The 72,089-nt window shown below is 36.7% G+C and overlaps 3 protein-coding genes across 4 annotated transcripts in view; 2 read left to right on the plus strand and 1 right to left on the minus strand.

Moving 5' to 3' along the window:
• The first annotated feature begins 25,052 nt into the window (after positions 1-25,052).
• On the plus strand, positions 25,053-34,232 carry slc25a48 (solute carrier family 25 member 48). 2 transcript variants are annotated; one of them, XM_058396261.1, is made up of 7 exons: positions 25,053-25,241; positions 27,857-27,900; positions 28,053-28,124; positions 28,300-28,552; positions 28,795-29,082; positions 29,298-29,431; positions 31,672-34,231. In XM_058396261.1, exons 1-7 carry the CDS (start codon positions 25,196-25,198, stop codon positions 31,774-31,776), a joined length of 942 nt encoding a protein of 313 aa, XP_058252244.1. In that variant the 5' UTR covers positions 25,053-25,195; the 3' UTR covers positions 31,777-34,231. The 2 variants fall into 2 exon arrangements, with proteins under 2 accessions (XP_058252244.1, XP_058252243.1); XM_058396260.1 differs by having other exon boundaries at positions 25,091-25,241; positions 26,150-27,900; positions 31,672-34,232.
• Positions 34,233-40,236: 6,004 nt separating this feature from the next.
• Positions 40,237-64,920, plus strand: cplx2b (complexin 2b). Its single transcript, XM_058397829.1, has 4 exons — positions 40,237-40,378; positions 54,489-54,645; positions 58,701-58,876; positions 60,015-64,920. The coding sequence occupies exons 2-4, from the start codon at positions 54,615-54,617 to the stop codon at positions 60,210-60,212; spliced, it is 405 nt and encodes a 134-aa protein (XP_058253812.1). The 5' UTR covers positions 40,237-40,378; positions 54,489-54,614; the 3' UTR covers positions 60,213-64,920.
• A 4,617-nt stretch (positions 64,921-69,537) lies between these two features.
• Positions 69,538-72,089, minus strand: part of thoc3 (THO complex 3) — a 4,006-nt gene continuing 1,454 nt past the window's right edge. Inside the window, exons 3-6 of the mRNA XM_058398026.1 lie at positions 71,416-71,620; positions 70,541-70,702; positions 70,326-70,426; positions 69,538-70,176 (exon numbers count right to left, since the gene is read on the minus strand). Of these exons, the coding sequence (XP_058254009.1) occupies positions 70,013-70,176; positions 70,326-70,426; positions 70,541-70,702; positions 71,416-71,620 (632 nt within the window). The 3' untranslated portion in view covers positions 69,538-70,012. The remainder of the gene's footprint in view (positions 70,177-70,325; positions 70,427-70,540; positions 70,703-71,415; positions 71,621-72,089) is intronic.

The raw sequence follows: 72,089 nt of genomic DNA on the forward strand, positions 1-72,089 counted from the left end.
AGGAACATTTCAAGGCAGGAGCATCGCTCACAGGCAATTAAGCTGCTTTCAGCATGCCTCCTGCACAGCCTACCTTAATACGCCACATTTCCCCAGACACTAGTGTTAGCAGCCTGTCGTGTGAATCAAGGCTGTTGTCTAGGATAAGAAGAGATAAGCAATCTGAGACACTCTGCTTTTCATACAAACTTTGCACGCCGAGGCTATAAAATTAAATTAGGTGTCCATTTTCCAGTCAGCAGAGTATAATCAGACAGACTATGAAATATGCTGTACAAAGCAATTTCCATCCCTGTGTGTACTTACCAGTCTGGATGATTTACAAAGGTAGTCTGATTTCGATTTTATCAGATGCTCGGAGTTGCAGACTACAAACAAGACAGAGCACACTTTTGTTATCCTCTAAAGAACATTATCTGAATTACAAGCAATAATCAGCATAACGGAGGGTAGACCTAATCCTCGATGTTAGCCAGGCAAAAAATATTAGAATTCATTCATTCTTGAAGACAATAAATTGCTTTCAGGAATCAATCAAAACCTTAACAATGAAGGATTTCTCTATTTTCCTAATAAACCATCAAACTGAAATGATTGAGGTCATTGTTACACTGAATCAATGTACTAATTATTCTAAAAATCCCACAGCACTCTCAGGTCCAATAAATACCAAGTTCTCTTTCAACCGTTTCACAGTGTGCTCATGCTAATTGAATTGCTCAGGCTTTGTGTTAAATATTCCCTTAAAGAGACTTTTATAAGATTCACGCTTTTTGGTTTATTCTTGATCTATAAGTCATGCATAAGTTCGGCAGTGTGTAACATTTATGATTTATTAAAATGACTCTCTCTCTCTCTCTCTCTCTCTGTGGAGAAATTCTGATTTGTCCCTCAGTATAATCACCTTATGCCTTTTAATGTTTACAGTATCTGTATCACCATTTGGAAACAGGACCATTACGGTATGTTATTATTATCGTAAGTTATTAAGCCCATATTTAAAGATAACAAACTGATAAAGCAATGATCTTTTGGTCTCCTCACTACACAGCAGACTACATATTTCCTTCCACGTTTGTGCATTTCTTATATTTTGTATGGATTTGAAGCATTAATACTTTGTACAAAGAAAGCAGAAAAGAAAATATCAGTACTGCAATGGTAGGTTTAGGAAGACCTTTCTATGTTTTTACTAATGTTCTAGGTAGCTAGTTCGTTTTTATCTTAATATACTAATGCTTATTGTTGTACAAAGATTTACTTAGACTATTAAATACCCAGTGGCAGTTAATTAAATCAATGTTCTCAGTCTATTTATTTAAATGTAAATGAGTGATATATTGCATGGACCAAATCTGCAAATGAATGTGAGTTAATGTTACAAGAGTGGAATTAAATTGCAGTTGATTTAATGTTACAGTATGCTAGCTTTTCAAGCTGTTAGCTGAAATGATCACTTAGCTACACTGCACTTTCAAAATTATATCTGAACATAAGATATAGTCAGTTGTGCTCTTAAAATTGAATCATAGCCAACATTTGGTAATGTTTTCGTATTCCTTCTCAACACACATATTGAATATATTCAATTGAACACGAAGATTCATAAATCAACAGAAGTCTACAAGATCCCGGCCTTTTCAACACTCACCTGAACAGAGTTCTGCCATTTAACCAGTGTTGATCCAACTCTTCTTTTTATCTAATTTTACAGGATACCTGTTGTTTGCTAACCCCCAGGTCTGTGATGTTTGCTTACAGAAGAATCAAAGAACAGCCCCTGATAACAATGAATTGTATTATAGTAGAATGAATTGGTCAGCTTGTTTATTTGTAACAGAATAAGGCTGTTACTGAATAATAATGAATGAATGAATGAATGAATGAATGAATGAATGAATGAATGAATGAATGAATGGGTGGATGGATGGATGGATGGATGGATGGATGGATGCAGTCCCACACACAAAACTCAAGCAGTGGTGCTGCTGCCCCCACAGGTTTCAGTGGTGTTTTACATTTTACCAAAACACAGAGGTCTGTACAGTTTAGTTGTGCAGGGTGGTTAAGTAATCAATATATCATCTATAAAATTCTTGTCAATGAATTTCCATACCTCCATAGCACCATATTGGTAATACCCATGTATCCATTACTGGTTATATCCATATACTGTGGAAAACATATTCATACTAAACATGTCATTCACAAGCTAATCTTGTATAAATCCCACATGGGCATGTGGAGGAAACTAGAAAATAAAAATGTGTGATGCATAATCCTGACTGAATGCTGTTGAAATGATGTATTGTTTCCCCTTCCTCTTAATCTCCAGCTGAGACAGATATTTGTTTCCCAGTGATGTGGAATGATGTCTTCTCTGAGACTGAGACACTGCACAAAGATACAACATTCAGGATGAATGATCTCATTAGAAGACAACACCACTTATTTATGTTTCTGTAATACCCCAAATTGATGATAAATATCTTAACTCTCTATTTTTCACCCTAATAATGGCTACATGTTGACTTTATATTATCTCAGCAAGGGATAACCTTTCCTAAAGTTTTGGCACTGTGATTTGATAGTAATATTTTAAGAAGTTCCCTATCTGCTACCACGCCTTTTTGCTCTTTAAGGAATAACCTATGAACAATTTACACAAGCATGTCACCGTATCCATGTTTAATCACTCTAAGTAAGTCATTTAAATGTAATAAACAGTCTCTCCAAGATTTTGTGATTTTTTTTGACACAGAATCAAGCAAACTCTGGAATATTCAGAGGAGCTTGCACGTGTCCAAGACAGCTGCAGATTTGGCCAAGACACATCATGAGATGTCATCACAACACATATTCAGTCAATGTGACAGGTAAAGATAAAATTTCATGGATTGTTACAAGTTTCAAAGTACAATATTTCACGATATCATAAAGTTAAGAACATTAAAATGTCATGAGATAAGGTTAAAAATACTGATTTCATGGTATTGCCAGGTTAAAAAACTGCTAATTCATGGTGTAATAGATATTAATTAGTATGTTAAAATTGTATTTAAGTCAAAAGATTTCATATTATTTCATGTATAAGAAAGGTAACCATTACCAAAACGATGAATCTGCTAATCTGAGCTTTTCTTTTGCTAGTAAAATCACTGTCTGAGGAAAATTACCCAAACTGTTATTATGATAATTCCTCCCTGTGGGTTCAAATGACGGTTAAATGTTTGTGACAATTTCCTGACATTTTGTTGATTGTGCCGGAGAAATATTTTGATTAGGTTTTGTAGAGTTTTATTGAGTTTAATCGCATGTGTGCATATTAGCAGGGCACCCGCTCAGTAGCATTTTACAACCCTTAGTTACCAACCATGTGGCTTTGTGCTTTTGTCTTCAGGGAATTTACACGTGTATATTTGCTTGTCATTTTTCCCTACGTTGTAACTGAGTTTTATTTTGCCATAATTTACGTGTTTGGCTTTAAACTCATTCTAGTAAAAGCACTGGCTTGGAACACTTACACTTACAGTGTTGTCATGATAATTCCTTCCTGTTTCTCAGGGGTTGAACACCAAATCCCTATTCTGTTCACATGCATTGAGCATGAATACAGCTGCTATAGAAATCTGTGTCTTCATAGTTTAAAAGAAGAATTATGTGCTTGCAGTTTTACCAATTCAAGTAGTTTTCCACAAAAAAAGCAGAAGAAAAAATCTGAAGTTTCATCACAAATTTTGGAAAAAAAAAAAAGCTGCAGAAAAATTAAGCATTTTGGGCTGCAACAATGACAAAAAAAAACCCTCAGCGAACTCATGGAGGGACTTATTAAAGAGTCTCTGTTCACTGCAAAAGCCTCAGAATTCTAATATGCAATGCAGTCGAATGAAACTTATGAGTTTTATAGATGGCACCTTGTGATAAAACCTCTACAGTCTGTTGTGCTTCTCCTTTCAGGAAATGAAGTGAAGTTTCAGATAAGAAAAACCGTTGGCTAAACTCAGATTAAATTACTTTATCCATTCTGGCTTTTAATCTATACTATTACTACTAAACAAATAAATGAGGTTTTATAGACTTTATATTGCACTTTGAGTACCGTCGTCTTTTTCTGAATCAATTCATTGACGATTATCAGAAGAGAGTACGGTTATTAAATATGCATAACTCAAAAGAGAGCTATCAGACACATTTCAGAAAGAGACACAAACCTGTGCCAGGATCTGTAATACTATAATGTAAGCTGCCATGGCTACAAAAGGCAAGCAAACTCTCCTCTTTCAAGACATGAATAGCCCTGACAATCAATTCCCTACAACATCCAAGAAAAGAAAAAAATCAGCTTAAATCAGTGTCAAAATATTAGCATATATTTCAGAAGAATATTCCCAGAACAGTTGTCTTGTATAATGCAATGTGCACCAACGGTAGTGGAATAGAGATCACACTCTCAATGATTTCTGGAATAACAATAAGACATGAGGTATCTGTGGAATTCTTGAATGACTGGCAATTGAAAGAACCTCACGATTATCAATGTGCTACAGAAGTTCATACAAACAAACTTTTATTATAAAGGCAGCACAATGAGGCAGGGTTCCTGTCTGTGTGGAGTTTTGCATGTTCTCTACATGTTAATATGGGGTTAATCCAGACTCTCTGGTTTTCCCCAAATGTCCAAAAACATGCCATGTTGATGGACTGGCTACTCTAATTTACCCATATGTGCATCCTATATAGGGTGGATTCACACCTTGCAGCCAGACTTCCTGGTGACCATGACCAGGACAAAGCAGTTAGTGAAGATGAATGAGGGACTTATCACCTACTTTCACTGAAGAATAGATGAGGTTCTTGGTATAATTTTGGTAAACCCGCATATTGTTATAGTTTATCCGTAGAAAATCATTTCAATGTTACGTTCATAGCATTTTCCCCCTTTTCTTAGCATGAAGTCTAACCTCAAACATGTAATGCTTAAATAATAGACTCCAGAATTATTACTGACTTGAAAATGAGAAACACAGGCCCAACCTGATTAGATATAACGGTGAGCTTTTGTAATGTATAATCCACAACTGCTTCCATAAAGAGGCAGGGAACTTCTCTTTCTCTTCCCTTCTCTCCAGCTCGCCTCACTCGAGAAAGCAGCCTGTCTCAGCAGAGCTCGGGATTTGATTAATGACTAAGGAATGACTCAGAGTCAGAAACTGGTGGTTTCACAGATTTTAAAAAGTCTCATGAAGGCAGATGCTAAAATTATTTGCATTTACACAGATGAGTGTCAGAAATGTATGTGTGTCAGCTGTCTTTGATGAAGTATGAATTGTTCCCAGAATCCTTCTAAGCCTGCTCAATTTGACGCCCTGAGCTAAAATACAAATAAAACTGGACCTCTTTTAACTCCCTTTTTTTTCCCAGTCTGTGACTATCATGGTGAATGTCACGGTCTAGGAGGTTTTGCATGCCTTTGCTGTCACGAAAAGCTCCTATGGGCCTTCCACTGTTTTGGCCTGATTAACATGAAAGGTCAAGGTGTTTAGAATTGATTTCTTAGCTGTCAGGGCTGTCCTGTGCCTGGGAGCCATAAAGGTAGCCTTTAAATGTTAGACGTCTCAGGCATCCCAGGTGAGATATGTGTGTGTGTGTTTGTATACAGGCCTAAATCAGAGCAGCTCTTCGTTAAATATGTTCATTTCTTAAACGGAATCGTAATGAAATCACAGAGAAGGTGTCCTATAAAAATATCTTTTATATTCTGTTACGTCTTCTTAATACACAAAGGACTCCTTGGAAAATTCAACATACATGAAAAGAGAAAGACTCTCTCTCCCTCCAGCATACAAATGCACATTGCATGCAATCTTTTCAGCATTAAGATACCAAAAGAGTGTCCTAGTGGCAGATGCTGAAGATAGACAGATCCGTTGTGTGCGCGGAATAAATTAACTAAAAGTCAATGCTATAGATCCGTCCATCCGGTGAGATGCATTTTCATTATTTATAAGCAATAATTTCAAACGACTTTTTAAGTAATAATAAAAAAAAAAGTCATTTCAACTGTAGTATGTCTGAAAGTTATTGGATATGTTGCTGGATTTCATTTCAGGACATGCATCTCCAACTTGCAGTTGCCTGGATGTTTGGAATGTGCCCCGAATAGCGAGATGTAAGGTAACATGAAATCACGCAAAATCTCTTTCACCTCTTGTACTAAATCTGTCAGTACAGCCTGTGAGTACAACCTGCTGATGCTGAGTCTTGTATCACGGTAACATTGTTGTCTCAGTAGTTATAAATCAGTCTGTCAAACAACAGCCTCTGCAATGCAGGCAAGTGGCTCATGACACACATGGAGTTTCTGAAACATGAGCAGACACTTTATGGCCAGGAACACCAAAAATTGGGCTTTTCAAGGTCATTTTACATAGTGCCTTAGAGAACCCTCTATAAAAATGCTGTTGGCCATAGAGTCTATTAGACATAGAGTTGTACACAGTCTTGAAAGGGAATTTTATTGAAATAACAAAAATATTAGTTATGCAGTGAGAAAAGCAAAACAAGCCAAAACATCATATATTTATGAAAATAGGCTGGATGTTTGCAGCTTCATGAGCAGTCTGAGATGCTTTTGCATAGGCAATTTTTGGTAAACTTTTCTAAATGGCAATAAAATATATTTATAACTAGCTATCTATAGTCCATCACAGGGCACCATACACACACACACACACACATTCACACCTAGAGGTAATCGAGTGTAGCCAATACACCGACAGGCATGTTTTCAGGAGGTGAAAGGAAACTGTAGAGGAACCCCAAGTGGGCACAGGCAGAAAACGTGCAACATTGCACATATAGTAACCCTAGCTGATATGACCCGATCACCCAGTATCACTATCACCATCACCCCCAGAAAAAAAAAAGCAAACAACAGCCTACTACTTTTCAGAAAGAGCATGCTCTAAAAGAGAGGACAGGGTTATTCTGAATCAATTCCTTATTTTAATTTAATTTTAAAGACAACCATCATTGTAATTGTACTGCTTGTTTTGAGTGCATTAATCTTGATTTTCAGGCCTGTTGGGAGATCATCCTAAATCAATAAAAGGCACCATATGAAGAGTTATATTTTACCATTTATTTTTGCTAGATGCATCAAACTTCAGGAATATAACCCTTCTTTTCTCTCTTTCTCTTATTCTTTCTTTCTTAGCTGCTTTTACTTGTAAATGTTCTATGGTACTTTGGGATATTCAGATTTAATAAATAAAAAAAATGACTTTCAGTGAAAAAGTTTAATTCAATTTGAACCGATTGTACCATAAAACTTTATATCTCTTTATGTCTCTTTATACAGGCATCATATATATTTCCAAGTGTATCCAAATATTTCAGATTAATTACTTTAAGTCTTTAATTATAAATAAATAAATAAATAAATAAATAAATAAATAAATAAATAAATAAATAAATAATAGCATTACCATTTAGACCATGGCTGCAGTCCATTCTGGAGCAAAGATGGCACTCATTCAATATCATGTATTGGCATCAGGCTGAAAGCAGCAGAAAAAAGCTGGATCAGATTACTGTAGCATAAAAAAAAGGACAAATTCAATCCATTGTTAATTAAACTAAATTAACCAGCTAATTCAGTTAATATAATGTAATATTTATATTTCTGCTGACGTGAAACAGGGCCATTTTATTTATTTTCGTCTGTTAATTTTTTAATTTTTATTTCGTATCACAGATATTATTATGAGTACATGTTACACTAGAATTAGTTTTTATTTAATTATTTTTTATTTTTTTCATTTTCAGTATGCACTTTATTCCATTATCTGTAGTCTATCCTCGGAACACTGGATGTATGGCAGAAATACACGCCAGATGGGACAGACGTCCATCATTTTAACAGCTAGGAGTAGTTTAGAGTAGACTATCCACATACCAGCAAGTTTTGGGGAAATTGGAGAAAACTGGAGAACAGGAGAAAAAAAAACTAGGATTAGGGTTAGAGTTAAATCCACACAGGGAGTAACCTGAGCTCTGGATCGAACCATGAATGTTACACCTTTACAATTATTTTTACACACAGTCGATGTGTGATATTTATGCTATTTTGCTTTGTCTTAAAGCATTTATTTGAAAGCATTAGACAAAGCCACCTGTTCCTGTTGTCATGTGTTTTACTACAGTCTTGTATGATAGATGCCATCATAAGTGAAGTGTTTCTATTAAAAATGACATAAGTTTAGCAGTTAAAAAACTGGATGATTGGCATTGGAAAAGAACAGCTGATATTTTGCTATACCTCTTCTCAAGTGATCATGGCTATACCTCACTTTCACTGATGGCTATGTGCTCCACTGAGAACTTTTAAGTCTTCTTTTCTGTAGGGATTGAAAGTAACAACCATTGTAATCTTAAAAAGACATAGAAATATTAAATCTATTTAGAAATTTGTGGATTTTTCTCCCTCTAGGAATGAGAGTCATTCAGCTTTTAAGTCATCGAATTATTGCAAGGTTGCACTCATGCTATCAAGGGATCAAGCCAAGTGTAACTTCATATTACAATGAAAATATTTTAACAAGTGATGTCCTTCGTGAATGTTTGGGTAGGGAAGATACCCAGTCGAGATAGTAATACAAATTACAGGTGTGTGTGTGTGTGTGTGTGTGTGTTGATAATGAGAATCTAAATAGAGCTGAGCTCCAGTGTCTTCCTTACACTTTGAAATCAATATAAGACCAGCTTTGTAATTTATAGCCAGTGCCGGCCTGAATGTTGATAGGTCAGGAGCCCCTGGCAAAAAAAAAGAAAAAAAGTGCTTAGAGCAGCATTTCAACCGGCAATAAAATATTTTTTTCCTCATTTAATATGCTGTATTGCATCAAATGTAAGAACCTATTCTGATTAACCTTCTCCCACATTTTATTTTTATGGCTTAGTGGGGGATTTGCTGCTAAATCGGAGATGGTTGTGTATGTAAGTAATAAAACTGCGGTTTCACTTTCACCTTATGACTGTAGGTTATTTTGTTCTACACACAGGATGAGATGCCAAGCAATGAAAAAAAAGAACATAAGAAATTGTTGTTATTAAAATTTGCTATTTAAATCTGCTCAGTGATAAAGGACAGAAAGGTCAAAGCAAGTTAAAAGAAAGTGAAATCTTGTCAACACAATCTGATAGCTAGCAAATGTTGAAGAAGTGGATTATATCAATGCAGTTTCTCATAAAAAATAAGAGAATCTGACGCCAATATAAAACAGATTTCTATTTGTTATGTAATGCTAGAAGAAAAAAAACAACAACTAATAATGTATTGTTTCGATTCATCCCTTGAAGCCTACAGATAAATATCTCAGATATGCAGGTAGACTCGATCTACAAGAAGGTTTCTAGGGGCAGTGGATCTGAGCCCAACAAAATTCAATTCACTATAGTGCACTGTAACATTAAAGGGGAGGAATATTGCATGTCAGATGCATTTTGATAATGGATTTGTTTAAAGGCCTTTTCTTTTGCAGGGTGACGTCAGCACTGTCGCTCCTGTACAGTCCAGATGAGGTGTAGAGCCATCAGAGGTTATAAATTATTTTCCTCCATCTGGAGTTGCTCCTCTCCTCTCACACACCGACTTTATTTATGGCATGAGTTCGCCCTCCTCTGTGAGCTACGATGCAATTATTCTAGCAAGATTACGATAGATATTAGAAAAGAGCCCCAGGTAATCTAATGGTTAATGCTTTTCGGAGGAAAAAAAAGGGGGCTTTGAACAATGAACCTTCAATAAGAATTCAAGTATTTGAGCAGCAATGTGACAACAGAGACAGAGGGAAAAAACTATACAAAACAAGAACGCAACAAAAAGTTCTCACCTTACGTCAGCTATCATGGCATTCATACTTCCAAACCTTTTATTAAATTCAAGTTAGAATAATAATGACTAGCATTTAGCCAGCTTTCTCTTGTTTGTTATCTACTGTAGTCATTCCTCACACATATTTTATTAGTTGATCCCTATATCTAACACTATACTTGCGGTGTAACCCTACACGCTACATAGAATTCCAGCACAGGCTCAAATCTTTGAGCCCACACAAATGAAATCCTAGCTAAATTATATACAAACTCCTAATTTAGCTGATTTAATTCATCCTCATGCTGTTAAACAAACCATCAGGAGCATTTAATGTGGGGCTCAGGCACATATTGCTTTCAGTAATACTAAATTATGCATTAAAAATGCAAAACCAGAATCTGAATGTTAGTAAACACATTACACTGTGCTCTCTTTATTAGTGTTGCTCCCAAACTTTTGTCTGTAGAATATCTTGAATGTATCCTGAAAGTAATACATTTTGGTTATGTAAGTAAGAAGCAAGAATAATACAGCTACAGAATAATGTAAGTAGAATACAAGGCATCTCTTTCATGGTCATTTCATGTTTCTCTGTGTACTATACAATTATGGCCTAATAAATCCTCTAAATTGTTATATATATGATGTAAATAGGCCTCATTAGGAGGTACTGGATACCAGGAATATTTGTCTCAAGAGAAGGGAACATAAAGTGGGAACAGCCATAATGGAGGTGTCTTAAAGCTGCAGCCTCAGTAAATACGCATTAATGAATGCGCTGTGGCTACTGCAGTGCTGTCGATACGGAGCTGAAGCTAGAGCTCTGCATTCGTGACAATATGCTCCAAACAAATGCAAGTGGGCTGGTTGCAGAAGTGCAATCTCTATTTTATTTTTTCAAACACTCGTCCCTCACTTCCCGCCCATTCCCTCATTACATGCTGTTTTGGGCGGCTACACTCAGCAGTCCCGCAGTGCCATAATGAAGCTGCTTGCTCATTTCCCAACCCCATTCTGTCACACCCCCGCCACAGTGAAATATACATCAAACCCCACAATAAAGAGTGTGTGCAGCCAGCATGGCCATGCTATTGGCAGACCTATAATGGAGACAGAGATTTATTTCTGGGATCGGCTGTGTGTTTGAGGTATTGTACCTGATCTAATGGCTGAGAGAGAGAAGTTGTGAAGGTGAGTGGTGCAATGGCATTGACCCCACTCCACAGCTCACACACTACATCACATCAGTGCTATGGAGCATTAGATTTGTTTTTAATAAAAACAAACATTCTTCTCCACCTTTAACATTCTCTCTTGGTTTTTCATTCGAGAGCAGAAGGGCAAATTTTCCCCATTTCTAAAGTGTCAGTGGTGACGAGTGCTTTGTCATTGCCAAACTGACTTTCTCTTGAGGGAGCTCACCCATCATTTCTCTCTCAGCATGAGTTTGGAGGGAGGAGGGCATTATGAGTTGACATTGAAGTGATGATGCCATTGATCAGCCTTGACTCAGCTCCTACACCTTGAGTCATTTAATCATACCTGAAATTAAATTTGTGCCATTTTATTTTTGTAGCAAAAAAACTATACAGGGAATCTGTGATTTCAAGAAGGGGGCCAAAAGAGTTTTTGTGAGTTACAAGGACAATTGGTTCAATAACATTAATAAAATCTGTGGCAGTTGGGAAAGAGTCTATGATGGAGAGAGTGGTTTTGATAGAAAACTCTGACGGTTCTGTTTATACAAGTGCAACAACAATAAAAAATGCCATCAATTAAATCCATTTCCATTTTAACAGTCAACGTCACAAAGCGGCTTTACAGAAATTCAGATATAGATTTAACGGTCTAATGAGCCAAACAGAGGAAATAGTGGCAAGGAAAAAACTGTGGGATGACATGAGGAGGAGTCCTTGAGATGTCTAATAGGTGACAATGCCTTTCAGATGACAATATAGTCATACAGTCGAAACATTAATCTTTTATAAGATTTCTCCAGAGCATTAATTTCACTCAGTAAGTAAATTTGAGTAGAATTTCATAAGAACTAACGGAGTATGCCGTCATTGAAATTAGTCTAATCTGCTTTTTAATTGGCTACTGGAATGGAACCCAAATTGTTGTTGTTCTAGCATATTGTTCACTGCTAGAATACGCAAATGGGCAGGTGCACTGTATATTTCAGAGGCAGTCGCACTATTCCTTTATTTGTTTATACTGGAGCCTTCGAAAAATATTATTAAAATCAGTAGAACCTCTTGCACTCTCACTCAAAAATATGAGGATTTCTTTATTATTACTATTAAAAACTTTCAAACCAGTGTTGCTTCCCCTGTACAGCACACAACAATATAAAACAACACTAAAATCCATAAAGACAACACTCTGTACACTTATCATGTAATTGCCATCTGTTCTCTGTAAACCCTATGAATGTTTGTCTAGAGAATGTACATCATTCATGCCTTAAATCTGTTTATGGCAACTGCTTCACACAGAACAAACAGGACAATGCACTGTGCTCTGCTCGGATGTAGCCAGAATTTAAACATATATATATATATGTTTATATATATATATGTATATATATATATATATGATGTCATTTTCACACATTCACCATTGACCCACTCTTTCACGTCACTAATTTATTGTTTAACATGCAGTAAGTGCAGTAAATAACATAAGTTGCAGTCCTTGAAAAATAATTAAAAAGCTTATCAGGACAAGTATTTTTCAGATCAGTTTATACTGTATATCTATCTATCTATCTATCTATCTATCTATCTATCTATCTATCTATCTATCTATCTATCTCTCTCTCTCTCTCTCTCTATATATATATATATATATATATATATATATATATATATATATATATATATATACATAGAGAGAGAGAGAGAGAGAGATACAGTATAAACTGATCTGAAAAATACTTGTCCTAATAAGCTTTTTAATTATTTTTCAAGGACTGCAACTTATGTTATTTACTGCACTTACTGCATGTTAAACAATAAATTAGTGACGTGAAAGAGTGGGTCAATGGTGAATGTGTGAAAATGACATTAAAAACTCATTTCAGCTCAGCACTGTATTTCAAATGTTATAAAGCATTTTTAAAAATAAAATGATAAACTATGGACCATTTTTTTTACAAGACAATCCAATTAGCCAACCAATTCCATGGTAACATGATTAATTCCCAAATATTAATTAAAAACATCTTCGGAGATGAGATGAAATACATTCTCTTGGGTATGAAATGAACACTAATTGATTTTTCTCCGAAATCCCAAAATAATTTTTGAAGAAAAATCTATACAGTGAAATAGAATAGACAAGATACCTGTATAATCTGAAACTCTGTATAATCTGAAACAACCAGTTTAAATAAAGAGGAATAGTACGTTCATTTATAAATGTCTGTTAGATGTTGAAGATGAAGTGTGCTCTTAAAATATTTTCCATAGGGAACAGTATCATCCATTTGCATGCTATGAATCTACGCAATTCGCATAAATCCAATGATTCCTTACTTTGTCGTAATGAATTGTACAAAACTATCCAGAACTAAATGGTCCATATTTCAAATTATTGGTAATTGTTTTTTTTTTTCACTTAGTACCTTGAAGTTTTAAGAAATAGCAATTAAGAAATAGCTTGAAAGTTTGTAGACTCAGTTGCATACTCCACAAACAACACTTCACGGGTTCCTTAAGGGTTCACTGGATAAGTAAGCCCTCTTAAAATCTCAGCTTCATAAAAGGGTTACTCCAGAGGGACAAACAAAAAACCTTAAAATGTTCTGAATTTTTTTGTTTTCTTCGGGGGGCCACAACTTGCGCTGAGTATACTGTTAGGGGCAGGTCGATCCAACACTATAGATTAAAAAAATATCTCATCCATAAAGTGTGGGCTGCAGAGCTTGTTCAAATCATAGAATAACTGGGGGGAAATCATCAAAGATATGTACTTAAAGGATATGTAGGATTCTGTCTGTATCTCATATTCCATAATTAGCTTTTTAGGTTTTGCCTCAGGCCATTATATCCAATAAATATCAAGCCATAGGATTCTGGTCTTATTTATAGTCTACAGCATCTGGGACTGCTCAGGACTCCGAAAATGGGGAGAACATTGCTTCTGTAGGGAAAAAAAAAAACATTATGAGCATTCATCCCTACTTATGGCAATCACTCAGGCCTCGGGGCCAGAAAGGACCGCATTGACTTTGTCCCTAACAGAGAATAACAAGGCCTTTCATGGATGATTTACCAAACACACAGATCAGGCACTGGCTTTGAAACCTTTAAAAGGCTGGACTGATTGCAAATTACCTTTTGTCTACTTTCGTTCAATCACACGGTGCAAAACTAAACAAATGCATAAAGTAGTGTTAGATATCCCATTGGAGGGAATCAAGCAACTCAGATGCCCAACTACCTTCACAAAGGGCTACAATTATACTGTGCAGTATCATATACCATTTTTTCATTATCCCCTGAGAAGAAACCAATGACAATATGATACTATTCCAGATAAAGGGCAGCATTTTCTCTTTGGGGTTTTGTTTCAAACTAGGAGTCTAGAGAAATAAAAGTTGATTTTGCCCCAGTGGTTTTCCTTTATGAAAATCTCCAAAAGAGTATGATATTCCAGGTCTCACGCAATCATTTCCATTAGTAGATACATGCGACAGCACGAAAGGATAGATATTTCGGCCATCTATTGTAAACCACACTTTCTGCTTTTTAAATTGTTATCTACACCTGTCAAATTAGGAAGTGAAATTCTGACTTATTTGTTTTAATTCTAGTGATAGCTCTACTCTGTATTTTCTAATTGGATTGGAAGGATATCATATCAATGTATGCCGCCAGCAGAGAATTAGACCTGTTCACCAAAGCCAGAGAAAGTGACCGGGATCATATTTGGATCCTATTAGAATTTTAACTTTAAAAATATTTCAAAGTTGCATTCTAACATTACCATGGTAACTTTTTCATTTCCCAGGCAGTTAATCATCAGCACTCTGAAAGCTCTTCTAAACTTCATATGAGCCTATTCATATGATCCCCTCTAGGACTTCATTTAGTTTTGAGATGACACACTGAAAAACACTTGGCAGACAACCATTATGCTGTAGATTACCACACTGAGGATTATTAGAACAAAGCACTCTGTCAGTACATTTTGATCACTGAATGCTTGACAAGCTCAAAAACATGCAATTGAGAACAGTGCACCCCTTATCACCTCATCAGTGGCCCAGCCTATAAGCAGTGTGAAGAAATGCCAGGAGTGACTAAGCACAAATGATGCCAAGAAGGTGCTCTGCTCTAAAACGTAGCTTCTTTCTTTCTTTCTTTCTTTTTCTTTCTTTATATAATGACTAAACCTGTTACATAGTCCAGAGCATTATAACGTCATGTTTAAAATGATCGCACAAATTACACAAAATACTTTAATACCTGTTTCTCTATTATGATAATGAAACATCAGATCTGTGTTCCACCACTCAATGGTCTGGTAATGCTGTGTACCACCTTCGTGCACCTTTGTTGACTTGGGCACAAGACATTTTTAAGGGCAAACTTGGAGAAAAACTGCAAGTTATTACAGGACCAGAGTCAGCCCTTATCTCATTCTAGCCTATAAGGTCCTAGTGACAGGCTCAGCGAAATACCACAATATCTTTATCTGTCCATGACTAATTTAAAATATATATAAATCCTTTATCGACTCTCTGGGATTCGTATGGACTAGTAAGACGTGCAAGGCAGTGGTGGCTCAAAGGTCAAGAGCTGGTGGCTCTGGGTTACTTCTCAGAAGGTCAGTGATTCAATCCCCAAGTTGTCACTGTTGGGGATTTCTGATGGCCCTAAACCCTCTCTGCTCCAGGGATGCCACGAGAGGTCTGACCCTGAGTTCTGACACCAGCCTACTAACAAGCTGGGGTATGCAAAGAAGGTCTTTCATAGAGCTGCACTGCATATGTGACAAATGAAGACTTATTCTAGATTCGTAGAGCCAGACTTCAGATACCCGAAGGTGTCACTAGGCCAGACCAGTTGGTTTTACTGCTTTCAAGATTCTGAAATCTGCACTCTTTTATTCAGGGCTTCTTTGGCAGCAGTCTCAAAGAATAGCCCTAACTCATAGGGCAGATTTCTTAAAGTTGATTGTATGTGTCCAGAATTGACTGTACCAACAACACCTAACCTCCTGGCCCAGCTGTCACACTGCAAGTCATGAGGTCATTAAGATTTTCTGGTGACAGAGCAGGGACTGACTTCTGCAATTTTTTTCATACATGAGATATGTCTGTACGTCTGATGATTTGCCACCAGCAACATGACAATGTTATCAACATCAGATATGCAATCCAGGCCAATCAGCTCAAGAGTTGTCATGCTTGCTAAAGCTGGTGCCTAGGGCATGAGTGTAGTACAGCAGCCCTTCCAAAAGCTCTTCTAAAGATTAAGTCTTTGCATGGTGGCACAGTGATTTCCCCATGATGAAATGTTAAAATACAGTTTAAATTATGTATTTATGTGTGTAGCATAGTTGCTTTTTAGTAAACACAGTATTATAATTAAGCTGTGATCAGACAGAGGGGTCGGGGCTTGAATGTGAATGCACAGAGAAATGCTCTAAATCTGTGATTACATGATCTAGTTTGCTATTAACTAGATATAAGCTAAGCATTTAAAGTGACAATGTATAAAAAGTTTTAAGAATATCACTCAGCATTAGTCTGTGCCTCATCTCGATTTGTTGCTGTAGGGTAAAGAGCAGCTTTTACATAAGCACTTCATTCTTGTGCAAACCACTCCTGTAACTCAAGCATTTAAAATTTCCTCTCAGGGTCTCGATGAAAGCCTTAACCACCTCTCTAACAAGAAAGAAATGTTCCTCTTAAGGAAATGCAAAAACATTAACTGATTTAAATGACAAGTTAAACCACTTGGTTTATAATCCACATTTTGGATCAACCAATCAGTTGTCGTTAAGATGTTTGCTTTTGTTGTTACAATTGCACTGTGTTTGTTCTAGCAGCTCCAAGTTTGGTAGCTTGGCAAATTTGTATTCCTCCTTTCAAGCACTCTGTTGTCCTTGACTTTTAAGAGGAACAGTTCCTCGAATGCAAATTAGCTCTGTACATCTGCTCACAAGCCATTGCACTGAGCATTGCCATGTGGTTACAGTCAGTATGCATACAAGATCACTGTAAAGACCAGGTTTACAAATGAGACTGTGTCCTAGCTAATGAAACCGAAATCTTTACTTCAGCTGTAGCTCATTTGCAGCTAACATGATAGTGCTAGTTTGCTGAGATCATTCAATTTTTTGTTTGTATAGTGACATTGTCACAAAGCAGCTTTAAAGGAATATCCTCATCTGGGTGACACCAGATAAGCGTAATTATAGATATAGATCATACCGCATTGGTTAGACTCTTCAGTGTCATAAACACAATAGTGTGTGTTTCCTCCTACCATATTGTTATTTGGCCATTCAAATACTACAGTCTTCTACGTAACATTTTAAACCTGTTCTCCGTTATAGCCAAATGGAATAACTGTAATTATCCGCCTGTAGTATTCAAAATCTATTACATATTGATGGTAAGGATGCATATTTTTCTGGAAGGCTGTAGTAGTAAATTCCCAGGTATATTGAGGTAAGTGCGACTTTGTGAGTCGTGACAAAATGCCGTTATGGGCTAAAATGAGAGTGATTAAGCAAAACCAGTGATTGTAAATCTTCAGTTAATTTCCGAGAATCCCCCAGCAGACATGACTGCATTTTAAATAGTTTATTTCAGTGAACAAAATAGTGAAAGAGTTTTGTTTTTCCTGTAAAAGAGTACCCTATGAATGTCACGGTACACTGGCTCATTCTAAAGTGGTGGAAGATTCCACAAAATCAGGCTGGACCACATTACAGTTTTAAATGCATCAGGACAACTAAGATTAGTTAAGGAAGGTGCAATGAGGACAGAGGGGGGGGGTTTATGGAAAACCTCCACAGCTCCACGGATGTGAAGGAATTCTTCCAGACTCATACGCTTTTGTAGCAGGAGTCTATTGCAGTAGAAGAAAGGTCAGTGGTAATTTAATCTATGAAAAGGTTACTTTTAACCAGGGATCATCAAAAATACTCTAAAACAGACGTGGCCAAAAAAAAAAAAAGGAAAGAAAAATAAAATACATTGGGCTCTCCTGCCACCTGCAGGACATGTACAAAATAAAGCCAGTTATACACAATAATAAATACAATCTGTTGGAAAACATTTATTTATTAATTCAGCTATATTTTATAGCTTAAAAATAAAAAAAAACAGGTCATACTCCATAAGCATTCAGGAAATACATTTTTGTTTTTGTTTTTTCTTCTGTGATATTGAGTTCCGCTTATGCAGAAATCAGAATCCCTTTAGAACACATGACCTCAACTGAGTTTCCTTAAATGTACTTTTCAAAATATTAAGATATTTGGTATGGTCTGCCAGTCTATGTTAAATTTGACCACAGATTCAGTCTTACTTTTATTGCATCAGTTGAACTGACACTTCTGATGATCTGCTGCATTGAGGTTTAACGCAACTTTGATCTTTAGACACGTTGAGCAATGGAAGGTAGGTTGTGCATTAGGTCAGACACAGATATGAAGATTGTCAGTGGCATATTTTTTTATCAAGTGATTATTTGCGAATGTTGACCAGGTTCAAGGACTCTGTAGGACCAGGTCAAAGCACAGATGCAGTGAATATATAAAAAAAATAATAATAATTCACACCCTCATTAAAATTGCAGGTTTTTGTGATGTAGATTACCAAGAACAGGATGTCCCTCCAAATTTGTTAATAGGGCACAAGGAAAACTTATCACTCATGCTGCCAAGAGACCAATGGTACTATTAAAGGTGGTGCAGGAATATTTTGAATCGCTGATCAATCCCTGCATGTGATAATAATCTCTCATATTCTTCACCTGTCCCCTGTTAAATAACAGTAATAATAATAATCAAATTCCACTTAAATCACCCCAAACCAAATGACAAAATGCGTTATAGTCTGATGAGACCAAGATAGAAATTTCTATAAATAATTCTAAAAGATATATCTTATGCATTAACAAGACATCACCCAAAGAACACCCACAGTAAAGCATGGTGGTGGCAGCATCATGTTATGGGATTTTAAAAAAAATGAATTTAATGTTGTATTACAAGCAAGAGATTATTTACCAAAGTGTCTTTGCCAAAGTATGGTCACTGATGCAAAGGTTTCCCAGTATCTCTAGCAAGGGTACTGCCACTTTTATTAATCAGTGTTAATGTGGCTGACCACACTAGGGCAAGTCAGGGACCATATGGCTTATTGTCAGTAATGTTATTTATTTATTTACTTTTGAATGTAATTATAAGCATCTACTTGTGTATAATTTATTCATTCACTAATTCTGGTAAAACTCTTTTAATCCATGTTACAAACAGCTGGACTGTGCAGATAATAATCTGCACAGAAATCAGTGGAAAGACACCACACACTGATGGCAGAAGGATTTTCTTCTTCAGTCATAATAAAGACATGGACATTATAAAATAGCACATACTGAATTATGCAGTGGAAAGCAAATATTTCCTTTTACTTTACAGTAAATTCCTGGTGATGCTTTGTGCTATATCTCAAGCACCTTCATGAAGGAAAATCTTCTTAAAATTTCCAAAAAACCACTAAGCTCCTCACTGTTTCTCTCTGTAGGTCTCTGCTTGTTTGGGTAAACAAATAAATCACATAAATAATATAACCTACTTTTTTTTTTAAGTAAAAACTGCTCATTAAAATACAATTTGATGTAATGATACAATTTATATATAACCATTATGTTTCACAATTTTCATTTGTCATAAACATTTATCAAATGTATTAAAGACAATGAAAAAATAAACTTTTATAACCTCTATAAGAGTAGCAAATATGCAAATAAACTTCTGTTTAACCAGTCAGAGGTTTGTTGACCTGTTTTGATCTTTGTATAGGATTTGAACACACTGAACAATCAAACCCTAACCCAGCCTTGTCCAGCCAAAACCATCAGACGTCATTAGCCTTGAACTGTAGAACTCTTATCAAATAAAACAATATCCCTCTGAACTGACATCACCTGGAATGTCATGGTGTCTGTGAGACAGTCTGGATAGGTAAATGTTGGTGTGAATCAGATATCTACACAGGGTTAGATATCAAAAACAACTCACCGTCTAATCGTTTTGCTCTAAGACCTTTATGTCTGAAGCCATTTCACCCGATGCCTTTACGTATTAGCTTTATTAGTTGTGCTTCCTCTATTTTAATACTCACCAGCTACCACTAATAAAACATATTAATTTGTTAAATCTATGACATGGCTATACATCACTGTTAGCTAGCTAGATTGTTGCTAAGAAAACATGAACATGGGTACGTCCACTTGTTTTGCTCAAATGCAGGTAAAATCAGATCAAAAATAAGGTAGAAAATGACGTCATTTGCGAGTTGATACTTTCCCCCTTCAAAGATAAGTCATACACAGCATGAGAGGTGCAGCTGCTGGAAGTGATTTACATGGAAATTTTGAGGAATCATTAACAGCAGGGGCAAGAATAAAATGGTGAGAGCTGAATAGTGTGTTCAATCATCTGTAATTTCTTCTTCTGAATACAAGAATAACTATTACTACTGTTACATTTGTGTGAAAGGACAGGAAAATTAAACTGCACTAAAAAATACTGCATAAAGTAATGCTGGAAAAACTGTCAATGAACAGCATGACTCAGATTGCTACAGTCACAGTTGCAAGAAAAATTAGTTTTTAACAAAAAACGTCTTGAATAATGCAAGTTAAAAGCTTCCAAGAAACTGATACCACTCTTCTTCATGAGGATTTTTAAACAGAAACATCTCAGCATCTACGAGCTCCTAGAAGAACTTCTGAATACCTCCCCATCTTTCTAATCTTTCTGAGTTTTATGATAAATGATTTTATGATAAAATCAATAATGTTTAACCTAATACAACATATTATTGTATTATATACATATATATATATATATATATATATATATATATATATATATATATATATATATATATATATATATATATATATATATATTATATACATATATATAGGATCAGTATTTGTGTACACTGAATGAAGTGGTTCCTCCTCCTAGTGATAGAATTGGATGCAAATGGAGACCAACAGAGGGCGCTAGAGGTTCTCATTGTATTTTCTAGACGATAAATGCGGTATTTGAGTCTCTTTTATAAGCAATAATTGTACTTCTCTTGTACATTTCTTATTTAGATTTTTCACCAGTGTAGTTCTCATACTTCTGATATCTCTCACCAAAATCTTGAACAATGCTATTTGTCATGATATCCCCTATTTCCCTTTAGCCCCCATGCTTTCATGGTAATGTTAGTTTAATCTCAGCAACAGATGCTCTGTTCATGTCCCATTGGAGCATCTGCTGTCTCGTGCAATTAGCCGGCCACACGCATCACAGTTTGAACTTTGCAGTCTTATTGTCTGTTCATACTTCTTGTGTGCATGCGCAATTAAAATGGGGAAAATAAACTCTTCACCATTGAAAAAGAATCCCCAGATAGCTATTAAGTGAAAGTATGAATGCAGGGTTAAAAACTGGTATGTACATGTAATGCAACAGCGTTATGTTCCTTTGACCTTTAGAAAACTTGCAGAATGTCAGTAATGCCTGGCTGCTGAGGATTCAGCAGGCTACGCAAGTTAAGCAAGGTGGGGAATTGAGTTTTAGGCTTGTTTCAAGGACTTTCGAAGATGGATGCAGTCCATTGCAAGCCGGACACCCTGGGAAGTGTGTGTGTGTGTGTGTTGGGGTGGGTGGGTGGTTATACAGGCAATCAAATTAGAATTGTAAATGAGCTTTCCTTTTTAATATATTTATTTAATTGTCCAGCCATTGATGGGTATATCACCCATTAGAAAAGTGACTTGCATGGATAATGACACTTAAATCATCGGTTTTCTAAAGTGTTATGACTATAATGTTGTCAGATTGCAGGTTGAACCTGCTTTCTGTTACCTAGAATTGCCTAGGAAAGGTTATAAAAGTACAACCCATGAGGTCAAATGTAGGGGTTGAGTTAATCATAAGACAAAATAGCCAAGAGTTACTGCTGAAATGTTGAAAGCTTTCTGGAAAAGAATGTTGAAAAAGATTTTTTTTTGGACACAACACAAGCTATCCATCATCCCTCCAGCATGGTTTATTAAGTATAAAAGAATTGATTTACTGAACATTGGGCTAATGGGTATCCTTCTGGCTGCTTTACATTATAAACAGCGCTACAATGTGCCTATAATATGTGTTATTGAAAATCAAATAATATAATAAAGTCTTTCTCAACAATTAAATGTGTGGGGAAAAAAAGACCCAAGACCCAATCAGTGTTTGATGAAACTGGATTATTTCTCCAGGGTAGCTTTGCATTTAGTAAAAGAGGACAGTTGAAAAACAAAGTGAACTTATTACTGTACAATTTTATTAAACTATGTTTTAGTCACCCAAATAAGCCTTAATATATGTAAGGTGAAAAACTAAATAAATGGATTACTAAATCAGCAATATTCTCACCAAATCTTCTGACCAAAAGATTAACTAGATGCGTGTTTCCTTAGGCATGTTTATGAATCTGAGACTGTTCATACAATCTAACCAATCTAAATAATATGGTTTTAAAAATCAATCTTTAACCAATGTTATCATGGGTTTGTCAGTTTGCTTATGCACCAGGGACATATCAAAATTCCCAATAGTAATTCTTCTTCTTCTTCTTCTTCTTCTTCTTCTTCTTCTTCGTTTGACTAAGGATCAACAGTGCCAAAACATGTTTTGTGAAACCAGAAGCAAAGCTATATATAGTGAAGTGAGTTATAGTCATCAAATACCACGTAGGAATGTGAACAGGGCCACATTGCCTGTCATCCTTGTTGTTGGATTAATGTATAACTCAAATAATTTAGCATTTTATGAGACCAAAAAAAATAAAGTTTATCATCCTAGTAACAGTATATGTAGGTCACTTGATCATCAGATATCATCTGCATTATCAGATACATTATCAGGTCTCTGTTTTAGTGAGCCATCAAGTGTCTCAGTACTGCTATCTTAAATGTACACATCTAGAGCCTTACCTAATTACTGTAACAGCTGCAACTCCAGCAGTAACAGTATCTACAGTAACGGTCAAGTTAAGGTCATGAACAGCTTAAGTGGTGCTGTGTGCTCCAATAAATCACAGTAAACGTATTACATTCTTACTGGCGACAAGTACAATGCTAATTCGTAGACAGAATTAAGCATATATTCAAAAATTGCAACATAAGCCTGATCTTGCTGATGGGTTTTTTTTTTTGTTTTGTTGTTTTTTTGTTTATTTAGAAGGATTAAATATGTGACTTTTCCGCTTCAACAGACATCCTAAATAAAGCATTATCATGTAAATAAATTGCAACTCCAAGACTCAATGGGAAGCTGCTTGATAATGTATCACTGCAATGAGTAAACAAAACATTTTCACACTGTCATTTAAATGAAGTAAGGCAATGAAATATGCATAAGCCTCATAATATGACTACAATTGCACAGTATATGATAAAATGCGATTGTACGACACATATAGTCACACACTAATTTGACAGCATGCGCAAGATTTAGCAATATTTTGTAGGAAGCCCATGCGGTGAGTAGCTTCTCATTTCCTATGTCGAAGACGTATCCTGTGGGGTCGAGCAAGCAAAGGAAACTGTTAAGGAAATGGATGAAACTCCTAAAATAAGCTTAAGAACTGTCCAATGCATTATTAAAAACCTGGAGGGGTGGGGGTAAACCATCATCTACAAAGAAACAAATGTGGTCAGTAGAAAATCTTGAATGATCATGATCGGAGATCACTTAAATATTTGGTTTTAATCAAAGCGTAAAAACAAAAGTAGAGCTCACAGCTACGTTTAAAAGTGAAAGTAAGGGCATTTCCACGTGCACAAGGCAAATGGAACTCAAGGGATTGGGATGAAACTGCCGTGTAGCCTTAAGAAAACTACTTATCAGTGAGGCTAATCTGAAAAAAAAAAAAGGCTTCGATTTGCTAGGGAGCATAAAGATTATACTCTGGAGCAACTGGGGGGGGGGGGGGGCATGTGGTATGATGAGTCCAGATTCACTCTGTTGCAGAGTGATGGGCACATCAGGGTACGAAGAGAGGGAGATTGTGTTGCACCCATCTTGCCTAGTGCTTACTATACAAGCCTGTGAGGGCAGTGTTATGATCTAGGATTTCTTTAGCTGGTCAGGTTTAAGTTCAGCAAGCTATGTGCCCTAAAATAAGGTCATCTGAACACTTGAGCAGGTTTTTCTATCAGTACATTATTCTCTTGATGGCACTACACTAATATTTCCTCAAGAGCTCTTGGTTGCTGTTGTACAAATGGCTTTATTTACATTTACATTATTTACTGTCCAGTGTCACCCAATGAGGATGGGTTCCCTTCTGAGCCTGGTTTCTCTTAAGGTTTCTTCCTCATATCATCTCAGGGAGTTTTTCCTTGCCACCGTCGCCTCAGGCATGCTCATTAGGGATAAAATAGATATAAAATTAACTTTAAACTATATCATTTCTTTCTTTCTTCTTTGTTTCTCTACTTCTGTAAAGCTGCTTTGAGATCATGTCCATTGTTAAAAGCGCTATACAAATAAATTGAATTGGGGAAAAAAATGGAATTGAATAATCCAAGATGACAATGCCCGGATTTATCGGGGTCAGATTGTGAAAGAGAGGTTCAGGGAGCATGCACACCCATGGATTGTCCACCACAGTGTCCAGACCTTAAGTCCCAGTGAGAATCTTTGGGACTTGCTGCAGAATACTTTAGAGAAATAAATGCAACTCTGGATAACCATGTTGACCATGCCACGGTGTATGCTTGTCGTAATCAAAGCAAAAGTAGTAGTGTAAAGACATGTGGGTGACAGGCAGTGTGCTATTGCATGCAGTGGACTATTATTGGTGCAGAGAGCAGGGAGCTTCCACAAAGCCGCGCCCCTAAAACGCACAGATCGAATGAAAATTTGCTTTTGCTGTAAGTTCACTTTTGCACTCGCTGTGCTCAATAAAAAGCCTGGGACCTAAAATGCTGCCTGCAGTCCGGAGAAGACCCTTGCTTGCGCCGATTGCGCAGAAACAGTACTTGTTTTAGTTTCGGAAACATCAACGAGCAAAGGATGAGTTTGTTTCAGCTGGATGATTTTTTAGCAGGATGGATAGGAGGTAAGGGCTTATTCACTTATTCACGTAATGAGATGGCTTGTAACATGAATCTGGTGGACCTGTTTGTTTGCTTTTGAGAAGTGTGGTAATGTATTGGGGGAAAAAAGTAGTTCGATGAGTTGCTGTTCGAAGTCAAATAGTTACAAGGGTCGATTACACGCTGGCTGGTAATCCGTGTACTGAAGCAGTTTACTGAAGCGCATCTAACATGCAAAGTGCAAACTGGTCATTAATTCTAAAATAACCACAACAGCGCCTCTGATGGCTTCAGACATTCATATGCATTTAAGTGAAAAGTCTGGAAATGCTACTACTATCACTACCACCACCACTAATAATAATAATAATAATAATAATAGGGGAGGGCGGGGCCAAAAAAGTGTAAATGTGTATGTTGTAGCATGTTTATATGGCATATAAAACTTTTCTACCAATTTAATCTGATTTCTTTAATTTAAAAAAAAAAAAAAAAAGACATTAATTAAATAATTAAAAAATACAATAATTAAAAAAAAATGTAAAGGTGGTTTGTTTATGTATTTCTAATCATTTACTTACTGCTTAGTTGTCTCCTCTAATAATTTGATCTGATTTCTTTCATTTAAAAAAAACAAGATAAAATATGACATTAATTAAATAATAATTAATAATTAAAAAAAATACAATAATTAACAAGAAAAATTTAAAGGTGGTTTGTTTATTTATTTCTAATCATTTACTTACTGCTTAGTTATCTCCTCTAATAATTTAATCTGATTTCTTTCATTTAAAAAAAAAAAAAACAAGATAAAATGACGTTAATTAAATAATAGTTAATAATTAAGAAATACAATAATTTAAAAAAAAATGTAAAGGTGGTTTGTTTATTTATTTCTAATCATTTACTTACTTACTTACTTACTGCTTAGTTATCTGTCTGAAGAATAAGAATAAGTCTGGGTAAGTATGATCCTTTCACCTACATGACACGTAGTAAAGGTAGATGCTGTTTAAAAGTACCTTGAGATCAGATTGTTCTCTGAAAACTTCCTGAGGATGGGAGTACCCAATCTCCATCACTCCTAACTCCTCACCCCCCCCCACTCTGCTAAATCAATGTAGTGTCACATGAAAACTATGCGTCACATGATATAGTTATCTTATTGACTTGCCCCTCATTACTTTGTGTCCTGTCACTGACAAAACAGCAGCTGTCTGTTTTTCTTGGCCTGTTTCTCATGCTGCTGTAAATAAAATCTTTCTTTTTTTTAATAGGATTTTTGTGAATTACGGGGCTAAATGCACGCTATAGCATAGTTTCTTTTAATATCATCAGAGCATGTTCTAAAACAAAATACTACCTGCAACGTACTACCTGTGCAACTGAGATTCAGACCTGACTAATCAACTCCGCAGCCTACGGAATATAAGCATTTAGAGACTATATAGAATTATAACTTAGACATTATAGATTAAAATGATACAAATTATTCAAACCATATTGGAAAATTAACATTAGTTTTGCTATGGTAAAATTATCATCTTTTAATATCTTCCGAAGATGTTTGAATTATTTTTTTGTTGCTGTGAATACAGGAAGTATCCTACCATTGTCTACTACATACCAGTGTACACTACCAGTCGAAAGTTTGGACACACCTTCTAATTCAATGTTTTTTGTTTAGGGATTTATTTTCTACATTCTAGAACAATACTGGAGATTTCAAAGCTATGAAATAACACACATGGACTTAAGTAATCCATATGTAATGACAACAAAAAACAGTCAGTTGTTATTTTAAGACACGAAGGTCAGGTGTTCTGGAATAGTTCTTGCAAGAACAGTATTGTCAAGTGCATTTGCAAAACCCATCAAGCACCATGATGAAACTGGCTCACATGAAGACCATCCCAGGAAAGCAAGACCAAAACTTACCTCTGCTGCAGAGGAGAAGTTCATTTAGAGTTACCAGCCTCAGAAATCACCAATTAACAGCACCTCAGATTAGAGCGGTTATGAAGGCTTTACAGAGCATCAGTAGCAGACATGCCTCAATATCAACTGTTCAAAGGACACTATTGTGTATTTCGGCCGCCTTCAGCATTGTAAAGAAATAGAAAGAAATAAACATCAGGAAAGACCATGGAATTAGAAGATGTGTCCAAACTTTTGACCGGTAGTGTATGTGGAAACTACCAAATGAAGTCTGTTACAACATGCCCTGCATTCATTTGTGCCCTGCTGTCCCCTCTTGTATGTAGTACCGTTGATTTTCTCCCAAGAAAATGGACAGAAATTGCATCTTAACTGTTGTTTAATTAGACCTGTTTAAAATGCAGAGTGGCTGCTTAAAGCGACTAGCACTGCAAGTTGTTTTGAATTGCCTGTACCCAAAATCCATCCTTTTACAAAGTGCCAACTTGGGTGTTTACTTTACAACAATCTGTCGCATTGGGCTGCAATATTATGCCTGAAGCACACAATGTATGGTATTTAACAGAGTGGACAATGTGTTATTCATTCATCAGAGCTCAGGCTGGACAAGAACCTACAAAGCTGAATAGCTCATCCTCTCCAGCAGCCTGTTTGTTCCCTTTTAAAAATAGGCTAATAAAATGTTTTTATTTTTCACCAGGTGCCTCCAGTGTGATTGTAGGACATCCACTTGACACTGTGAAGGTATCTCAAAAGGAATAGCTATATGTAAAAGAAAGAATAGCTGTAGAAGGCAATGCTTTGATTTAAAGCTTTCATCCCACCCTTGTGTTCATATTTTATTTGGAAACTATTATGCTTTGTTAAAGTGTATTCTTAAAACCTTTATTTAACAGACGCGATTACAAGCCGGAAAAGGCTACAAGAATGCCTTCCACTGTATAGTGACCATCTACAAAAAGGAAACTGTAAGTGGTGCAAAAAAAAAAAAAACTTCCACATTCCCATAGATATCTGCCAAAAAAGTTGACAAAATATGATTTATGTCATCTCCATGTTGGTCTCTAAAAAAATTTCCTGTTTTTCTAACAGGTGTAAATAATGTCTAAAATGGACACAAGTAACCTTATTTTTCACTTGCAGCTTACTGGCTTTTTCAAAGGCCTGTCCTTCCCATTAGCAAGCATCACAGTGTATAACTCAGTGGTGTTTGGCTTCTTCAGCAACGCTCAGAGATTTATCAGTGACCTGCGTTATGGTGACAGAAGACACCCATGCGATATGCTTGACCTTACTTTGGCCAGCATGATGACAGGCCTGGTATCAGTGAGCCTAGGGGCCCCAGTGGACCTGGTTAAAATCAGACTACAAATGCAAACCCAACCGATCCTCGCACGTAAGTCTGAAACTGAAACAAGAATGTGTGATCTAATGCTCTAGTGTTGGTCATTTCCAAGTAAAGAGTAAAATGGTGTGCTCTACAATCACAAATCTAGTTGTTAGAATTGGATGCATTGCAGTAAGAATTGCACACATTGTAATCAGTGTTTAGGACTGCAGAGTTAGCAGAATGGAGATGTGACCTATTTATGTACTTGTCCAACATGTGTCAAGGGTCAAACTGAAATATGTTTACAGAAAACTTTACTCTTGCTGGCAATGGCAGTGTCCCTCTTCGATCAGTGGGGCTCCAGAATCAGCGTGCAGAGTGTACCGTATACAGAGGACCTCTTCACTGCATCAGCAGCATCCTGCAAACTGAAGGAATCCAAGGGCTCTACAGAGGTGCAGGGGCCATGATACTCCGAGATGTGCCTGGCTATGCCCTTTACTTTATCCCATACACGCTCTTCTGTGGCTGGATGAACCCTAATGGTAACAGCTCCCCTCATCCCTGCTCCATATGGCTGGCTGGCGGGTTAGCAGGTAAATAACACCATGGTGTCAATGTAGACATACTCTGAAAACTTCATGAATTGAATAAGCATATTGTTAACTTGTGTTTTAAGTCATTTGTTCCTAAATATTAGAAATATATATTGTTAATTCCCTCGACATTATTATATCATAGAAACTAAAAAAATAGATCTTTTAGATCTTTCTCACTAAGACATGGGTCTCACTTCTAAATTGTTCCACAGGATCTATCTCCTGGGTCACAGCAACGCCAGCTGATGTAGTTAAGAGTCGACTGCAAGCTGACACAATGCATCACAGGAAATATAAAGGAATCGTTCACTGCATCATACAAAGTTACAAGACAGAGGGACTACATGTGAGTGTAATACCTACTAGTTATGTATTGTACAGTGGTTTAGTGGTTCACTGGAAAACCACCTTAGATAACTTTTTTGTACATGCACATGCATATGGAGAAAAAAGTGACTGTATTACGCAGTATTACAGACGTTGGCTTCGAAGCACCGGCACTCCTGTTGGTTACCCTACAGTTAGTAATAATTAGTGTTATGTTTCATTCGTCTTAACTGCCACAGTTGGTTGATATCCCACTATATCACAAATAAGTACTGTCCATGAGGAGGACATGCTCCTGAAACAGGAGTAGCAGGTTACATCCTGTCCAGGTGTAGGCCATACTGATGACATGTATCACCCAGATGGCCAGTCTCTGTTTAGAATTGGGGTCCATCCAGTCAAAATAGTCTTGTAGGGTACACACTGTGCATGTCAAGGAACAGTCAGCGGGTCACTGTTGAAATCAATGCATTGGTAATTTAGTAAATTGGCTGATTTGGGCAGACACCCAAGAATTAAAGCACAAGCAAGGTAATCTTATAGCCAAGCCATACAGTTCTCCCACTCAGAAGAACTGACCAGAATTGATCAATCACAATAAAACCCACATTTTCAAGTAATTATCATACATAGTATTTATCACGTCACTAATAAAGTGATTCTGATTAACCCAAAATAAACATCAACTATTCTGTAGAATTTTCTTAACCCCTCAGACTGCTGAAGCCATGCTGGGCAAATCTTACTAAGCGTATATTATATCTCGTTGTCAAAATGTTTTCGGATTGCTGTTCACTCCTTACTTGTGACAAATATTCAAGCTGGCCTATTTGCTGTGGTCTGATGAAAACCACTAAATTATAGTTACAGTGGCTACTAATACTTATGTACTTTGGCACAAAATATGCATGTCTCTTTTAGACAGTTGAAGAAAGGTTTCGCCCTCCAGCACAATAACAACATTTATGACAGTTGGCAGGCGCTTTTATTTAAAGCAACTTCCAACTTTTGTTCATACCTCTGAGCAGGTGAAAGTTAAGGGCCTTACTTAAGTGGCAGTAGCAGTTTGGTAGTCCTAGGATTTGAACTCATAACCTTATATCCAGTAGACCAACATCTTTATCATTGTGCCTTTACCTTTAGCACAAAATCCAATTCAACAAAAGAATGACAAATGAATAGCAGAAGTAAAATGAATTCAACAGATTAATAGCAGAGGAAGAAGAAGGTCAACATTGTGAAATTTGATATGATTTATCTTGGTTTAACTGTTTAGGTCACAAGAACCTGCAATTTTATCAGGACTGTTTTTTTTTTATCCACCTTAAAACACATTTCCCATGAAAGGTGCCTAAAGTTCCAGCACCCCTAATTTAAGGTGCCTCCCTGCATCCCTAATCTTTGCATCCTCAGCAGGATCCACATGGGCTAATAGTGATCGAGTTGATTACACTGTCTGTATAAGGCTAATTTGTGTGGTTACCTACCCAAACAACCAGACTCCTGTGATTTAAGAGTGATACTTGGCCAGCTGTACGATTGTGTTGTTTCTGAGATCTGTGATCGTTTCTCAAGGGCTGTTTGGGCAACGTGCCCAAAGAGCATCCTTGGCACATATGGTAGGATTCTCAGGGTTGATTTATATGAGTCCGGCAGGGTGGATTCTGCCAACCACACTTGAGCCTGAGCATGTTATAAGCCAAGAAAAATAAGAAACGAAATAATAGATGTTGAATGATGGCATCCACATGACTCTCATTGCCCATAGCAGTTACTCAAGTATATCATAGGCTGATATGTTTATAGCATAACCCATTTAAAAACAATAATTCCTTTTAGCTTCTCGCTTGATGCTTGATTCAGCCCACCAGGTACTAGCAAGTAGTAGGCACTCAGGTAACATATGCGTCAAGATTTTTACCTGTAGAGGCACAGAGGTTATGGAATGAGCAATGACTGAAGATGGAAGCATTTGAACAGAACTAATGACAAAAAGTATAACATAGTGTGTTATTGTTGCTATAGTAACTTGATTGATTTTTACCATGATAAGATGCTTAAACCCTGACCTACTTAGCACCAGAATGCCATATTGATGGAATATTGAAGCACTGCTTTAGTTATATTGCTGGATTAATATTATTATTATTATCATACACCAATTGTTCTATACTATATTGTAGATTGTACTGTGTAAGCTAGGACAAATGGATGCATGGTTATGTCTGTTAATGTTCCTCCTTTCAATCCCCAATTCAGGTCTTCTTCCGTGGTGCATCTGTAAGTGCCATCAGAGGATTTCCAATGAGTGCTACAATGTTCCTGGTTTATGAATTATCTCTCAAGTTTTTCCGAAGCCTGTGATAAGTGTCCAAAGTTCCATCTAACACAGCAACTTTTTTGTAAACATGGAACACGTTTAATGTTGTTTAATGGTTTTTAAGAGTTTTAATGGCCTGAATGGGGGTTATCTGGTTGTTGATACTTTACTTTGGTATCAATTGCATATTTACTTACTTCTTATATTAAGAAAAACGCAGGCCATGAATTGCACATGATTTTAAAAATCTCAAACTTTTTATCAAAGCATTTGACTACATGTGTATTTAATAATTTTGTATTTTGCTTTTATTGACATGCTTTCTCTATAAATGTACAGTATGTTAGGGGGAAAAAAAGTAGGCAGTAGTTTCTAAAAATGCTGTATTTAATTTTTTCGTTTTTGTCATTATAAAAACGGCATATGTCTAACCACAGCTATTTATATTTTCGATATGATTTTATAATGTAACCCTGTAGAGTAGTAAATTTAACAAACTTGATTTCATAAAAGATACATGTGAATCAGTGGCATTGATCTATATACCCAGTATCTATAACAAGATTCAAAAACATTTGCCTTTTTTTGCTAGCTACTTTAGTTAGCTAGATAGATTTTAAACATTGCTTATATGTTGAAATGGCATATATGACATATATAATATATATATATCCAACCTCATGGACACTGAGAACAATAATTAGTAATCTTGTTCACCACTTTGTCTTTTTTTTGTTTCGCACCAATAAACTAAATGCACCAGTAGCCTTCTGAATTGCCCTCTAAAATGGCTTGGACTTGGATTGGACTCAAGAACGAACATGAAAAAACCTAGCATTGTTTCCTGAGGTAGCTAAAGACTGAAGAATCTGCAAGGAATGCTAACCAGTCTAACCAAGATGGTGTGCAATAAGAGACCAGAGGATCTTCAGTTCTAATTTCTCAAGAAAATGTATGTGAAGTAAAAGATACTGTCCATAATCCATGTTAATCATTTTAAAGAAAATTGTTTTGTTTTGTTGTTTTTTATTTTATTATAATTACAATAATATAAACTATTGGGGAGAATTAATTTCAAACTGACGTGATACATATTTCCACCAGGTGGAGGCATTGTATAATATTTTAATGGTTTGTACAGCGAGTTGTGTGTTGTTTTTATAACGCTGGGGGTCAGCAGTTTACTTGCTTGTCTGATTAATTGCATTGTATAAACCATTTTTAGACAATCTGTACCCTGTTATCATTGTGGGTTTTGATATAAAATATCCAGAAAGGCAACAGTTATAGAGCAAAGATTTATTATAATGAAATCTTTAAAAGAACAATAAGTTATCCTATAAATATTGATGTTGTTATTTTGGTAACCTAAACTCAATATCTCAGTGATACCTTTTCTTTAAGATCATACACATATTTAAGACATTAAGTAGAACATAGTGGATCACTTTCATGGAGTCGTTTGGATAGTTTCCCAAAACTAAGTTGCTGACTTGCTGTCCTCTCTTAATATATCATGTGCCTTGAATTACAGATATTTGTGTAAAGTGTGTCTACTTACTGTGTTTGTCATAGCTCTTTAGTAACTAAGTTAAAAGGAAGTGCAGAAAGTATTACACCAATCAGGCATAACATTATGGCCACTGACAGGCGAAGTGAATAATGCTGATTATCTCCTCATCATGGCACCTGTTAGTGGTTGGGTAGCAAGTGAACATTTTGTCCTCAAAGTTGATGTGTTAGAAGCAGGAAAAAATGGGCAAGCGTAAGGATTTGAGCGAGTTTGACAAGGGCCAAATTGTGATGGCAAGACAACTGGATCAGAGCATCTCCAAAACTGCAGCTCTTGTGGGGTGTTCCCGGTCTCCAGTGGTCAGTATCTATCAAAAGTATCCTTTAAGACCTGTAAGTTGCGACTTGGAGGCCCCACCTCGCAAATTACAGGACCTAATGGATCTGCTGCTAAAGTCTTGGTGCCAGATACCACAGCACACCTTCAGGGATCTAGTGGAGTCCATGCCTTGACAGGTTTTGGCAGCAAAAGGGGGACCAGCACAATATTATGCAGGTGGTCATAATGTTATGCCTGTTCAGTGTATATCGAGGGCCACGTAGATCAAGGCCTAAGGCATAAGGCTGATTTGTAAAGGTATGGGTTAGTACATCTAGTATTTGTTAGCATTTACGGTGCATTTTCAATGTTTTTCTTACTGCACATCACTGCATAGCATGCCGTATACTGAACAAACTCTAGTGATCTAAAACCTGAACCTGATCTTAAAATCAACCTGATCTGAAAAGTGTTTATATGGCAACAGATTGCAATGTGTTTTTTATAGATACAGTTATTGCTGACTGGTCATAAAATTTTCTAGATAACCCTGTTTACAACCAGTGTGTAAGAGATCTGGTTTCCATGACTCATCATCGTTGATTCTGAGCAAAATGAATCCAATTCATCTCGATGTGACTGAGCAAGCTAAACAGCATATGATCAATAATCATGCAAAAAAAAAAGGATTGGAACTACTTTATAAAAGTGCATTATGTAGTAGGACCACAAAGTATATTTATGTATTTGAATCCTCTGAAATGCTTTATAACTGAGGGCATATCACTGATTTTGTTAAGAAGTATTTAATTTTATATACAGTAAAATATCGAGTGAAAACCTACAGTAAGAAAATGAGAGAAGGATGTTTGGACATTGATTTCTTTCACAGGATTAAAATGGAATCTAGGGGTTTGAAACCTCCTGAGCCACATAAATGCATCTACACTCCTAACAGAGATGGATTATTGTCCTCCTCAACTCTGTCAGCCAGGCAATGGGTGCTTGAATCGGTTACTTTAAAGAGGAAAAGACATCAACTGAAAGGTTATGTTGTAACTACTGTACCTTTAAATACATAGAATAAAGCCAAAACACCTTCGTGTCGTTAGTCTATAGTGCAAAATGTATATGAATTGTGTAAAAAAAAAAATCTTGTTTGAGATTTTTTCTGACCGAAACCCTCATGTTTCATTAGACAATACTTTCAACTAAATTCAGTTGCGATTGCATTTTTAATGACGTTAATGCTTGAGTAACAGCACTTGCAGTCCACATGCTGTAATTCATTGTGCATCAGTGACTGTTTCTCTGCAGAGACAATGTGATTGGGTTACCTCAGCGTGTCCGTGGATGTCATGAATAAGGTTTTATTGCTCTTTTATTGTTGGGACAGGGAAGGTTCGCATGCCAGCTGCTGCTCCTGGCTGGTATATAAATCCCCTGAGTGCACCTCCCTACAAAAAGCAAACATGAGACAAGAGAAACATAATAACCAGCCTCTGCATTATGGGGATTCCTCTTTACTAAACTGACTTTACAGACTGTAGAACAGATTGCCTGGACATTATTTTGTAGCAGTGACATTAATGACCTGACAAAAAATAAAGAAATTAGTTTAAATAACATGTGTGGGATTTGGTTGTCATAAATTCTACAAAGTGAGCAACAAAATGCAAATATAAATGTGACGCAGTGATGTTTATGCTATGTTGGTCTCCTTCCACATGCATCTCCCTGCTTATTGTAATAATACCAGATTCCTAAAAGCAACACAAAGACCATTGCAACATGCTATAATTTTGAACACTGTTGCTGCAATCATAATGCTATGATGCTTTTAGAATCCTGGATGAAAATAAATGGCTATGCCAATAGCCTTTAAGAGGAAACACTTGGACAGATGATTTTTTCTTGAGTGTCTCGTGCAAACTGGACACTAATCTGTCTAAACAAGACATATGTTTTCCCTTTGGACCACCAAGCTTATCTTAGTATAACCTAACTCAATTGCGCTGAGATGTGGGTTCAGGTACAGTGGCACACCATGTCTCCTCAAACAGGCTCAGAACCAGCATGGTCTAATGACATACTTACATTCATTATTATAGATTTAATAACATATTCTGCTACACAAAGCTTATTTAAATGATTGTAGCTTTATAGAGCATGTAAAATGGATATAATACATGAAAGGGCTCCAAGGGCTGTTGCGTGTTTTGGAAGACAGATTAAAAGATTAAATGAACCAAATTAACAATGAATAATTGTTTATTAGGATAGTGAGTTATTTGGTGTTATGTAAAACACAGCAAATGTGCGTATATAATAATGGACATAATAGGATATTATATAACAAATATATTTTCAATAAAATAAAAAGACTGTGAAAAGCAGAGTGCATACTGTATAAAAGATTTCAATTAGCTCTATTGAATCTATTGTTCAGTGAGCTGCAACATCATAAAAGAGCTGTCCATATGTTACAGTCAATAGATCACTCCTACGTAAATGTGTAACTCTTTCAGATAGATTTAGCTTACTGGACAGCAGGATTTAATACAGAAAACTGTGGAATGCAAGGTGCAAGATGGATAATGGACATACAAAGGCAGGTTTTTGTATTGTAAAAAACGAAAACCAAGATAAATCACGTCAGAACTTGATTTCTCCGTCTTGACTTGCTAATTTTCCCAATCTTTCTTGCAAAAACACTGTAGATCCATCAGGTTGTGAGGGTCTCCCTGTACACAGCCTTTATGTAATAAATGTCATTTTAGATTGATGGCTCTTCAATGCTATTCCAGCATAAAAGCTCTTAGAATATCCATGCTTATATAAAATTCACAGTTGCCTAATGACTTAATAACATTTCCCGACCTAGAGCTCATTTACAGTGGCTCCAATTACAGCGTCATAATCCTTATTGTTCTCTTGGTACAGCATCATGAAACATTATCAATATACAAAGGGTATGCATTCTATTGGAACTATAATGTAGTGTTTGTTTAAAATGTTATCTGTGATTAAATATGGATTATAATCCAGAACTGATAGCAGTTAACTAAGTACAAATAGAACTAAAATACAACCATAAAAAAGGACCACAGTAAATCTTCTGAGGAATATTATACCACAGAGTCTATAGTGAGATAATAAGATTCTAGCTTAAGGAATTTGTTACTGCTTTTCCCTTTGTATAAAATGTATTATGTGCAATAAACTTATGCGATTCTGTTAATAATCAAAGGTTTAAGAAATATTTGCTTACATTTGAACATATAATGTATTTATTGAAATTATAATGTATTATGGTGTCAGTATGCACTTCTTACATTTTTTTATTTTTTAAAGAATTAGAGAGTACACTTAATAGACAGTGAACCAACATTAGGAACACATGTCCTATAATATTTGCATATTTAAAATTAAACTCTAAATAAAATAAATTAGGTAAATAAAAAAATCGTTTTTATGTGGTATAATTTATAAATGTATATTTTGGCCATATTTTTTAAACTAAAGCAACTGAGCATTAACTGAGATTTTTTCTATAAGCTAAAATAATAAAATAATTGAGATTTTATTGCTTTTTATTTATTCTGATTGCATAAAGGGTAATTTAATGTTTTTTAAATGCAAACCTTACCCTTAGCCAGTTTAAAACAAACTGTCATTTTTTAATAAAAGACAGAAAAAAATAATAATTTTATTTAATGTGATGCATATTTCATTCAGATTCTATACTTTGAAATTCACATTTATTTATTTCTGTCAGCTTCGAAGCTCCATAATATTCTACCCTGGCTGTGCCTACAGCAGACTGAACAGCTGTCAGCGGTGTTTGTTTGGCTCTGATGAATAGGAGAGATAATGAAAGATGAGTACAGCACCTTCACAGCATCACCAAAAACCTGTAAAACCCCTCTTATAAACAAACTAAAGTTACTGAACACATGTAATGCTAAGCTGTTGATTGATGGTGCCAGTAGCTGAAAAGCAAAGAAAAGCAATTCGGTGCTGACGTGTCCTTCAGCACAGGTGCGAAAATATTATGTGGCAGCCAAAGAGATTAGTGTTAGTGAAAAGTAAAAGTAGTTAGAATCTCCTCAAAATGTTCTCCTTTTTCAGATACCCACCTGAACCCCTTATTCCCATCAAGTAAGTGTGCTGTATTACTCTTACTGAGAATATTTCTGTTTCATTCATGAATGGATTTGAATGTACACCATACAGAATGTGTTAATGAAACAGTGCAGGTGTGTAGAAAGAAAAATCTAGCTGTTTTGAAACACAAACTATCCACACAAGCCACTCAGGTGCTTGTTCAGTCCCTTATTATGTCGAGACTGGACTACTGCAAGTCACTCCTATAGAGGTCTGCCTCTGAGCACCATACAACCTCTGCAACTGATCCAGAATGCAGCTGGGTAAATTGTTTGCAATTTTCTGAAGTTCTCCCACACCACCGAATTGCTTCATTCTCTCCACTGGCTTCCCGTAGCTGCCCTCACCGGATTTAAAACACTGATGCTTGCCTACAATGTCAAAAATATTGTCACCCACTTACCACAAAGCACTTATCACATCCTGCACTGCACCACACTCCCTCTGATCCTCTAGCGCTGCTCGACTGCTCCCACCAGAAACACACATCAAGACTCTTCTCTGTTCTGGCACCTAGGTGGTGGAATGAACTTCCTCTAGATGCCCAAACAACTTAGACTTCAAACAACTCATCTAAAGGCCTACCTCAAGTTTCAAGTTTATTCTCATGTGCATAAAGAGTGCTTTTAGCAATGAAATTATTATGCTACAGTACACTCCTACCCAGACATAGTGCAAGAACGAAAAGTAAAATAGAACTGCAAACACTGTACGCAGTCATAAAGTGATATAGTGGCAGATATTGCACATATACAATACTATAAATTATTAAGATAATATAGAAAGTTCATTCTGAGTCTGATATCAGTGAACGACAACAATCAATGTAGATGTGAGTGATTGTACATAGAGCGGGTTGTGCTTGTGGTGGTGATACTGATTAGAGTCTGATGGCTTGTGAGAAGAAGCTGTCCCAATAATGTCTGCTCGATAGTAGCAGAGAGAGCAGTCAATGGTTCAGGTAGCTGATTATCTCTGATCTCTGATGATCCTCTGTGCTTCCTTACGTACAACCTGGTATAGAGAAAAGCGTAGAGGATCGTGAGAGACTCTTCCTGAGGTGCCTAAATAAATTAACACTGAAAAAACACACAACCTTCGATGCTATTCTTAGCCAGGGACCTAGTGAGCCAGTATCAGGATGTATTCATTGTTGGAGACTTCAAAGCACTTCTGTAAGTCTGGATAAGGGTGTCTGCCAAGTGCTATAAATATAAACGGTGACCGTCTCAAAGAAAAACACCTGAACAGGCGGAAAATGCTACGGCGAGAAAAGTCAACATTAGTGACACGCAAGAAGAGACACCGCCTTGTCAGATTTTGGAGTTTATTCATAGGAGTATAAATTGAGAATGGAGAAGAATTTAACAAAATTTTACAAAAAAGTGCTTGTTAATTTAAAAAAGCAAGTTCTAGTTTAACACTACTAGTATTAATAACACACGGTGTGTATGCATGGCTGCTTGGTGGTATAGGGGGTAGTTTAACTGCTGACGGACCTGTGTGTGAGATTTATCACATGTTCTCCCCATAATCTTGTGAGTTTAATCCATGTTCTACATTTTCCTCCCACCTTCCACAATATGTCAGTAAGTGAACGGTTCGTTCGTTTGTTTGTAAATGCAGCTACCTGTGTGTGTGTGTGTGTGTGTGTGTGTGTTTGTGTGTGCATGGGGGCCTCCTCAGATTGGCTCTAAAAGATGACTGGATGCATGTCTACAACAGTGTAAGTGTTTAGTATGTTGTGAGGGGCCGTTACACATACTTTCTCACACACACACACACACACAATCATATACTTGCACACATACAACTATATTCTCCAACACACACTATTATACTCTCTCACACACACACACACTACTATACCCTTGCACACATACCACCATACTCTCTCTCACACACACATACACACACACTCACACTATCATACCCTTGCACACATACCATCATACTCTCTCACACACACACACACACACTATCATACCCTTGCACACATACAACTATACTCACACACACTACACTATAATATCCTCTTACCTTCACAATCATACTCACACACACACTATCATACACTTTGCTCTCAAACAGTATAGTTATATGTGTGCAAGGGTGTGATAGTGTGAGTGTGAGAAAGTATGTGTTATGACCTAACCGGCCTCTCATAGTCTGTCCTGTCAGTTACATTTCAACACTTTGGATGTAGAACAATGTAAGTGTTAATGCCACATTACGAATGTGTTCAGAACAACAGATTTTCATCCATTAGAACACTGGAAGTGTTAATGCAACAGTGTAGGTGTCCACTAGGATAGCATATTGGTATCTTATTGTTGTTGATGCTGTCGTAGGAAGTATTACTGCATGTTTTGTACAAAAATGTGAAGGAAAAGACGCGTAGGACTGTTATTTATAGCAGGTTTCTGAAGACTATTGAGGGGACAGAGAGAGGAGAGAGAGGAGGGGGTGCACTATGGAGGGAGGTACAGAGTGAAGGAGGGAGGAGTGCAGCTCTGCGGAAGAAGGGAGGGACGGAGGGTAGGAGGGAGTCTCGGAACAGCGCAGGCTAGCAGACGCTGTCCTCTTCAAACAGATAAGGCGGACTAACCCGGAGGCTGCAGCCCTCTGTCTTCCTCCTGTCGGCGCAGGTCTGTATGCCTTATAGTCATTGCATGCTTGGTTTTGTAGCTCATCATCATAAGCATTATTAAGCTCGAGTATCGTCGAGCGCGCGACGTGTGAGGGGCAGGGCGCGCGGAGTAAGACGGGATGCGCCGCTTTAAGCTTCATGTTGCACGGGGGTGAGGAGCAAAAATAAATAAATACATACATTTAAAAAAAAATAATAATAATAATAAAACATAAGCCACACACATACCACGAGTACACTATCAGTTTCCAGGTGCACGAGCGCGTGCATTTGTGCCTGCGGAAGGAGGATGGAAGGATGCGCAGGTACAGAGAGAGAGAGATGGAGGAGGCGGCGGAGGATGTTGCTGCTGCTGCTGTGTTGGTTTCGTTGTGCCGGTGTAACGCTGGTGTCCTAACCCCGTGATCACACATTGCTTCTTCTCATTTGGTTCCTTTCCGTTATACTGTACTTCCACCAGTAACATGCATGGGCCTGAACATATGGTTTTGTTTATAGCAGGTTTTCACATGCATATATACAGCTTAAATAATTGATTTGATGCTGAATTGATCTTCCCTGATGCCTCACGATCACGATCGGCTGTGTTTGTTTGGTGTGTGTGTGTGTGTAAACGCGTGATGGTGTGTAAACGCGCTCTGTAAGTAATAAGTCTTATTCTATGCATGATGTCTCTTTTCCAGTTCGATATGATTAAGCATGATTAAGATGTGATGGTGTGTAAACTGCAGTCAAAAGTCTTTCACTTAGCTTGGGACAAAGATGTGCAAAAATGAGTAAATTAGTACTGATGTGCAGATCGACGATTAACACAACATGAATCTTTCCGAGACAGAAAAACACAAGGCATGGTGATGCTTCTCTGTGCTGCAGAGACACTAGCTGTCAGTGGAACTCTGCACACCAGATGCCTTCAATGCACATTGCTGTTTTACACCATTGCACCCTGAGGCAAAAGTAGAATAATGCATAGCCTCTGAACATTCTTCATGTGCTTTCCCAACGCAAGGATGCTGTCATCACTGTAACACTGTCAGACACTAAAGCTGTGATTAATGCATCCTGTGCTGCTCTCATGTCTGCTGTTCAGTGTATGAAGGTTAAAAATATTACATTAATCAAAGTATAAAAGGGCACATAATAATTATACAATTAAAAATGATATAATTATTTAATAATATAATAAGCTGGCAGGGAATGCAGATAAAAACACAGGGAAATGATATAAGTAAAGTCGTGTACATACCAGAAATAGATAAATAATGTGGACTTGTCTCAAATGGAAAAAAACATTTGAGACACATATAGGTAAAAAGAAGGATAACACTAAAAATGAAAAACCAACATACAGTTTTTTACCTCTAAGTCTACCTCTATAGGCTATGGAGTAACAAGCAGCCTCGTGACTGAACCCACTGACTATAAAAATGAAAAATGAATAAAAACAATTTATCCATTACTGGAAGGTCGAAATCCAGGACAGTTTGGTGATTTTTCCTGCTCTGACATGCTACCAAACTACTAAACATTACACAAAGTGGAGATTTCAGTCATGTGACACTGAGCGGCAAAATAACTAAATGATCCTGTGACGCTCGAGTTTGGAGTAAATAATCTTTAAATAATCCTGATCGCCTCACTGGAAACTTTTGGCTTTTAAAACATACAACACACACCTGTTCCATATCAGTTATGACTATACATCTAACCAAAGTAAAGAAAGGTGTGAGCTACATAGCACTATGTTGTATGTGACAGGTGAAGAATGGCATGTTCTAAAGCTTTTTCTTGTTTTTTTTCCCCCAAAAATTCATCAGTAAAGTCCCAGCAGCAGGGAGAAAAATGATGTGCTAAATAATTCATATCTGCACCAAAGAAATAGCCCATGCAGGATGCAGTCTGAGCTTTCCGTGATTCACATTCATCTTGCTAGGTTATAATGGCATTTATCCCATAGGAAAACGTTAAACATGAAACAGCCATAGGGCAAAAAAGTAAAGCTCAGTAGAAAACATAAAACACTTTGCTGTGTCCCTAGCTATGAGTCCGTGTTTTTTGTTACTGGACAATATTAATACAGAAATGAGCAACCTGTTACTATTAATCATTCAGGGTGTGTTTTATTTAGCTCTGTTTAAGTTTTTCAGGTTTGTTTTGAGGCGTTACATAGTGGCACACATACAGATGTCCATTTCTAAGCCTATTGTACTTGAATTTAAAACATTAATTTGCTAGATTAGTTGCTGATGGGCTGACGTGTACTGCGTTTTACGTTTAAGATGTTTTATTAGCTTACTTGTGTTGTAGGAAGATACTGTAGTATATGTAGCAGAGCCCTGTTTTCAGTCATTTTGTATCACCGTGATTTGTGATTGCCATCATTAATCATGAAATATGTCATTTTGTGTCGTCTATCCGCTAGCGTGAGAACTTACACAGTATCAGCGTGTTTTTCTGACTGTGAATAAATGAGCGTGATATTGGACGCATCCCTACTACAGAGATTAGAAATGCACGTAAAAATACATCTTATCTTCTTCTCGGTTATTGACAGTCTAAACGATATTATATTTGAAATACACACAAAAGCTCATCCAGTGCTTAGAGATCCTCATGATGGCAGGTGTGTGTGCACAGGTGGGAGTGTAAATGATAGACATAGAGAATGGAACAAGCACATCAACATCGTCATTTTATTTTACATTCACATGCGTTGTTCTTTTTTTTTTTCCCCCTTAAATTTCCCTTGTAACTCGAAGATCAAAATCACCTGAGCAAAATGTTTGTAATACAAATATGATTTAAGCATTTAGAAATGTTTAGAGGATATGATTCGAGCCGTATAAGGTTTCGCATTCAGTAGGAACATCAAATTAATAATTCTGACCCCAAAACAGAACATAAGTGTTTAATAAAACTGTTGCCGCTGGCATTTAGACATTTGGAAAGTTGGCAGTGAACAGAAAAGACCTTTAATTAAGCTAAAGAGTTGGAGATGATTCTCTTTTGGATGCCTGCTCACAGCAAGCATTTTAAATAAGAGCTTATCTTTCTTGCCCACATTCTTCCTGCTTCTAAATGGCACACTCCTGGCCAGAAACACAGAGACTGAGCACTCCTCCAACTCACAACAGATGCCTGAGCTACTCAAACATCGGGGGTTTTCTTTTGGTTTTTTTCATTTCATTTCATTTATGAAGTTTTTTCTAAATGAATAATCCATTATATTTGATATTTGTACTGATAGAACTTTTAATACAGTTTATTTTGTATGATATATTGTGTGTGTATAATATAATATAATATAATATAATATAATATAATATAATATAATATAATATAATATAATATAATATAATATAATATAATATAATATAATATAATATAATTATGTTGTATTATGTTATTACATTTCTATCTAGAAAAAAACACACTCATTTTAAAGCATTTTAATAAATAAAAAGCTCTACCATACTTCATAAAGCACAGCAGGCCTGTTCCTGTGCTACAGATGGACTGATATATGTTCCACAGGAGTATAACTGCTAATATTGTTTGCGAATCTTAAAAACTACATGTGGTGTATGAAAATTGAATCTCGCTTTTATGTGAAAGTCTTACAAGACAGATGTTGCAAGCTGGGGTTTTTTGAATTGTTTACTTTATAAGGTCTGTGTTAACTACCTGCTGTTTATACTGAGATAATGACAAAAACAGCAGAGAGTAATTAGCCTTTCCACAGGCCTGAGAGTCAAAGTAGCACACTTTGCAAATTATTCGTAAATGAAGTGTGCAAAAAAAAAAAAAAACATGACAAGATTTAGTGGTAAGCAAAATATGCGACTAATAAAACATCAGTAGATAAATGATGAATAAATGATCATTACCATCATAAAGTGATAATTTTATATAATTAGGTTAGCAGATGTGTAGGCTTGTTTTTTTTTTCTCTAATTAGCATGTATTTAAGTTTGACTAGCAGTTATCCTCTGCTTGGATATTAACAGTGATGGTGTTTTTTTGTTTAATGAAAAGTTAAACAAAATCTATTAGCTTTTAGATTTCCAAAAATCCCAGAAAAATTAGGCTGTGCATTTACACATTTTGGTGCTAATAAATGCACCTCTAATAAATGTCTAATAAATGACATTCACACCTTAATTCAAATTTACAAATCACAATTTAATCAAAGATTGAAAATTTAGTAGTATATAGTAACGCCATCTTCTCTTTGACCCCTAGGTCTCTATAAGACTAAAATCTTATGCGTTTTGTAATCTTTTTAAGGATTTTGAGACTTATTTACATGTACTACAAGCTACAAGTAACATTTGAAAGAGGTAATGAGTAATAATAAAAATTTAAAAGGGACACAGAGACCTACCTTTATAACCTATAAGTAATTTCCCTCCACATAATTAGCGTTCGCATTAACTCTGTGCTTCTACGTATGAATTCTGCCGTAACTATTGATGTCAGCAGATGTGTGGCAGACATGGATACGGTGTTGTGACAGAGGCTAATTGGCCCCCATATGAGAAAGAATCTTCTGTGACCTCCCATGCTATTAGCACACACTGATATACTTTGACACCTACTTAGCAGGTGGTTAGGGAAAGAAGTGCGTGCAGAAACCTTCCTTTAAAGCAACTAACCCCACCTGCTCTTGCAATAAATATTTATTTGCTGCTGTTATATAAATATTAAGTTGGCCCAAGTGCATCATGACTGAGGTATAATACAGAGAGAGAAAAAAATAGAAAAGTGTGATAGAACTATTAATATGTTTAATATTTGAACATTTATATATTACCACTAGAGTGTGTGCGATTTAGATAAAGTTAAAAAAACGACCAAAAATCCAGGGAACAAAATAATACTAAGCAGTATAATAAGGTACTTCTGTAATGCTGTGCGTAATTCCCGGTCTTTGCAGCTTAAGAAAGGGTCAGGTCACATGTCAGCTTTTATTAATTTAAACATCATCAAACCACATCTTTAGTCACAAAAGAGGTCTGACTCCACAATGGCAGACAGGAGTCATAGCCTATCATTATATTTGTTACACATAAGTGAATAGTGTAAAATAATTTCATGTTAAAATTATGTTCCAGGGATCCAATTGTGAATACATTATTCAGAGGAGTGGATCATCCACAACAAAAAATAAACACAAAATTGGGAGGGATTTTTATTTCCATGCAGGTATGAGCTAGTGGTCAGATATGAAGCATACACGAGAAGTAAAACATGTACTGTACATTGCATTTACAGCATCCTTAGTAACAGCCTGCTGAGGCTCATGGTGGTTTAAATTAGGCTAATAGTTTATAGTAAAAAAAAATAGAACCAACAAAATTTGTTAGAATATATAATACAAACAAAAGAAACTAAAGATTAAACTCTGAGAACAGTTATGAGTGATGTAGCTCGGCTTCAGGTACGGTCAGAATTATATTTCACAGACCGTGCAGTTTTACAATTTATATGTCTCTCTCTCTCTGTATATATATATATATATATATATATATATATATATATATATATGTACAGGTTAGCACTATTGCCTCACAGAAAGAAGGTCCTGGGTTCGAATCCCAGGTTTCTGTGTGGAGTTTGCATGTTCTTCTCGTGGGTTTACTCCGGGTACTCTAAATAATGTTAATTCTAAATTGCCCATAGGAGTAAGTGTGTGTGGTTGTCTGTCTATATGTGGCCCTGTGATGGACTGGTGACATGTCTAGGGTGTACCCCTGCCTTTTGCCCAATGTGTGCTGGGATGTGTGCTCCAGCAGATCCCTGTGACCCTAATTAGGAATAAAGCGGGTATAGAAAATGGATGGATGGATAGTTGATAATATAAATTTTGCCATATGCAAATTAGTAACATTTTAACAACATTTAAATATTTAATCCACAATTTTAAAAGAGCTTCTATTGATGTATATTTTCAATAGAATAATTTTCATTGTGATATTTGTTATAAACAAAACTTTTTGCAGATCATATTCGGAGAAGATGCGCATATGTGTGTAGTAGAAAGTGATTGACATAAATTGTAGATGTTTCCTTACTTATCTGCAGGCTTAGCCTTCATAAATAGTAAAAAAAAAAAAAATCTTGATCACTTATGACTAGTAGACATTTCCAATTGGTCAGACTTATTGAAACTCTTGATGGGCAAGTACAGGTACCTGAGACAGATGATGCAAAACCCTGGCAAAAATTAGCTGAAATTTCTTCCAGCCAATGCAAGCTTTATTCTGTAAGTCCCAGGTACAACTTGCTGTGTGGTGAAGCGTACAGTGTGTGGAAAGGGTGATGGGTAATGAAGAGTTGACGTCCTGTAGTCTCCTGTGCTCCACTAGGCCTCATCATCTCCTCATGGCACCCTGTGTTTTACATGGAAAGATGTTGCCCTGGTAACAACACTTCTCACCTGATTCTTAAACACCACTTCATTTGCCCCTGCCAATTTGTGTGAAATGCTCAGGTGGGACCTAAGAGGTTATTTAAATGTAAACTTTGGGTAGACATCCAAATCCTTTTTATACCTATTGTGTATTAGCTTTTTAAAAAAATTATATTTACTACTGGAAAGTTTCAAAAATATAGAATCTCTATATAAATAGAACCTAAACAGTATAGTTTCCAATATAATACAGAACATATACAATATACGTCCTCAATCTTGGAGGTTTTTATCTTCCATTATTTATAATGGCACGTTATACATATACCAAATTACAGAAAATGTAATAAAAAACGTATAAATAAAAAATAAGTGTGTTTTTGTGCAGCACAGTTATGTTTCAGAGCAAGACACGCTATACAAAATTCATGCTCTACTTTCTAAACAGCACATGTTTTATATTTTACCTAATTATCATAGAGGAATTATTGGGGTGGTGTTGAAGTCACTGGTCAAAAAAGATTGGGGGCGCCTGGTATCTAATAGTACCATGTGTGACATACAAAGAAATTTCCCTGGCAAACTCCATACCCACCATCTCAGCAGCACTTATAACACCGTCACTCATCATTAAAACCACAAATTATTGTTCAGTCATGCATGCATGAAGCAGAGGCCAAAGTTAATTAATGACACAGCAGGAATGGGTGAAGAATCCCATAAATTTAAACCACACACAGATATGTAATGGTTTTGATAAGAACAAAGACTTCCTCAAGAGACTTACTAAGACTTTAATTTCCCAAAAGCCAAAGACAAACCGTCAGTCACTTACCAATTTATTGCCATTTTAAATTCTTCTTTTAGTTTTACAGAAACAGAATCAAGTCAGGTATATACAGCATGTTTATACTTTTTCATAGAACATTTATTTTTATTTTCATACATTAATATGATATACTTTCATTAGCATTAACTCATATAATGAGCAGATCTTCAACCATGTTTGAAATACAGTAAAGAAATTAAAGGCTTAATGTCTTCTGGAGTGATGGATCTGCACAGCATCTTCTCTTGGCTCTATGCCCTATATTTAATCTTACCATCTATGGTGCTTTGCTGTCAGAATCATTTTGGATACCAGGCTGGGAAACATGCAGTTGAATTTAATTATCCTCCATACCCTGACTTCCAGTATGCTGCCATATGACCCCTGTGTGTTCATGGTGAACGACTCTGATTCTTTTCATGTGCAGCTCAAACCAGTGGGTGTTAACATTAAACTATACTAATAAAGACCTTTGTACACCTTTACCATGCAAAATAATAGTGATTAAAGACTGTATATACTACATTTCTGATGTCTAACAACATGTCTGATGTCAGCTCAAAATGGACAGTTTCAGTACAGATTTGTGTTATTTTGATACAGACATTCTCTTCCAAAAGGGATCACAATAATTCTAATCACATAATGAGGAATTTGAACAATAATTGGAAAATCAGGAGATGTTAAAGTTTGAATTAGATTAGAGCAGTCATTACTCACAATATAGGGTTGCTTTTAACTGGTGGAAGACAAGATTAACCAAGAATGGACTAAAAATGTAATTGATTATTTGTAAATTTTTATATATATATATATATATACACTATATTGCCAAAAGTATTCGCTCACCTGCCTTGACTCGCATATGAACTTAAGTGACATCCCATTCCTAATCCATAGGGTTCAATATGACGTCAGTCCACCCTTTGCAGCTATAACAGCTTCAACTCTTCTGGGAAGGCTGTCCACAAGGTTTAGGAGTGTGTTTATGGGAATTTTTGACCATTCTTCCAGAAGCGCATTTGTGAGGTCACACACTGATGTTGGACGAGAAGGCCTGGCTCTCAGTCTCCGCTCTAATTCATCCCAAAGGTGTTCTATCGGGTTGAGGTCAGGACTCTGTGCAGGCCAGTCAAGTTCATCCACACCAGACTCAGTCATCCATGTCTTTATGGACCTTGCTTTGTGCACTGGTCCACAGTCATGTTGGAAGAAGAAGGGGCCAGCTCCAAACTGTTCCCACAAAGTTGGGAGCATGGAATTGTCCAAAATGTCTTGGTATGCTGAAGCATTCAGAGTTCCTTTCACTGGAACTAAGGGGCCAAGCCCAGCTCCTGAAAAACAACCCCACACCATAATCCCCCCTCCACCAAACTTTACACTTGGCACAATGCAGTCAGACAAGTACCGTTCTCCTGGCAACCGCCAAACCCAGACTCGTCCATCAGATTGAGAAGCGCGATTCGTCACTCCAGAGAACGCGTCTCCACTGCTCTAGAGTCCAGTGGTGGCGTGCTTTACACCACTGCATCCGACGCTTTGCATTGCACTTGGTGATGTATGGCTTGGATGCGGCTGCTCGGCCATGGAAACCCATTCCATGAAGCTCTCTGCGCACTGTTCTTGAGCTAATCTGAAGGCCACATGAAGTTTGGAGGTCTGTAGCGATTGACTCTACAGAAAGTTGGTGACCTCTTCACACTATGCGCCTCAGCATCCGCTGACCCCGCTCCGTCAGTTTACATGGCCTACCACTTCGTGGCTGAGTTGCTGTCGTTCCCAAACACTTCCACGTTCTTATAATACAGCTGACAGTTGACTGTGGAATATTTAGGAGCGAGGAAATTTCACGACTGGATTTGTTGCACAGGTGGCATCCTATCACAGTTCCACACTGGAATTCACTGATCTCCTGAGAGCGACCCATTCTTTCACAAATGTTTGTAAAAACAGTCTGCATGCCTAGGTGCTTGATTTTATACACCTGTGACCATGGAAGTGATTGGAACACCTGATTCTGATTATTTGGATGGGTGAGCGAATACTTTTGGCAATATAGTGTATATATATATACATATATAGATATAGATATATATATATATATATATATATATATATATATATATATATATAGATAGATAGATAGATAGATAGATATTCACAGAGCACACAGTTTCTGTAAATCAACAGTTTCTGAAGTACTCAAGTCAACCATTTTGACACCAACACTTATGCCTAAAAAAAACCTTGTGCATTCGATCGCATCTGCTTTGCCACATTATTACATTAAAATTGGCGGTTTATATAAGTTAGTTGTGTGTTTTCAGTTTGTTAATAATTGTTAAGATATAGGTTTTTGCCTAATTCCAGCAGGGAAGACTGTGTAGTGGCTGATTGGGGTGCAGTGAATTACATTTCCGACATTTGGCAGATGCCCTTATCCAGAGCGACTTACAGTTTAGCTCAGTTTTTTATACAACTGAGGGTTAAGGGCCTTGTTCAGAGGTTCAGCAGTGGCAGCTTGGTGGATCTGGGATTCAGACTCACAACCTTCGGATCAGTAGTCAAACACATTAACCACTAAGCTACCACATCCCCCAACGCAGAATTACAACAGAAGGTTTGGGAATAATTGTAACAAACCCTGTAGTCCTCTGTACATTGAAAACAATCCAATAGAAGTAGAAAGCAACCTCTTTGTGTGGTTAGACAGCATGTGTTCATTATTTAAACGTAAAATATTGTAGCGATTGTAAGGTTTGATCAAATTTGAAGTTAAAACTGTTCTCCCCTACATATGGAATCTCACCCACATGTGGAATATTAAAGGGCTCAAAAAGTGAGGAAAATGTTGTCGACGTTGTCTTCGACATTATGTGACATTTCCAGTACGGTACAAATAATTTGTCAGATGTGTTATATTCATTAAGTGAAAGGACATTTTTATTACTGCGCATTTAAAAGAACTCTTTGTAAATGTCATCTGTTTATGTAGGTGTTGTTGCTGTTGTTTTTTTTAAGTAGATCTTCATGCTTGTAAACATTTGCAACATTCACTGATTTACAAGTAAATAGATGTGGAATATAATGGGAAAATAGATGTCCAAATGGATGATAATTGCTACTCCGGAATAGAACTGCTTCTCATTAAGTATATCTGCACTGATGCAATTAAAAATGCTAGAATTAAAAAAATGGAAAAAATGTTGGGGTTTTTTTTTAATCAGATAGTCTCAAAATATTCATTACAAAGGGTTGGAACCCTGTTCCTGAGAGCCACTTCCTTTGCTTATGTCCATTGTCCTTTGGGATTGGCTTCAGGTTCCTTGTGATGGACGGATAGATAGATGGATGGATGGATAATCTCACAAATCTGGCATTTATATTGCGACTGCAGTGTAGATCCTCAAATCCATTTCATAACGAATTTCTAAAGAAAAGAATCCCCCAGTGCCCTTCTATGACAAAGGCTCATTTACACTGTGAGATATCTCTATTGTAATGACTTTGTCCTTCAAGCAATGGAAAAATGAGATGGCTTTTTTTAGAATCTATTCTTAGGCTAAGGGGTAAAAATGAGTTGAGTTCCACTAATTTGTTACAGACCTCTAATAAGATGGGATTGGTGTATGATACTGTAGTAAAAAATGTATGAAACCAGGCCACCTTCCCTCTAGCACAGCCTGCTGCTACAATTTATTACCATCCAACTTCAGGAATAAATGATTACAGTCTATGAATAAGCAGGAATAAATGAAGAACATATTATAAATGAAGGTATGTTCTATTTATGTTATATGTTCTATTTTTCATTATAAAATGCCAGAATGACTGGAGAACTAGATTCTTTCTCATGGTTTTGTTTCCTTTGCTGTTTTCTTCCTCGAGCATATTCCTTCATAGATTCTTACTATATAAGCAATAGCCTAGCCAAACAGCAGTTTTCTGTTCATGTGTATCTCTGACAGCTCTAAGGCAACCTGATTCATTGATTTTCCTATCGCCTGGTCCCACTCGCCAAGGTCATTAAGTTTTTGCTGGAAACGCTAGGTTGCAACAGGATTATGGCATCTAGCCAGCGAGTGTGCATGTATAGATACTCTATATATCTGCCCTTAACAAATTCTGCACTTGAAATAATAAACCAGCCTTTTACACTAACACCCAGAGGCACATGCAACACATAGTCATAAATAGATGCATATCGTGCAGTTTATTACAATCATTCCTCGATCATTTTTGTCAGTGGTAGCATAGTAGTTCATGCTCAGTGATTATGCTTTAAGCTACTTCATCAGAAGGTCATGAGCTCAAATCCCAGCACTGCCAACCTGCCACAAAGAGCAATGTTCTCTACTCCAGGGGCATGGTATCATGCCTGACCCCAACATCTTAACAAGCTGAGATATTTACAGAAAGAAATCTCACTCTGCTATATTTGTACATCCAGGGTCTTCAGTTTGACCCTGAGTTCAGGTCTGTGCAGATTCAAAGGTTTCCCCATGTCCATGTGACATTCCTCCAGGTTTTCTTTTAAAAGCATGCTGTCCAAATGCAATCTAAGACACCTACTAGCTTGCTTTTGGACAGCAGGCTTTTGAGAGATTGGCCACACTAATTTCCTCAGGTGTAAATGAGTATATGAAGGTCTGTGTAAACGAATATTTCTTATACTTTATTTTTTTTTTCCTTCTTTATATATAATATAAGAGATCACATCTAGAATTGCTAAACTGTGTTTAAGCAATATTCTTGTCTGTGTGAGGGATTTGCTTATTAATCTGGTGTGTCAAATCAGTAGATGCTGAAGAAGAGGTATGTAATCTTGCAGCACGTAAAAATGCATACAGTCTTATATAGACCTAGCCAAGCCATTATAAGGTTTGCTGCTCTATATGATTATTATGCCTTTCCTCTGCCTTACTCTGTACTTTATTATTACTTAATTATTTATATGCTCTAGTTAACATCATGAGTGAATTTTAATTACTTTGGGCCCAGAGAATGCAACTATATATATATACAGTGTGTGTAATTATGCATAGTATAATAGAACATATGTTTTAAATGCATTTATAATTACAGAATTCGCCACAAGAAATGACTGTTGTCTGTTAATAGTCTATTACTGGTTGAGTAATCATTCAGGCTTCATTAATGTCTACAAAAAGAAAATGGAAAAAAAAAGAAAGTTCTTAAGTCTTAATGGTATAAAACACTTATTTTTTGGGTGAATATAGATGTTATGGCTTTATCATATTATTCCACAGGTATTAACATGTTTCTGGTCAGCGATTTCATGCGATCCAATCGAATAAATCTCTTTTCAATTACCTGTTAGTCTGGCAAGATGGATGACATATATATTGTACTGCTATAGTGAAAGTGCTCAGGGCTGGAAACATTATTAGATTTATGATGTATTTCCAGGCGTGCTATACACTCTCTATAAGACTACTGTTTGGCTCCTGTTTCGCTCTATTAATATAAGTCAGGTGGTGTCAGGATCAAGCTGTAGAGGACCACAGCACAACCTTTCCCAAGTTCAACCAACTAAATCTTTGATTCAGCTCATGATTTGTGTAAAATCAAGTAATGTTCCAATCTGTACGGTGCTGTGGCCTAATAGGAATGGATTCTGACAGCCCTGATAGTTACAGTTCAAAAGCGTTTTATTCAACATATCATAGCTGTGTTGGAAAAGCGGCTTCTAAGCTTGTATCTAATATCTTATAACTATTTCAATATAATTATGTGGTCTTAAATACTTTAAAAATACTCAAAATTGTTGTTGCAGCTATACTATGGGCAACCTCATATACTAGAAACCTATCATACAACGAATACCAGCCCATTGCTTAGGAAATGCTGTGCGGAATTTATTTACATATTCACGTGAGGTAGACTGATTCAGTTTGTATTACATCGGTCCGTGATCCATATTACGATGGCCGGTTGTACAAATGTACAGTTCCTGTGTGTTCATGTTTATTAGGTTCAAACCATTTAAAAAATAAATATATATCATCCATATAAAATTTCTGCCATTTTATTTTGGAGAGAGAAGAAAAGAGATAATCCATTTTTCTTTTCTTTTCCCCCCAAAAATCTTGTGCTGCTAGGGAAACCATGGCACAAGGACATGATTAATACAGACCATTTGTTGGTTTGTTTCATAAACCAATTTAGAATGCTGTGCTAAGCATACCACAAAAAAAAAAAAACCCTCTAATGGATTTGATTCCCACTAACATGTTATACATCAGCCATCTGTTTGCATTTCGGTTCATTAACATGATCTAACAAAATGCCATGCTTAATTTACCCAAAGGGCAACTCCTTGTGGCGCATTTTAGACAAAATCTTGCTTTACGTTACAGCTGTTTCAACCTCTGATATAAATGTGTGATATACAGTGTTAGGTTTTTCTTTACACAAGGCCAATTCATAAACAAGTGAATAGAAACGCGGACAAATGATCCTTACACCCTTAAAAATTGGACTTATTTTTTCAGTTCTCAGTTTTATATAGTTTTTATATAAATGAATTTGCAAAGTGTAGGTTTTAATGATCAATTCTGTTACTTAACCCTGACCTGGAGCTTGAGTCAGTTGTGAAAGGGATCATTTTCACTGCATGGGTCAGATTTCTGTTGTTATAGGCAGACATGGAGGCAGCACTACACACAATCATTCTATCGTATCTTAATATATGTGCATAATTTATTTGTTAATCTACATTCTTAACTGTAATATTGATTAATACATTGTATGCATTGTGAATAGAATGTTCTATTTTTTTTGCGAAGGTCTTTTATAAATATAGACCATTTACCGGCATTGTCTCATGTATTCTTTTCCCAACAGACGTGAACGCACCATCATCAAGCACAAGAGAACACATGCTGTAGCGGCCTAACGCGACTGGGACTGCAGATAGATTACATGCGTCATTCTCTGTAGCTTTGTCAAGACCTGAAATCAAAGTGCATCATGGATTTTGTAATGAAGCAAGCACTGGGAGGTAAATAACATTTTTAACCACTAATATGGTCACTATCTTGGAGATTCTGGAGTAAAATGTAGCATTGTTAGCTGTTTTTTTTTTTTACAATCACACAATGAGATAGTTAGATGTTTATGTGTTTACATTCAGGCAACAAGCTATTTTCAGATTATGCTTAAGAGTAAGCTCATAAGTGTCAGTAAAATGACAGTTTATTGCTTCTCATTCAACACAAGGCTATGGTCTAAACAGGTTGTGATTTCAAGCATTTGTTGGTATGAGATATAGATTTTCTAATTTAAGAAGACCGGTTTTGTTTAAAGGTCAACTCCTCAAATCAATTCCTTGCATCGGTTTCATCAGCTAAATGACTATAGATAATGTATTTCTCAATTGCCTCAGATGGGTCCAGATGTGTCAGGCACTTCAGAGCCATTGTGATCGGACGATGACCTTTTATGTATTGTGTCTCAGAGGCAAAAGCACTAAGGTTGGATTACTGCCTTGAATGTTTTTTTCTGCCAGTGTTTTAGCATCACAAATAGCAATTGTTCCCTTAAATTTGTACTGAATAACTGCAGTGTGACTGTTGCTGGACTGTGCCTTTCAGCTCATTGCAATTAGATTCAGGTCAAAGCTGTTGCTTTTATTGTTGGGATTGGACCACAATTGTGATAAAATGTACACTTTCATCCCAGATGTAGGGATTTGCTCTGTCTGGTAGTGAGCGATGAAGAGAAAAATGCCTAAGAATTGATGTTTTACAGTGGAAATTGATTATTTATGTAGATAGATAGATAGATAGATAGATAGATAGATAGATAGATAGATAGATAGATAGATAGATAGATAGATAGATAGATAGATAGACATCCATATAAAGTATTTATCACAGAATGTGATTAATTCCAGACACATCTCCCAACTTCTGCCATTTGGTTACACCAATAAAATCTGTGTGCAGTTCTGTAGTAATAGTAGGAGGACATGATTTATCCATGAAGGTCATCTATTATTCAGAACACTTCTACTCATCAAACTTCCACATCCTGTACAAATTATTCAGGAGCATATAACATTTCAGGTTCTTACTCAGAAGGGTCTGATGAGAGTATGTAAAACCTCAAGGATATTCAGAAATAAACTGATGTCATTTGAACACTCAGTTCAGTGACAGATAAAAAGAATCCCAAAGACAATAACAGATAAAATATGTGCTTCAGTGGATCCCTTGCAAGGAATGCAACTCTTTAATATTTCAGAATACTAGGATTTTTTATAGACACATGGGCACATGTGGTGGTTGTAAGTGGTCTGTTTCTTGTTCGCAAAAAAATAACCTAATTAATATGTTCAGTTGATTATTTTCATATTATCAAGAACAAGAGCTTTTCTTTGATATATGATTTTCCCACCAACGCTGTGTGATAAATCATCAGAATTGGTTGCCCACCCATCCTCCATCCTCCATCCTCCATCCTTCATGCGTAGTCTTTTATTCATTCAGTGCTTTGATGTAAAGCCATGCAGAATCTAATAGAAAGGAAGTCTTGTCTTTTCGAATGGTAACAGCACTCTGGGTGGCAGGGCTACATTAAATGGCCTACATATTTCCTGTAGGCTTACTGGGAGAGCTGTTGTATTTGTTTGTTAGAAGAAATTTCCTATAGGAATAATATGAAAATGTGTTAGCTTTTAGCTAAAATGGATGGCTGTTATTGAACCATTGCTGCAGAAATTTAAAAAAAAATCCAATTCAATAGTAAAGCTTCTCTGCAGACCTTTAGAAGCCAGACCTGTGTATTTCATTCTGTTGCACCATTTAGCCATGAATAAAACAGCAATGACCTTGAGAACATGAGGAATGTCAAAACGCTCATGCATTCAAATTCAGTTAGCCAAAAGGTGACCACTGGGGTGGCAAGTCAATTATCTTTTAGGAAGCTGTGGGTGTGTGTGTGTGTGTGTGGGTGTGTGTGTGTAGGTGGTGGGGAGTGGGAGTTGGCAGTCCGGTCCTGAAATTAAGAGCGACCTTTTACTGTCTACACTCTAGAGACTGTACATGCAGCTAGACCGTGGCTGAACGCTAATCTGTCAGCCCAAGGTGTCCTAATCACACACACGTTTGCCAATTAAATCCTCCACTGGTAGTCCTTTTGCCAGTGAATACCCTGGGAAGCCTGTGGACATAATTAATGGCAGGAAAGGACTGTGCATTATCATTTAGAATTGATTTGAAATGGGTTTTTGCACATAGCATAGGAGCGAGTGTTCAGATTTCAAAATCTTAGCCACTCCAGTCGCTTATGGAAATATGAGCTATGCATTGGTTTAACAGACGAAGTCAATGACCACAAGAAGTACCTAATTAGATTGTCACACTCTACATTTGCTGATTAGGTTCACATGGATTCACACAAAACAGACATTCAGGTTCCTTCTGTGCTTTATATAGAGCATTGACTCATGTAGGTTTATACAGAATAGATTTGTCCTTTATCTCGTAACTGTAAATGCTTTCCCTCAATCATATCCATGAAACTGGGGAAAATGTTAATCTAATATATGTGACGTAGCGTATTAAAGTTGAATAATACATCTACTAACACAATTAACATCACTCAAATGTTCTTAATGGCTGTTCTGATGTTTGTCAGATAAATCACTAACACGGTGACAGACAGGATCGTTATCCACATTAAAAATGAAAACAAAGGTCAAGTGTCATGTAAAAAGTATTACAGTATGTTGCACTTTTGTTGTGTGCGGTATTAGATCATGGAGCACTTGTCAACTATATTGGGGTGAAGTTAAAGTTTTAGAGTAGAAAGTATCAGCAGGCTAATATGCATGATCGCGGTGTTGAGGTTATGTTCGTGTATTTTAAAGCATTTTATCGCAATAACAGGAAATAAATTATTTAATGTCAATCTAAGTTTATTGTCGGTCATGAAAACATTTTTCTGAAGCTTTTTCCAAACAGCAGAGAATTCAGTGAGGTGAGGCTTAATGAATAGATGAGTTACTGAAGCATAGTTCTGACCAATATCTTTGAGAGAGAGAGAGAGAGAGAGAGAGAGAGAGAGAGAGAGAGAGAGAGAGGAAATACACAGTGGCTGGCTTTAAAAGGGCTATCTCTCAAATGCAGACTTAGACAAGTGAAACAGATGGCTATGAGGGAGGAGAAGCATGTATCTCTCCAGTGGCCCTGTTTGGCTTCTTTATTTTGGCTCAGGAACATCCATTTAGATAGCGTGTCACACTGAGAACACCACAGCATCATGCGCAGTGAAACAGTCTTTTCGCAGGCAAGCAGAGGACACTTAAAACAGTGTGAGCAAACCTTTAATAAGTATCTTGAAGCTTACAGTTATAGCCTCGTTTGGTTATGCTGAGAATTTCTCTTGCTGTGTTACGTGACTATTTATAGGTTGTTTATTTGTGTATTTGTTTACTTGCCTTGTTAATTAAAAATGTCAAAAATAATAATCAAGAGAACATTACACTGCCAGCTGGGTTTAGAGCATCTATGTCTACATATACAGTTTATATACAGTTAGTACACGATATTTCAAACCCCTAACACCTGACTTACAGTCCTTGTTATTGTGACGTCATTGCTGTAGGTTTTCCCGGAGTCACTGAATAATTGATACTAGTTACTGAATCACATGTGTTTATATTAATAACTGAATAATATGACGTGTTAACAATAACGATCTACATAGGTGGAGTAACACTTCACTGATCTACCATGCATGGGGCACTGGTGGCTCAAGCGGTTAAGTTGTTGTGGGTTGTTGATCGGAGGATCGGGGTTCAAGCCCCAACACCACCAAGCTCCACTGTTGGGCAATTGAGCAAGGCCGTTAACCCTCTCTGCTCCGGGGACGCTGTATCATAGCTGCCCCTGTGCTCTGACCCCAACTTCCTCAGCTGGGATATGTGAAGAAAAGAATTCTACTGTGCTGTAATGTATGTGTGGCGATAATAAAGGCTTCATGCCCTTCATAACAAAAAATAAGTTAAAAAAAAAACCCACTAATAACACAGAAACTGGCTGCTGTCTACAGGGGCCACCAAAGACATGGGGAAAATGTTAGGTGGAGAAGAAGAAAAAGACCCAGATGCCCAGAAGAAAGAGGAGGAGAGGCAGGAGGCACTGCGGCAACAAGAGGAGGAGAGGAAGGCTAAGCACGCTCGCATGGAGGCAGAGAGAGAAAAGGTCAGACAGAGCATCAGAGATAAGGTGAGCTTCCTGTTTTTTTCCATATACCTGTGGAAACTGATCCAACACTGATTACTTTTATTACACATTTCATTTTAACACTGTTATGTTACAGTATGAGGTCAGTGTTTTCTTAGTTAATTAAAAAAATGTAATCTCTATATCTCTATCTGAATTTCTGCAGCTGTATTTATATTGACGTTTTTAACCCATTATCGATGTCTACAGCTCTTCAGTGCCACATATGCATGCCCTTGAAGGAATTCAACAGTATCTTCAATGCCGACATGCAAAAAAAAATTTATTTGCATAGCACTTTTAACTATAAACCCTGTCACAACCCTGTGAGAAGCTTTATAGAAATCTGGATGTAGATTTATATTGAGATCCCTAATGTGCAAGCTGGGGAAACGGCAGCAAGGAAAAACTTCCTGAAAAAAAAAAAAAGACATGAGGAATGGACTAAAAAGGGAATCCATTTTCTTCTAGGTGACCTGATAGTGTCTTTTAGATGACTTGAAGTCAAATCAGTGCAACGATGTTCATGATAATCATAGTCTTTATGATTACTGCAGCAGTTCTTAAGCTTCTATTTGTATTATCTCTTTTATAAATCAGAAGTAAATTAAGTCACATTTCTAAAAGATTAGGATCTGACTGAACAGGGTGCATGTTTAATGTAGAATTAGTCATTTCGATTAGAATTCGTCGGGTATCAGCCTCTTGAGAGGAGGCACAGTTCCTGGCAATTGGTACACAGTAGACCTTATTAGCCAAAGCAGCTTATGAGCGAGGCAGAACAAAGTCCACACATATAATTGAGCAGTGGAGGGTTAAGGGGCTTCCTCACGGCCTCCGCTGTGGCATGCTGCCATTTTGAGAATGACTGTGACTAGGAACAGTGGGAAAGCACCTGTTATTCTATTTATTTCTATTCAATTGCATGTTTGTTTGTTTGTTTTTTAAACATTGTGAATTGTTTTTCAGGAATATTTCAATCGTAAAAAAAAATATGCTGTTGAAAACATTTAGAGAAAAGCACAATACTCTCATATACTTTAAAAAGACATTCAAAATGCATATGTGCAAGCGATGGTATGTACTACTCCTTGAATACAAATAATTTTGTTTGTGGTCTGAATCCTTTATGATTATATAGTATGGACTGAAGAAGAAAGAGGAGAAGGAGGCTGAGGAGAAAGCAGCCATGGAGCAAGCCTGCGAAGGCTCACTAACTCGCCCGAAAAAGGCGATTCCTGCAGGGTGCGGGGACGACGACGATGAAGACGAGGAGAGCATTTTAGATACTGTCCTGAAATTCTTGCCTGGACCTCTTCAGGACATGTTTAAAAAGTAATGGACATGAGACTGTATTTAGGGGGTGGGGGGACTGCTGGGAGGTTTACTTTTGTGAGGAAGATATGTAGTTTGAGACTGGGGATAGTGGGAATCTTGCCAAACTGTGGAAGGCTTTTCACTGCCTCAACAAAGTCTTAGTTGTTATTTCTACTGATAAAAAAACAATCCATTCCCCTTACAAGTTGGTCTTGTCACTGCCATTCAGGTTCAAATGGTTTATATGTTAACGATTTTTCTATTGGTTAACTTATATGCACAACCATGGCCTCATACTCTGCAAATTGTGGGCCATTGGGTTCATTATAAAGGACACAACAGGAATACATTCCATGCAGTTGACACTAGAGAACTCTGGCTAAGAAGTTAAGAAGCTAAGAGGGCAATTTAAATAACAGCAATTTAAGCATGATGCCTTCCGACAACTTTCTACACACTTTGGTTGATTTATTATTATTATTATTATTATTATTATTATTATTATTATTATTATTATTATTATTATTTTGGTAAAAGTTTTCTCTTACTTAAATGACAGATCTTGAATGATTATGGACAACATGTTACATGTGGGCAATTATTTAGGTTTGGTGTTGCCCTGCTTAGACCTAAGAGCGAACATGATTGTGTGCCATTCTAGACAACCTGAATGCTCACTATCTAGTTGTCATTTCTTGGATACTCTCCTTCCTTTTGTTTTTAAATAGTTGTATTTTATTCTGTGAGAGAAGTAACGCTGATTATTTAATGTTTGAAAGAGACGTAATATGCACATTAGTCCTGCCAGCATGAGTTTAGGAAAGGAAAGCATGTTTAGGTTTGCACTGGGTAAAAAAAAACAAAAAAAACACTGCCACATTTTAACCAACCGATTACTTCAGTGACCAAACTTTTTCTATTAATGAAAACTTGTTGCATAAAATGATGACGCATAAACATATTATACTTGTATTTGTAATCCAGCCTGGAAAAAGTACTGCACTGATGGGAGCTAGATTTTCCGGGAAAACAAATGAGCAATTGATTTATTTGGAGGTTTCAATTTTGCCCCTAAGGACAATCAGATACAACCGCTGTAGTGCAGCAAAAAGGCATCCATATCAAACTTTAATTATGAAATAAGCCTGCAAGTTAATGTGCATCCATTAAATCCAGCAAAAATTCGGACAGAATGACTTGTTTTCTTGCATTCAGAAACAATAGACCAAAGAAAGAATCTAAAATTTCTGTCAGTCTAGTCAGATCTAGTTTTCAGTTCTGGCCTCCAAAATCAATGAAATAAAGTCAATGGAAATACGATATAATTTGACACTCTAGCTCCCTGACAACTATACTGCCAAGATCTTATGCTACGTAATCTTGATTTCTATATCCGTAGATAGATAGCTAACTATCTATGTATCTATAGCTCACGTTATCTCACAGCTAAAACCAATCTAGCTAATGAGAACATTTTTTAAACCTTTTAACCACTGTGTGATTTTTAACATTAAAATATAATTCCATTAAGAAGGTGGCAAAAAAACAAAACCTATAGGGTTACCTGGGATGATTTGAACATAAAGAAAACATTTGGATTTTTTTCACATTGCGTACAAAATACAGACTTTTATAGGGAGAGATTTGGAAGGGTTGTATATATACACGTGTACTCATCTAATACTGAAAAGAAAAGAAAAAAATAGACGTCAGGTCAAAGCCTGGCCAGGTCAATGCATAAAGGATAACATACTAAAACCTTTAACTATTGTTAGTCAGGCAAGGACTGTAGGTATAGTTAGAAGCTGTAGATTTACTCAGAGTCTTTAAACCCGATTTTACAAAACTCCGTGAGCCACTCATTAATTGACAGATGTGCTTCAGAACATATTAGAAGTAAACATTGACAGCAGTTTTAGGTCAGATCCAACAGGTGAGTTTTCTATTTTGAATAGATAGGAAGATAGGGTGAACTTTTTTTCTAGTGCTGAACGTTTTTTCACTAGTTAAAGCCATATTGTGTAGACTGCAATAATTAATGAAAAACAATATGTAGGTAAACAATTTTCAGTCATGCATTCAGTTCCTGTAAAAATGTAGAAGTTTGTGGATGCTTTGTGCGTCCGCCTATCTTATGTGTAACCTCTGACATCATGTATGTGAAACTGCGTGTATATATACCTAGGTATATATATGCAACGATTCCTAAAAACATAACTAAAAAGCCATTGTTAATGTCTACCGTGTGTACTACGAGTTCTCGACGTGAATGTGTATATGTGTCCGTGCCCGTCTGTAACGTACGACATTGTCGTTAGTTTATATGTACTGTTAATGCTGTGGGTGTCTCCTAACTGAATGTGCACAAGTCTCATTGTCTCCGAGACAGCACAATGTCTGACTTGCATGCTGTCTGATACCAAAACACTAGGTTCAGTGCTGTTTATGTATAAACGTCCCTGCAACAGAAGCTGCTGGTTCGATTGCAGAGTAATCTAGTTCTTCTTTTAGAACAGAGACGAATCGTATTTTGAGGTTTGAGATTTACGGTGATTGTCCTTCAGGGTCAAACATACTTTTTGTTTTGTTTTGTTTTTCAACTCTACACTCTTAGAAAAACTTAATACTGTACCTTTTGAGAAATAGTACTGTACCTGTAGAACTGTACCTTTAGCTTTCGCTGGGGGTAGTATCATCTTCTGTACCTTTAATATGCACCTTTCACCTGGAAATGTGGCTATATTGTACCTTATAGTATAATAATTTAAGTTACATGAAGAGATCCTAATTTGTTTTTTTTGTTTTGTTTTTATAGAAAAGCTTTTGAAGGTACATTGTATACAGGTTTTTAGGTAAAAGATAGGCACTAATAGTACAAAAAAGTGTTCCTTGGAGTGTATTACCTCAGTGTACGGTCTAGTACTCTTTTTTTTTTTTTTCTAGGAGTGTATGATATTACATACTACATACGGAATTACTTTTAAAATGTTGTTTTTTGTTTTATATAAACATATATAAATTATTCTAAAGACCCTACACATCTACACAGCATTTTTTTCTGTAGAAGACATCACATTCAAATCAACTGGGTAAAAGGGCTGGATATGCAAACCGTGTTTCTGCATTTTAGATATCCCTTTTAGTTATCTTCCTCTGTTAAAAAGTTCGGCACATACACCGTGCTTTATTACTGGTAGTGAGAGCATTTTTCTTTGTCTTTCTTTTGCCTCATTATGTCATATCCGAGGTAGACCCACGTGTGCTTTCGCTTATCATTTGAGCTTGCTCACTAAATGTGATATGTGGAAATGATGCTTGTTGACTCTCGTCTCTGTCCAAGGCAAACTGCATTGAAACTACCTGTGCTAAGGGCTATCAATCCCACACTCTTTCATATTTTTTGTTGCGACAAATTCATTTATAAAGAGGAAAATTAGGCTGCATTTACAGGATCGTTGAAGCGTGCGTGTCAGTTTCCTGACTTCTCACCCTTTTAATACATTTTCTTCTGTATGAAATACAAGTAGATGAATGTTATTTGAATGACTTTGTTTCAGGTAGAAGCTAGAAGCTCAGAAAAACAATAAACGATGAAGTGTGATTTCTCTTCTAGCTATAACAGGTCTTTTTGCTGTTGTATCATACATGCTTAAATTCGCAGCGCTATAAAAACATAAACTTTTTACACCCATTTTTCCGTTCCTAACGGTTTCCGATGGTATTTCTCAGTTAACGAGTAAGTATGAATTCAGACGTTGAATAGTTTCATCAGTTTCTGTTGCCAGGGACCTAAAAAAACTTCAATCAGGGGAGTAAGATTATTTCTCAAACTCTGTTGCTACATACTGTATTTCTTATAAAGAGTGCAACATTTTTCACATAGAGTGTATTTAAAGCTTGGAATGTTCTTTCTGGAAAAAGCAATTATACAAAATGTAACTGAACATGTGACGTGTGAATAGACTACATGTATTAATGTTTACTGCTTGATGATTTAGTCTTGCACTTAAGGGGTATTACTACTGGGGTTAATCAATTATTCTATATAATATAGTTCAGCTTTCAACTTTATCATGTCCAATAAAAATATTTTTAGTGTTAAAATGTTTTGCTTTTATTTTATTTATTTTTTTAAATGTAATGCGTTTTTCTTGTTGGACGAAAATTCTTTGTTGCATGTACAAACTTTTTTATTTTTTCTTTTAAATCCGCATTAACACTGCCACCTTCACAGTGTGGGGATACTGACAGCAACTGCTGTACACAAAAGCATTACAATTATTACAAGCAACAGCGACAATAAGGAGCCGTTAAGACGGCATCGTGAAGGAGTGTTCCTCATAAGATAGTAAACAAACAAAAAGATCTGCCAAAAAGACTGATAACTTAAACGATGTCACTTTCTTTCCTTCTTTTGATGCTGAATCGAATCACCTCCTGGTGTGTGCTACTGTATATTTTTATTTATTTTTTATCGTGCAAGATAATGATAAAGTTGAAAGGTATTGATTTACAAATTAAAGATTGGAAACATGTTTAATGCAGGGTGTGTGTGTGTGTGTGTGCGCACTGGCATACATATGTATAGTGTGAGCTCAGATGGAATATTTATTTGATTTATTTGCATGTCACGGTAAAAGTCTGTCAAACCAATTCACTGTAAATTTCTCATTAACAAAATTTGAACTTAGCCTTTTTGGAAAGATCATACACAAATAAAATCGATTTTTAAAAACAACTTCTGTGTCGAACATTTGTTAAAAACAGTCGGTGAATACTTTATACGTTTTTGTCTCTGTATTCTTTCGTTCTAAAGTTGATTATAATACAACATTTCAGTTTTTAGAACAGAAGCCAGTAGCTGCAGTTTGTAAGATGATGATGATGATGTTGTTTTTGTTAATTTTTATTTTGATTATTATTATTATTATTATTATTATTATTATTGTTAAGATAAAATTGTTAAAAATCTGAAATTCAACACATATTATGTGATAAAAAACAGCAAAAAAAATTGTTTTATTTATATTTATTTTTATAGTATATTTTTATACTATAAAAATAAATATAATATAATACAGTATATTAAATAATATATATAGTATAGTAAATAATATAGTATATTTTTTTGCTACTGAAGACGTGAATAAATTATGATGCAGGATTAGAAAAAATTGCATGTCAAAAGAGGTTTATTTCAAACCCAGCATGAGTAAAGGAAAAAGACAAATTGTTAAGAGTTAAAATAACTCATTAACACTAACCAGGAAGTGACAGACTGTTTGGAGACAACAAAGAAAAAATACAAAGATTGAGCAGAAATATTTCAGGTAAAGGAGACGACAATTTCTTTATTAGCAATAACTAATAAATGGAAGAAGCAATTGTTTTTGTTAAAAGACTTTGTTAAAACCAGGTAATGTACATTCTGATTGGCCAAAAGTGTCAATATTACACCAGAAAATAGAAACTACAGGTCTACAGAATGATAGATTTTTTCAGTACATAGCAAAATTGACCTTATACATGTTGGCTTTCTGTTCTGGATCATAAACTGTAAGTGGATTTAATGCTCATCTTGTTGCTGACCGGTGTCTGGAAAGCAAGATGATTTAAAACACTCCTCGATGTGTCTTCCTCTATCCAAAGATTCCATTTAGATTAGCAACATCAGACCTTTATGAATTCTGTTACGGGTATCCAGGCTGTTCTAATCTCATTTTATCCGTATATGAAACCAGACCTGACCAGTGATCAGATTTCATCACAGAAAAGGAAGGCTTGTTTTGATGATTAAGAATGCTTTTCAAGAAACTGAGAAAAATAGAGAAAAATGACTTTATGCCTAGCACTAAATATTTTCCTGATTATTTTATGTTCTTCTATTCTTTTTCCATTGAACATTAAATGATGTGGTGAGGCAAAGAAACCAAGCCAATCCTACAACTCCTGATGACCCTGACAGAAACATTTCATTCCATCAGATATGGATTCACACTGACATGCTCACAGATTGTATGAAAAAATAATGAAATAGCCTGCGATATGATATCACTTATAAAGCGTGCCAGTCCCCAGTGCATAACTGCAACATCAGTCTCTGAGCAGACGGAGGGGAAACGGAGGACGTCAAATGGAGAACATTTTGTATTGAGCCTCAGTCTATGGTTACACTCAAATGCCCTTGAATATCTCCAAGACATTTTCTTCTGTTTCCACCACACTGACAAGCACTAAGCGCTGGTCTATATTTACATCCATTTCTCTAAGAGACACTTCCTTCTCATTTTCTCATTGCACACTGGCAAGCTCTGGTCTAGAGTGCACCCAGCACAATATAATCCTTAAATAATGTACCTCAGACATTAGATATATGTTTTCTGTTATCTCCTTCTAAAATGTCTCTCATCACATTATGTAATGTAAACCTGCAGCTTAAAACATGAGATATATTCTATATAGTCATCCTTACATTATAATCCATCATAAATATGCAATTATCCAGGCAGAAAGCATAAAAACGTAGATCTTTTTCTTTTTCAACCCTCCTACGCTCACCTGGACAAGACAAGAGAAATTAAGCGTAATTAAGGTGTATTCAGAAGGTGCTGGTAGCTCCCTGCAATGTGTAGGAAGTGAAGAAGTGAGACATCCTGGAGCCTGCAGGGCTGAGTCACTGGAGAATGGGGTGAGGACAGCTGCCACCAGCTTGTGTGGACACACAGCGTTCATGCTGGGAAAGTCTGTCACCGCTGAAGAAGATTAACCACGCGCCTGTGTCTAATCTCACTTTGTGCCTCATTCCCCAGTGACCGGAGACTCTAAGTCTGCAGGCAACCGGTGTTTACTTAATCAATGGTAGCACTCTACTGCACTCTTATTTAATGCATGGCACAACTTGAGCACAGCGACTGTTGACCTCAGCATGTAATAAGAGGCAATGAGTAGAGGAGAAGCCACATTGCAGTAACAGCAGTTTCCTAGTAGCAGATAAGTGGCACAGCTGCCAAATGTCTTTTGCTTTCCCAGCAGGCCCAAACCTTTCATTCAAACTCACAGGTCCAGCTGAAATAATAATGCCCAATTTGTCTAACAGCAGGTATTTTTGTAATATATCTCACTGAGTGAAGCTTATATACTTTTTAAACAGTCAGTGAAAATAAACACTGATTTTAAATCTTGTCAAGTAACACTAATTTCAAAGTATAATGAATTTAAGGGCATAAATGAGGCCCCAAAGAGAGGTCAGTGTAGCAGAACATCCTTCATTTTGGACATCATGGTTTTTCATGCAGATATACTACATGGGCCAAAGGTTTGTGGACACCAACCATCATACACATACACCAATCAGGCATAACATTATGAGCAGTGACAGGTGAAGTGAATTACACTGATTATCTCCTCATCATGGCACCTGTTAGTAGGTGGGATATATTAGAACATTTTGTCCTCAAAGTTGATGTGTTAGAAGCAGGAAAAATGGGCAAGTGTAAGGATCTGAGCGAGTTCAAATTGTGATGGCTAGACGACTGGATCAGAGCATCTCCAAAACTGCAGCTCTTGTGGGGTGTTCCCGGTCTGCAGTGGTCAGTATCTATCAAAAGTGGTCCAAGGAAGGAACAGTTGTGAACCGGCGACAGGGTCATGGGCAGCCAAGGCTTACTGATGCACATGGGGAGCGAAGGCTGGCCCGTATGATCTGATCCAACAGACAAGTTACTGTTAATACTTAACACTGGTTAGTTAAAGTTAATGCTGGTTCTGATAGAAAGGTGTCAGAATACACAGTGCATGATGGGTCAGGGCTGTTTTGGGAGCAAAAGCGGGACCAACACAATATTAGTCAGGTAGTCATAATGTTATGCCTGGTCTGTGTACATGCTTTTTCAAAATACAGTTTCAGATGTAGTCCCCTTTTGCTGTTCTCTATAATATTCTCTACTCTTCTGGGAAGGCTTTCCATTAGATTTTTGAGTGTAGCTGTGGGGATTTGCTCATTCAGCCACAAGAGCATTAGTGAGGTTAGATGCTGATGCCAGGCGAAAGAGGCCTGGGGTGCAGCTGGCGTTCCAGTTAATCCCAAAGATGTTCAATGAGAAGATGAGAATACTAGGTGCAAGAGAGGGATGCACCCTGGAAAGAATACACAATATAGAAATTCAGAATCACCTATTCATATATCACTTATGACATGTAATTATGTCATGCAGCCATCTTTCCCAAAAATAATCTTGGTGCTGGTTCCAAATGCCAAGGTAACCTTCAGGAGTCCTGGTAGAACTAGTCACGTATGTAATTAGTGTTGCTGCTAGGAACAGTGATGACACACTGTCATGAGAAATCTACACAGGACTAACTGGGAAAGTGTTCAAAAGTATCTGAACACTCATGCCATGTGTTGTTAACCCTGTAGAATAAGGAGAAGGTGCAAGGTGATGATCAGGTGACATTAGAGCAGACCTCTTGGTGCAGCACATATCCAAGTAATGCCTATGCTCTCTTAAGAGTTCACTTAGAGATATTTTAAGTTGCTAGGAGACCAATCTGTCTATAGGACATTGCAATATCAACAACCACCAGTGGTCCAAGTCTTGTGTCTGTGACAGATGAACAGATGGTTTAAGGATCGTCACGGTCTGGTGTAATTAATACTGCGAACAACAAGGAATGCATTTCAGGGTTGCCTTCATGATATCCTTAAAAGTTAATCAAATTATTTTACCAAACTGACGGAAAACTCATGGGCTCAGCCACGACGACACTCTGGAATTACATAACCACCAACAGTACAAGACAAGCTTATATCCAGAGCATGTGCTTCTCCAACTCCTTCGCACTGACACTTATAAAGCATACCGCATACTGAGGTTCAACCGATAGAGTTTACATAATCCACAGAACAGGATTCATCTAAGAGCATACATGACTAATGGAAGCAAGGGTCTTCAATTTAAGGTCAACAATTTCTTCTAGAAATCACAGATGAAATGGTAAACATTTTCTGCAGGCTCCTACACAGAAACTAAGAGGTATTTTATAGGGCCAAGCTGAAGAAAGCATATAGCGTGCTTGTTTTGCCTCCCAAAAGGTCTACCTCATACCGAGTACTGATGTTTAGCTTTTTGCATCCTAATTTTATGTACAAAGCTCTTCTCTAAAATGACTGTTATATACAATTTCACTAAGAACACAGCAAACGAACTGTGTTTCTAAAGCAAACATGAAATGAAGAGCATTTGCCAGACTGCCTTCTCAGTGCTGGTACCAAACAGATTGATAATGACCAGATTTTAGCAACTGATTCACACGGCATGCAGTTTTTCCCGGTATGATAACAGAGTGAATGATGTTGTAAAAGAATGTTTAATAAAACACAGTACAAAAAGAAACAGTGGAATGTCTGCAGTGGGACAAAATACGGCAAGTGTGTTGAACAGTGGAAATGGCTGTGGCGCCCTCTAGTGACTATTTTCCAAAATAATGCACAGTATACTATAATCCGCAAGACATTTCACAAACGTTTGTGAAAAATGACTACTCATACAGGCCTCAAAATAAATCCCATTACTCACATAAACCAGAACATTTCATATTTACAGACTTTCAAAGAAGCTGTCAAACGTACAACAGCTTCCAACAAGCACAAAGTACCTGTGATTACCAAAACAGGAAGATATTCTATAAAACAGTTCCAGTGAGCAGTTAATGAACAAGGATGAGCGCCTCCTCTTGATAGAGCATTGGGCATGTAAAGACATGCAGAGTAACAGTAGATGGTTTAACAGTTACAAAGTCATGTCCATGTTTTAATTTTACTCTTTAAGAGTCATTAGGAAGGCCAAAGAGTTTGACAGTCCCTGCCTCCCGGTTGCTGTCGTATTTGCCCTCTTTATCATCACAGGCGTACGCCAGGAGCGGCCTTTTCGGGTGCCAGGCTACAGTGAAGGTCGGAGACTCGCACTGTACTTCCCAAAGCTTCTCCCCTATACACAAATACATCACAAACATCTAAAGTTTGAATAATGTGAATGCTGTGTGTTCAAAACAAACAGAGAGAGGATAGTAGAAAACCATTTAAATGTACAGCTGAATTGTAAAACCAACTATAGTATACAGGGAAAAAAACGTTTACCTGTCTCTACTTCAGCAATGTCGATAAAATGATCTTCAGAGGCTGAAGCCAACATTTTGCCATCATGACTGAAACTCAGGGTTCTCACTGGCCAGTCTAACCTGTAGGATATCAAATCAATAGAAGGAATATATTCATATATTTACTTGTATGCATTCTTTCTTTTGGCTATGAATATATATAATAATGGAATAACTGTCTTAAAATCTCTTTACCTAGAAAAACAGCGAACACACACCAGCTCTTCAACATCCCACAGACTAACCAGAGCATCTGCACTTCCAGTAGCAAAATATTTGCCAGTGGGATCAAATTTGATGCAGATACAGTTGGATGGATGAGCATTAATTGACTGGATAAGCTTCAGGTCAGGATAGCTGAAACAGAAAAATCAATCACAAAAGCAGGGGTAAAAATCATAAATACACAGATGAAAAACCTGAATATTGCTTCTATGATAATAGAATTAAATGTACTAATCCATTTGCTCATATACATGGACACTCGATGGCTGTATGTGTAAAGAAAGCAATGCAATCAGCACATCTCCTTCATGGGAACAGTATTCCCTAAAGGCTGTGGCCTCTTTTCATCAGGATTATTCACCCTGCCACACTGTAATATTGTCCAGGAGTGGTTTGTGTTCAATGTGTTGACTCCAAATTTCCCAGATCTCGATCCAAATAAGCATTTGTGTGATGTTCTGGACAAATCTGATCCCTGAAGGCCCCACCTCGGAATTTACAGGATTTAAAAGGATCTGATGTTAACATCTTGGTGCCAGACAGCACACTACAGCACAGCTTTAATGGGTTAGAGACGCTTGGGGGGGTAAAAGAGGAGCCTACACAATATTAGGCGGGAGGTTTTAATGTTACGGCTGAGCAGTTTATATAAATAATTTACATAATACTGAATAATTTATAACGGATGTTTGAACCTCAATTCAGAATTCATCGTGTTCTTTTGCCAGAGAGAGAAACAGAACACATTACTTCAAGGTACTTTAGATGCAGATTTGACTAAGAAATTAATAGCTATATGCAAGACCTAAAAAGAATGAACCAGTTTTACATTAAAACAAAATTACCTCAAAATGTTGATGCAGCCGTTGCCGTTTGTCAAAAAGAACATATCATTGTCGTTGTTCCAGGAAATTTCGTTGACCTCAAACTTAAATTGCTCTTCAGCACGTGGACGGTGAGTCTTCGCATCAATGAAAGTCACCACATCATCCTTATTCCCAACAGCAATGGTCTGACCATCAGGACTCCAACATATGTTGATGTTCTCTCCTGAAAATTATAGACATTAAAAAAAAAATGACACTGGTATAGTACTCTGTTTGAAATGGCTATGAAAAAATAAAACTGGAAATAATTATGAACATGGGGTGGGTCATGAGAGTAAAGTAGCCATCAGGGGCCAACCTGCTGCTAGTACAGAAAGTGCAGAGACACTGCAATAAGCCAAAAACATGGCATGTATTTTCTGCATTTGAACTGTGGGTCCCCATATAAAACAGATCATCAACAACAGATGATTGTGTGAAAACACACACATCTAAAATATAGATGAAGATACAAAAACGAAGCAAAGATGGAGGATGGGTATGAAAACAATCTCTCATTTAAAATTGGTTATGATTCTTCTTTACACACAGCTCTGACAAAAGTGCCACTGATGTAAACTTGTGTATATCTTGTCACATACACTATATTGCCAAAAGTTTTGGGACACCCCTCCAAATCATTGAACTCAGGT

This window comes from Hemibagrus wyckioides, linkage group LG08 (genome assembly GCF_019097595.1).
Source record: "Hemibagrus wyckioides isolate EC202008001 linkage group LG08, SWU_Hwy_1.0, whole genome shotgun sequence".
Lineage (NCBI taxonomy): Eukaryota > Metazoa > Chordata > Actinopteri > Siluriformes > Bagridae > Hemibagrus > Hemibagrus wyckioides.

Coding starts and splice junctions, on each gene's coding strand:
- cplx2b (XM_058397829.1), top strand. CDS start 54,615: ATGGATTTTGTAATGAAGCAAGCACTGGGAG. Junction 54,646..58,700: donor AATGAAGCAAGCACTGGGAG/GTAAATAACATT, acceptor TGCTGTCTACAG/GGGCCACCAAAGACATGGGG. Junction 58,877..60,014: donor GACAGAGCATCAGAGATAAG/GTGAGCTTCCTG, acceptor ATGATTATATAG/TATGGACTGAAGAAGAAAGA.
- slc25a48 (XM_058396260.1), top strand. CDS start 27,688: ATGCCTGAAGCACACAATGTATGGTATTTAACAGAGTGGACAATGTGT. Junction 27,901..28,052: donor ATCCACTTGACACTGTGAAG/GTATCTCAAAAG, acceptor TTTATTTAACAG/ACGCGATTACAAGCCGGAAA. Junction 28,125..28,299: donor CCATCTACAAAAAGGAAACT/GTAAGTGGTGCA, acceptor TTTCACTTGCAG/CTTACTGGCTTTTTCAAAGG.